This window comes from Eschrichtius robustus, chromosome 7, assembly GCF_028021215.1.
Source record: "Eschrichtius robustus isolate mEscRob2 chromosome 7, mEscRob2.pri, whole genome shotgun sequence".
In the NCBI taxonomy this organism is placed as follows: domain Eukaryota; kingdom Metazoa; phylum Chordata; class Mammalia; order Artiodactyla; family Eschrichtiidae; genus Eschrichtius; species Eschrichtius robustus.
Window position 1 is genome coordinate 139513635 of NC_090830.1, and position 67431 is coordinate 139581065.

The 67431-nt window shown below is 54.8% G+C and overlaps 4 protein-coding genes, 2 long non-coding RNA genes and 2 pseudogenes across 10 annotated transcripts; 3 read left to right on the forward strand and 5 right to left on the reverse strand.

The window, feature by feature from the left end:
- Positions 1 to 4755: 4755 nt before the first annotated feature.
- On the reverse strand, positions 4756 to 12117 carry ECHS1 (enoyl-CoA hydratase, short chain 1). 2 transcript variants are annotated; one of them, XM_068548816.1, is made up of 8 exons: positions 11978 to 12117; positions 10600 to 10797; positions 10008 to 10135; positions 9072 to 9171; positions 7685 to 7789; positions 7097 to 7216; positions 5904 to 5971; positions 4756 to 4911 (listed from the first exon to the last, which is right to left on the reverse strand). In XM_068548816.1, the coding sequence occupies exons 1-8, from the start codon at positions 12063 to 12065 to the stop codon at positions 4846 to 4848; spliced, it is 873 nt and encodes a 290-aa protein (XP_068404917.1). In that variant the 5' UTR covers positions 12066 to 12117; the 3' UTR covers positions 4756 to 4845. The 2 variants fall into 2 exon arrangements, with proteins under 2 accessions (XP_068404917.1, XP_068404916.1); XM_068548815.1 differs by lacking the exon at positions 11978 to 12117 and adding an exon at positions 11499 to 11724.
- A 66-nt stretch (positions 12118 to 12183) lies between these two features.
- Positions 12184 to 16121, forward strand: LOC137767568 (uncharacterized). The gene is made up of 2 exons (XR_011074544.1): positions 12184 to 12242; positions 14785 to 16121. It is a non-coding gene; the product is annotated as an uncharacterized lncRNA (long non-coding RNA).
- On the reverse strand, positions 13884 to 21732 carry LOC137767569 (uncharacterized). Its single transcript, XR_011074545.1, has 3 exons — positions 21393 to 21732; positions 17793 to 18476; positions 13884 to 14047 (listed from the first exon to the last, which is right to left on the reverse strand). It is a non-coding gene; the product is annotated as an uncharacterized lncRNA (long non-coding RNA).
- Positions 21733 to 21946: 214 nt separating this feature from the next.
- PAOX (polyamine oxidase) lies at positions 21947 to 33935 on the forward strand. Of its 4 annotated transcripts, none has more exons than XM_068548814.1 (7): positions 21947 to 22218; positions 22715 to 23201; positions 23920 to 24119; positions 25715 to 25967; positions 26686 to 26801; positions 27606 to 27763; positions 33869 to 33935. In XM_068548814.1, the coding sequence occupies exons 1-7, from the start codon at positions 22035 to 22037 to the stop codon at positions 33872 to 33874; spliced, it is 1404 nt and encodes a 467-aa protein (XP_068404915.1). In that variant the 5' UTR covers positions 21947 to 22034; the 3' UTR covers positions 33875 to 33935. The 4 variants fall into 4 exon arrangements, with proteins under 4 accessions (XP_068404915.1, XP_068404911.1, XP_068404912.1 ...); XM_068548810.1 differs by lacking the exon at positions 33869 to 33935 and adding an exon at positions 29794 to 30179; XM_068548811.1 differs by lacking the exon at positions 33869 to 33935 and adding an exon at positions 29794 to 30179 and having other exon boundaries at positions 26689 to 26801.
- Positions 32595 to 46228, forward strand: MTG1 (mitochondrial ribosome associated GTPase 1). The gene is made up of 11 exons (XM_068548817.1): positions 32595 to 32810; positions 33869 to 33933; positions 36415 to 36519; positions 38463 to 38543; positions 39079 to 39135; positions 39320 to 39410; positions 40662 to 40723; positions 41105 to 41201; positions 41513 to 41594; positions 45385 to 45497; positions 45743 to 46228. The coding sequence occupies exons 1-11, from the start codon at positions 32699 to 32701 to the stop codon at positions 45874 to 45876; spliced, it is 999 nt and encodes a 332-aa protein (XP_068404918.1). The 5' UTR covers positions 32595 to 32698; the 3' UTR covers positions 45877 to 46228.
- Positions 46229 to 48941: 2713 nt separating this feature from the next.
- On the reverse strand, positions 48942 to 49388 carry SPRN (shadow of prion protein). The gene has a single exon (XM_068549118.1). It carries the CDS (start codon positions 49386 to 49388, stop codon positions 48942 to 48944), a length of 447 nt encoding a protein of 148 aa, XP_068405219.1.
- Positions 49389 to 56795: 7407 nt separating this feature from the next.
- Positions 56796 to 57384, reverse strand: LOC137767843 (ganglioside GM2 activator pseudogene; annotated as a pseudogene).
- A 626-nt stretch (positions 57385 to 58010) lies between these two features.
- On the reverse strand, positions 58011 to 59324 carry LOC137767221 (olfactory receptor 6B9-like; annotated as a pseudogene).
- Positions 59325 to 67431: the final 8107 nt, after the last annotated feature.

The following is a 67431-nucleotide window of genomic DNA, read 5'->3' on the forward strand; positions in this document are numbered from 1 at the left end:
TCCTGCCAATACAGGGGACATGGGTTCGAGCCCTGGTCCAGGAAGATCCCACATGCCGTGGAGCAACTAAGCCCGCCCGCCTAGAGCCTGTGCTCCGCAACAAGAGAAGCAGCTGCAATGAGAAGCCCAGGCACCGCAATGAAGAGTAGCCCCCGCTCACCGCAACTAGAGAAAGCCCGCGCACAGCAACGAAGACCCACCACAGCCCAAAAAAAAAAAAAAAAAAAAGGCAGTATGGCTTCCTCCTGATTCTCTCTTCAGAACACGTGCCCTGGTGTTAAAATCAAATGCAACCGAGAAAAATCCCCCGAGGAGACAAAACCAGTTAGACAAGCACAATTTAATGTAGCTTATTTTGCAGGACAAGAAAGGTCAACTTGACCTGGGACAGTTCTTGCTTATGCCTCTGAAAATCATAAGCAAAACTTAAATAGTTCCCCCAATTGGCATGAGGTAACCACTAGCCAACTCTCTTTCATTTAAGAAACTTCGAATCTTGTAACCAATCGCTGTAAGAATCACTGCCCTCACGCTATACACGCCGCTTTGTAACAACATCCTCCCAGCCTCCTTCCATGTTTTGGTTTGAGCGCTCCTGGTTTGCAAACTGTCTGTCTGGTGTGTGCACAGCACACTTTTACTCATCTCTACCGAAGCACTTCGTTGGTTTTACTTCTGTTTTTTATGAACTTCTGACACTGGGAACGCAGACACAGTACTGGCAGGAGGCCGAGGGAATGAACGTGGTGAGCCCTCCAGGGGGCGTGCGGCCCACAGCTCACCCAGTGACGCTCCACCAACCACCAGGCCAGGGAGCGAGTGCTCAGGCGGGGCTCCAGCTGAGGCCCCAGGCTTTGTGCAGCGGAGACAAGCTGACCCATGGTGGCCTGTCTGGATTCCTCACCCACACAAACTGAGAAAGGAGAGCTGATGATTGCTCCTTAAAGCCACCGAGTTTAGGGATAATTTATTATGCAGCGGTAGCTGACTAATGCAGGTGGCTCCTGTGCCCTGCCGAGATGTCACCAAAAGCCCTGCTGACACTGCCCTTGGCCTTCAACCCTGTGTCTGCTCTCTCTCTTCCCCGCTCCACACATGCAGGCTTGAGTGCAGACCCCAGTGCAGATGCCCGTGCCTGCACCGGCCCGATCATACCCCCACTTAAGAACCCAAAACCTAACTTCACTGCCCAGCCTGCAAACGGGGTCTCGCTCAGGCCAGCTGGCTCTCAGCCCTCCATGCTCTGGCCCTCCTTACAGGGCTGCCCGGTTTGCCTGCCAGCCACCCGAGTACTTACTGCTGCCTGTGCCGCAGGAAACAGCCCAACCCGGAGCCGGGACAGGCCAGGCTCTCTCCCCTCGGAGCCCGCCCCCTCCCACCTCATTCCCAAATGGACCCTCAGCCCTGCGGTGACATGCCCGGAGGCCTGGCGGCTCCTGCGGAAGTTCTGTACGTGAAAGATGGCAGAGAACCTGAAGTCAACAGACAAGCCACGTCCACTGCCCGGCCCTGGGGAGCCTCGCTGGTCAAGGAAGCTGCCCAGGGAGGTGGTGAGCAGGGCGCACACTCAGGCCGCCCACAGTGGTCAATCCCACCCAGTGTGAGCCGCTTCTACTCCAAAACCTGAGTGGAGAGACTTGAAGTCAACATTCCCTGAAGCTTATCTCTTTGGTAGGAATATAAGAGGGAAAAGCCAATTTTATACAGAGAGATGAGAATGAAAGGTCTCAGCTTCAAAAACAAATCATAACCCCAAAACAATATGGGGCCGGAGGTCAATTAACTCAAGAGGGAGTGGAGGGCTCCCTGGGGCTTGCGGTCCTCAAAGTCCCGCTGGGGTTCGTCTTCAACCCCGTCACCCACAGCAAAGCACACAGTCACACCACTGCACGGTCCCCAGTCTCCCCCAAGCCCGGGGCCACCACACAGCCTGAAGACAAGATCCTGTTCCCTGGGCCCGGGGGTGGGGCCCCGTCCCTGCCACGCTCTGGAACCCAAACGACCCTGTGGGTACAGACCTTTGAGACACACACACTCTCATGTGCAGGTTCCATGTCGAGCCCTTTCTCGGCTTCCGGCTGAGCCGCTGAGACAAGGGTACCCGCGAGTCTCGGACGGGCCCCTCACAACTGGCCCCCCAGCACTCGGGGCTCCGTTGCTCGGAATCAATTATGAAGGTCACCGCCCAACGCGTGTGAAAAATTAAACTAATGCACGGACTTTCTCAACTTTAAGGTTTTCTCCTGCACATACCTCTGCTTGTTCATTCTAGATGGTATGTCACTAGTGCAAACCCCGGTTACACAGCTTTAATAAATGGGGTTCCCACCTCTCCTGCCATGAAGACCGCCCGGCTGGGCCCGGCCTTCCTGACCCCAGGGGAAAGCCTGATCTCAGGGTCCCCTTGTACCTACTCCCTTGCCCACCGTTCAAGGGCGACTCCATCAGAACTCAGTGTCTGCTGTCTGGGGAGGGTCTTGTCACATAATAGAACCACTGCGCCCTTCTCAAACTCCTGACCACGGCACACACAGCAGAATGACAGGGCCTGGGAGGAGACTGCAGAGGTAATCCCCCCGGGCAGACCATCAGCAGAGCAATTCTTTTTGGGCCCCTGCCCCCAGCTGTGCAAATATGACCAGAGCATAAGGGCGAGTCATCGAAGGTGCTGGGCGGCCAGAGCTCCACCAGCCATCTCAGCTCTTCCTCAGATGCAGGTGGGTCTCTCTTGGGTGTTCAGCATGGGTCCTGGGTAGGGGGAGGGTACACACTCTGGGCCCAGCCCTGCCCAAGGCCACGACTGCAATCCCACATGAAGAAACCTCCGCTGGGCAGGCTGGTCAACAGGCTACCTGCCCACGTCTGGCTGCAGGACAAGGTGGAGGAAACGCCTGTACCACGTGCTCAGGCCTTCGCCGGGTGGCGGCTCCCGGAGGAGGGCTCTGAGGCCCGATTCCCAGCACAGGCAGGTGCACGTCTCACCGTGGAGCCCTTGCTTAGGCAGAGCTCTGCCCTGGGTTCTGAGCGGCACCCATCATGCCCGACAGGTGAGACTCTCTCTGCACAGCAAGACTGATGGGGTGGGGGTGGGGGCACAACGAAGCCAGCAGAGCTCACCCCTCACCTGGCCGTCTGTTCACCTGCAGCTGCATTGCCGTGGGCGCCGCACCAAGAGCCAGGGGGATCCTCACGGTGCTGGCGTCCGCTCCCAGAGGTGCAGCTGTTCTGGCCTCACCTTGGAGAGTCTGAGGACATTCTGAGGCTGGGGGGCCCTGACCCAGGCCAGCGACTGCCCCCTTCACCCGTGCAGCCCTCCCAGGCAGCAGGGGGGACAAGGGCCTTCATCCCGTGCTCCACGACTCATACGACTCTCCCCCTGGACACCTGCTCGAGAAGCTGGTGTAAAATGGAGGGTTTAGAGTTCCGAGCTGGGCTGTGACCTGCGGATTAAACAGCAGACGTCTGGTCGGGGCAGAGGTGTTTCCCGATACCTCGGTCACTCATTCACCCAGGGTCCTGTGAGGTGCCTGACACTGCACGGTGACCCGGGGGACGCAGCTGGCCCTCCCGGGGATGAGGCCACCAGAGGAACCTTGGTGTGTAAACTCTACGTCCTCCCACAGCAAAGGGCACTAATCCTGCGCCAGGTCTGGGAACATGCATTTTAAACCGATGCCCCAGGTATTCCGACACAAGCAGTCCTCACACCAATCTGGGAGCCTCGGCCCCCAGTAGCCCAGCCCCTCAGTGCAGCCCTTCCCTTCCAGACGCACTCGAGCTGAAATGCAAGGATTTGTGCAGGGAACGTTCGCTGCACCGTCGCCACGACGGCTCTGAAACAAGAACCTGGACACGGTCTAAACAATCAACACCATGCGAATAAGCAGATCACAACATACACACGTCATGAAATATTTCAAGGCCACTGAAAAGAATGCTAGTAGGAATAGTATTCAGCCATGAAACGAAATGAAACTGTTAGTGCTACAACCTGATGGACCCTGGAAATATTATATTAAATCCAGCGACAGAAAGAAAGTGGAATAGAGGTCCCCAGGGCTGGGGGCTGGAGTAGGGAGTTAGTGTTGAAGGGGTAAGGTTTCTGTCTGGGGTGATGAAACAGTCTGGAGATGAAGAACACTGTGAATACACCGAATGCTGCTAAAATGTACATTTAAAAATGGGTAAAATGAAAAAAAAATGCTAGTCAAACAAAAGAATAGGGTGCACTTGTGTGACAGAAGCAGAAGGTGATCGGTGCACCCTGCAGAAACGTGTACACGCAGAACCATTTTTGTACAAAGAAAACTGAATTTCACACGGGAGCATGTGTTCACGCACGTGGGCACAGAAAGACATCTTGAAAGCCACGAACCTGTGAACAGTGGTCGCCCTCGGAGTGGGATGTGGGTGCCTTACTTTAAGAACCTTGTTCTGTTTGAATGTTGTTACTGAGAATGACAAACAAAAGTTTTTAAAAAGTGACAGAACATTCAAATCTAGCGGTAACTAAAAGAAAGGCATAATGTGACCTGAAGTTTGTCATTTAGTCAAGAGCACATCTCTTTAAAGGCCCAGCAGCAAGGCCATCCCCCTGAGCGGCCACGTCCACCGGCTGCAAACGATACCGCGACCAAGCTGGGGGTCCTCGTGAGAGCCGGGTGAAGGCCACCTGCTACTCGGTGGGGCGAGAGCCCACACAGCCCCCCAGGGCCCCTCACAGCTGGAGAGAAGCTGTGTGTCACTGACACTGCGTTTGAAAGAGAAGGATTTATTTGCTTCTGAAGCTGACAGGCCGTGTTTTTCCTCTTTAACTCGAGGGGCTGAGGCAGAGGCAGCCAGCTCTTACTGGTCTTTGAAGTTGGCCTTTCTCTTCTCCACAAACGCGGACATCCCTTCTTTCCGGTCTTCCTGGCGAGAGAAGGGGAAAGGCAGAGGTGGATGGTCACTCTGCATGGAGTCCGGGTGCGAGGCTCTGCCTGTGTCAGAGTTGCTCACTGCCTGCCGGGCTCCTCCCTGCCCTCAGCCGTCCACTCACCGGGTTCTGCGGCGGGATCACCTCGAAAACTGTGAATGATCCCAATTCCCAGGGCCAGCTTGGGAATGGGTATTTTTCCACTAAACACCCCCGCCCCGCCTTTGTGATGGTCATTCAGGAACCACTAACCTATGAGTCGAATAAACTCCCATCTACAGAGAACCTCAGAGGCATGTACTTGGGTCATTCACCAAATCACGACCTGGATTTAGTCGTGCTCTAGGTCAGCGGTGTCCTGAGGGTCAGGAAGCAGGACACGAGAATCCAAGCTCTACCTCTGCATACCTTCCGCTGTGTGCACATATGCACACATGCATGCAATCACACACATGTGCACACACGCACCCGCACTTCCTCAAGAGCTAAAGCCATTTTTAATCTTTCTTTTATAAAACACCTAGATATGACTTTCTGATAATAAAAGATCAGTTTTAATGACTACTAAGAGAATGATTTCGTTTGAGTTACTGGCAGATATCCTAGAAAATAATGCTCCAAGGCTTCAGATTTCAGTATTATAATACATTCGAGCCCCATTCCAAGTAACTGGAACAATCTAGGAAAATTATGAGTAAATGGATTGCATTTTAAATACAGGAGTTGCTGTTTAAGGGTGCAATTTGTAAGATCTTTTGCAACAGGAAATAACCCTGTGTAAGTTTCTGTACTTTTGAACTTCCACACACTGTACTTATTTGAAAAAAAATCAATGCTCAGTGATAGAACACATGTGATCCAGCTACAGGGGAAGCTAAGAGTTCTGACCAAAGAGAAATGGTATTTAGTGATAAAACCTATAAGGAAATGCCAGGAACGCGTATGGCTGGACCGTGTGTGATTCTCCACGTGCATGAGGCTTACTTACGGTAGCAAAAGTTGAATAGAAGAGTTTCTTCTCCAACTTAATGCCCTCTGTTAATGTCATTTCAAAAGCTGAAAAAGAAAACCCTGAAGTTAGGAGCTGAGATGCCAGATGTGGGAACGCAGAACTTTTTTGTGGAGACAGGAAACACCCTCGGGGACTGATGTGGACTTTGACTTCACCGACGTTTAAAGTACAGCCTCCCTGCTCAAATGCACCACCCCAGCCGAGACGCCCAGTGAATACTGCTCCCGGCCTCCCAGTGTCCTGCACGGGGACCTGGATGGAAGGTGGGACGGCAAACTCTGTCAAGTCACGAGAGGGCTGAGGAAGCCCACGACACTGAACTCAAAAAGCACGACAAATAATTAAGGACAACACCCAGAAAACAGAACTCTGTGCAGAACAGAGTGAGTCCCGGGCCATTTTTGCAGTGGAGGTGATTCAGGTGCGAGGCTCGCGGAAGCGTTTCCTTGGCGGCACCCGTAGCTGGGTCCCCGCGGCCAGCGCCCAGCCAAGGTGACAGGTGCCTTGGGCCTTGCGGCACGTCCCCTCCCCTGCTGCATGCCCCACACGCTCGTGCCTGTGTGAACGCTTTGGCCGAGGCTGGGGGCCCGGGAGGCCGGTGAGCAGAGACGGGGGGCAGAGCGGCTCGCCGCGGGCACACACGGCTGTCCCAGCTCACCGTCCTCTTGACAGGCAACATGGAGCAAAGGGACAGCCTCACTCCAACGCTGAGAACAAATCGCCATGTTAACAGTCAAGCGATTCTGAGGAGGGCCGGTCAGAGCTGCCCCGTCGGCAGAGAGAGGACGCCCAGTCCACAGTGACAGCCGGGACACGCTCTCTGCCCCCAGCTCATCCCGACAGATGGGCGGAGCTGCTGGCCGAGAGGAGCCTCTTCCTCCCAGGTTCCCCAGGCGACCCTTCCCGGGCTTCCCCTGCACGCCAGCACCAGCCCCCTGCCACCTGTTCCCCAGGCTGGCCCTGTTCTCGGGTCCTGCTTCCAAGGGGAGCTCAGGCCATTTCAACAGAATTTGCGAGCGAGCAACTAGAAACTAGAACTTTACGAAGAGCCAAAATCGAAATACCAAGAACCCTAACAATTTTGTCCAGACCGGTTAAGATGCATAACTCTGACCCCAAATTGTCAAGCCTCACAACTACTGTGCGGCCTTCTCCACTCTCCTCCCTACCTGCATTCACTGATTCTTTGGCCATCGCTGTTACAATTTTAGAGTTGCTGGCAATTTTTTCTGCACACTTTACAGCTTCTTCCACCAGTGTCTCAACAGGAAAAATTTTGCTTACAAGACCTAAAACACAAAAAGGTAAACAACACGTGGAAGCAGCTGGTTCTCGTTCTCTAAGCCACAGCACAGGCCTCTGGGTGCCGACAAGGCAGCAGGGACACAGGAAAGGTCCACGGTGCCCCCTGGTAGGGCCGCCACCCTTGGCTGCTGCGGTCACTGGGCTCTTACAGTCACAGGTCACTGCGGGTCCAGGAGAGGGCATGCCTGCGGAGGGTCTCGGAGACCCTGTTGCTCACGCTGGCTCTGGGAAGCGGGGCGGTTTCACTATTGCTCTTTAACCTGCATGCATGCCTCAGTCACTCCTTTGAGCATGTGGTATTTCAAATAAGAAAACAAAGGCAGTGAGTCTCCTGGGATCCCAGGACACGGGAAAGCTCTGTGCTGATCACCAGTGGGAGCCCCTGGACGCAGCCCTCCCCCCTCCACTCAGCTTCCTGAGGGGGCAGCTCCACGGGCGGCTGTGGCCCGTACCTGCTTGCTTGGCATCCTGGGCTGAGATCCGGTCACCAGTGAGGACCATCTCCATGGCCAGTGACTTTCCGACGGCACGGGTCAGTCTCTGGGTGCCCCCTGCACCTGCGGGGCAGAGGGCTGCTGGGCACGGCTGGCTCTGCGGCCAGGATGCACAGACGTGCTGTCCCCAAGTGCCCCAGGGCTGAAGATGGGCCCCTTGGGTGGGGTGGGTGGGCAGAACCCAGGCGTCCAGCAGGTGGGGAAGCCAGGGGAGGCCCGAGACTCCACAGGGGAGGCTCCTTTCCACACTCAGGCCCCCCCACCTGGTGCCCTGGGTCCCCTGCACCAGTACCTCTCATGCAGGAGTCAGACTACGGACAGACACACGGAGCTCGCGGCCCAGGGCCCCAGACCCTGACCCAACCCAACCCAGAGGGCAGCTGGGGGTGGCCTCCGAGCACAGCTTGCTCCGCTCCAGGTGTGGGACGACGCAAGGCCCCCCCCTCCCAGGGCTCTGAACGTTCCCCTCTCTTCCGGGCTCCCGCCTCCCTGGGCCCCGCTGCCCGCCCCCTCCTGCTCACTCCATGGCCTCCAGCTGCAGAGAGAGTGGTCTGCCTGGTCATCCGCCCATGGTGAACCCCAGGGCTGCCAGAGCGAGCCAAGGAGCCACCTGAGGGGGGCACCCACAGTCCAGCAGACTCGGACACTGCCTCAATGCAGTGGAGACCTCAGGCACTGGGATGGGAAGACCCTGGTGGTCACCCTCAGCTGACCCCAGACACCCTCTCCTGACCCCACGGCTGCTCCCTGCCCAGCCCAGCTGGCTCGGGAGAGGCCCTGGGCTCCAGGCTCTACACCCAGGGCAGAGACCCTGTGGGGACACAGCCCGGAGTCCTCGGCCGGTGGACCGAGGGGCAGAGGCGTCACTGTTGGCCCACTGTTCCTGTCGCCCTGCCCACGGGGGACCTGATTCCCTGCTCTGAACCTGGGTGAGCCCACGGGACTCGCTCTGGCCACCGATACGTGAGCTCTCAGTGTTGGCCCGTGGTCCCCGTGTTCTCTTCTCTGAGCTGCTGACCGATAAAGGTCCAGCGCAGATGTGGCTCACGAGTAAGACTCACTGCGGTTAGAACGCACCGTGCGGCCAGCCTTTCCTATTCGTGTCGGGCAAGGGACGTGGCCACTCCAGAGGAGCCGGCACAGCTCCGAGGCCCCCAGGCTGCTCTCAGCGCTGCTGTGCCCACGTGACCTTAGTGTGCAGACAGGAAGCCACCGTCCAGGCTCACACGACAGCCCCACGTGCTTTTGTCTGACACTGGAACAGCCCAAATGCCCCCAAGACTGCGTGGGCAGACTGTGGACGATGACTTGAAGAACCGATGCCAAAGCTACCATCAGTCTTTACCTGGGATGGTTCCTATGAGGATCTCTGGCTGCCCAAACTGGGCTTTCTCTCCAGCATAAATGATGTCACACATCATAGCAAGTTCACAGCCACCACCGAGCTGCAAGACAACACGAGGTACCACGGAGGAACCCAGTCAAAAATCACTCTATTTGGTTATTTGAATTTTCTATTGAAGTGAAACACAGTCTAGGGTACAGCAAAGATTAACACAGAGATGCAAAGTTAGTTAACTGTTCCCACAAATTACCTACACAGTTGATGCCAGCAAACTTTCTGTAAAGGACCAGACGGCAAATGCTTGTGGCCTTGCAGGTCCTACAGTGTCTGTCGTGGCCACTCCACTCTCTGCCGTGGGGGCTCGAAGGCAGCCAGGAGGGGGAGAACCGACAGCCATAAACTCTGCCCACTGACCCGCTCACCCCAAGGGAACTTTACTAAGGAATTGTGAGTTCAAACGCCCTCCTGGCTTCTCTACAGGCCACAACCAGTCCCAGCACCTCTGAGCTGTCCAGGCGCCTATAGGAGACCCCGATGGACCAAACAGGGGACGCAGAGCTTTCAACAGTAGTGAAAGAGGTTAGTTTACAGGGCAGTGCAGGTTGGAAAGTCATCAAAACTGCACAGAGAGCCAACACGTATGCCCTGAACGTTGCAGTGGGGGAAGAGCACTCCCGGGGAGCCTCAGGACTGGGGGGACTTTACTAACAAAGGCATCCGAAGCCCAGCAGCTGAATCCCCACTGACACAGCAGATGCTGAAACACGTCCTCCCTCTACAGTTCTTGGCTCTTCAGCATCACTGCTCAGAAAAGGCCTGCGAGCCTGGGAACGAGACTCAGGTCTCCCCCAGATAAAAATCAGTTCTGCTGCACACACACAGTACAATTCCTTCAGGTGTTCTGAGTGCAAGGAGGGGGCATGGGCGGACACTCACGGCGTAGCCGTTGACAGCAGCTATGACTGGCTTCTTGACCCAAGTGAGTCGGTCCCAGTGGCTCAAGAACTTGCTGGAGTAACAGTCCTGAAACGTTAGATTCTGCATTTCCTTGATGTCGGCTCCAGCTGGGGTGGAAATGAGGTCCCAGTTACCAGAGCAGAGACTGCACACCAACAGGTAGCTACTGAGTGTGCCCCGCCAGCAGGCATCAAGGGTTGTAGGGGACGGCCACGTGGACACACAGCTGGGCAGGGGGGACAGTGCAACACGCTGTGATACGAGGTGATGCAGAGGGATGCGGACAGGAAACAGAGCGGAGGGGGACTCAGAAGACGCGGGGCTCCTCACTAGTCACTCGCACCCGAGACGTGACTGCCCCTGAACAGACTGGTTTTGCTGTCAGAGCACACTCAACGTTAAACGTCAGAGGGGCCCCTCCAAGCAGCCTGGGGTTTGGTCTGCTTTACGTAAATAAACCCCCAAGTCGCAGAATCTTCCTGATGCATTCACGGAGGTGTAAGGCTGCCTGCCTCATGCCACAGGTGCAACCGCACACCTGGGCAGCCTGCCACCACACTGCCCACCTCACCTGCAAACGCCTTCTCCCCGCCCGTGAGGACGATGGCCCCCACAGCCGGGTCCTCCTCGAAGGCCTGCAGCGCCTGGTTGAGCTCCTCGATCAGGCCATCGCAGAGCGCGTTGAGTGCCTTGGGGCGGTTCAGCTGGACCAACCCCACGTTGCTGTTCTTCCCCTTCTTGGCTGTGATGATGTATTCAAAGGCTGCGCCTGGGGGGAGGGGGAAAAGGGGATTTCCGCTCACGGAGGCACCAAACCGGGGAGATGCACCCGTCAGTGGACAGAGTGACCCTGACAGGACCCCTGAGGGCCCCTGCTCAGTCCCTGGTGGCTGCATCATGCAGCTTGCGTGCAGCCAATTATTATTGGCTTTTACAGTGCTCTCTGCTTTTGCGGATGCTGAAACACTTCTTTAAGTTAAAAAAAACCCAGCAATGAAGAGCAGCCTTCCTTCTCCTGAATGCCTTGGTCGGCGCTTCCCAGAATGCGCACTAGAGACAGCCTGGGATCCTGTAGAAACAAGGGATGAGGAAACGCCTTCTTTAAACAAACGCCAACTAGGTGAGGGCAATTAAGCTGCAAACAGAACAGAGTTCCAGCCCTGCTGGGTGGACAGTCTGGTGGGAGGCACACAGGCAAAGGGCAACTGCCAGGGCCTGGCGGTGGGGGGGGGGGGCAGCCCGCTCAGAGCTGGGGCCAGCAATGACCTGGAGAAGAAGGTTAGCCAAGGTGGTGGCTTCCTTGAATGGGGAATCAGGGATCACGGTACCTATCCCATGCGATTGTGGGGAAGTGACTGAAATCACACGTGTAAAGGCAGCATGCCTGTCACATACAAAACCAGGAATGATGGCTGGGTACAGGCCAGGATGCAGAAGCGGGTGGTCAAAGAGAACTCAGGTAAAACCCACACGACTTGGTAGCTAGGTCAAGTGGACACACAGGTGAAGGAAGAGGCCGCAGAGATTCTTTCCCAGCGACATCGACATGGCCAAGAGTTCCTGCAAAATGCGGGGCGGTGGCGAGTGCGCTCAGGAGAGAGGAGGAGGGGCGCCCCGCTGGCTGGGGTGGGGCAGAACCTGAAGGACACAGCCGGGGAGAAGCAGTGGACATGGGGAGGCCTGGGCAGGAGGCACTGCAGGAGAGCACGTGCGACCCTTTCCAATTGCAGAGGCGCTAACCGCACGTTCTCTTAAAGTCTGAGGACTTTCACACCGAAAGCTGAAATGGCCAGAGGTCTTGGCACTCCGTCCCGAGTCCCCGGAGTTGAGACCCTAGTGACCCCAGGGCTCCGCGAGCTCAGGCAGCAGGTGCTGGGAGGGGTCCGGCCCTGGGATGAGGGCCCGGAGGACGCCCACCGCGGGCCCGCCCCCCTCGGCCCCGCACTCACTCGAGGCGAAGGAGCGCGGCGCGGGGCAGCCGGGCCAAGTGCCCAGCAGGGCGCGGACGCTGGGCTGCAGGGCGCGCAGGGCGGCCATGGCTCTTGCGTGACGACACGTCGCTCCGGCCGCCCCCCTCCCGCGGAGCCGCCCCCCGGCCGCGCCAGTCAGGGCCCGCCCCGCCTACGGGCCAGCATCGCGAGACCTCGCAGGTCTCGCGAGATCAGCCGGGCGGCGGAAGTGGCCGGGCGACGGGCCTAAAGTTCAGGAGCGAAGGTCAGGGTATGGGGACAGGGGTCAGGTTGCGGGGGGAGGGGGACCGGTGTCCAGAAGGAGGGGCCGGGGCGGGGACGAGGGGTGGAGGTTCAGGTTCAGGTCCGTCCCCTGGTCCGCGCCGCCTTTGGCGGAACCCAAGTCGTAGGAAGTAGCCCTGAAGACCTGAGAGCAAACCCTCCGGGCCGGCCGAGCCGTGGGGGTGGAAACACGCGGGGACCGCGCGCCGCAGCCCGAGCCCAGGGTGTGACCGCTCGGGGCCGGCCGGGACGCCCTCGTGGTCGGGAGGGACCGCCGGGAGGCCTCTCGAGTGCGCAGGCCCGGGGTGCTGGCCCGCCGGGCTCCTGGCGGAGCTGTCCGCCGGCCTGCGCCGCCTCTGTTCTTTAGGCCCCGGCAGTGCCCTTGGTCTTTGGCTCTTCCCGCCGTTTCCGGGAAACGGCGTGTGTCTGGGTGCGGGGCAAGCGGGTCGTCCCCGCACCCGGGTGACTGCGCCTCGAGCCACAGCTGCGTCCCGGACTCGCAGCTGGAGGCAGTGGCTGTGGGGCATGGAAAGCCAAACGTGCTGAGGACGGGTAGACTGGAGCTCGCTAGAGCTGGGCGGATACACCTGTGACCTGAAGTCAGCCCTCAGGGCAACGTGCAGTTGTAACCCGCGCGGAAAGCCAGACTCTGACAGCGGGTGTTTATAGGACACCAAGCAAAGGAGTGGGAGACAAGCCTCAGATCCACTCAGACCAGCTCAGATAAGCCTCCGACCAACTTGGTCTTTGAGTTAGGGGATTTTTTAAAATGGGGAACAAAGAAAGAGGCTGGGATTCGTCATCGTGTTGTGACATTTCTGAATCTAGTTTCAGGAGTCAGGCTGTCTCTGGTTTACATTCTCAGGCCAGGCAGTCCATGGCTGGGGGGGGAGTCTGTGAGCTCATCTTGCCCTGGAGAAACAACCTGAGTTTGTACATTAACCATGATGTCTACAAGGCAATTTTAGTACATTAGCGATGTTATCAACAGCAGCCATCTTAGTCACCTGACTCTGGTCGATTAGTGTTCAGTTAGCACAGGATTGAGGTCAGAGGGAACAAAAAAGGGAATAAAGTTTTGGGTGGAGAGATGAATCATGAACTCAGTAAGGGAACTCGGTTTTAGTGGGCCTTGGTTTCAATAGCACGGAGAAATCAGAGAGAATACTGCTAAGCAGTGTGGGAAGGAGTTGAGAGGCAGAAGTAAGTGCTTAGACAAGGAAAAGATAAGTTATTAACAAAATGCTTCCTTTTAGAGGCATCACGTAACTGATTTTTTCATTGCCAAGCACTGTGGCAAACATCTACCTTCTTATTTCTCTTCCTGTCCCATTTCGTGGTCCCGGTGCTCATGAAGTGTGTGCAGTATTATTCATAGCAGCTGCACGAGGTGGCTGAGGAACGTTTTGCAACATTAAACAATTCATATCACTCTGAAATGTATGTATTTATAGGTCTAGATATAACACGAGTGCAGCATAACACTCTTTACATTGGTAACTTGGTATCTATTGGACACTAGACTGAATAGTTTTATTTGTATAAAATAAGATGTAATTAAACTTTAACAGTGAAATCATTTATTTAAATTACTTTGATTTATAAATTTCAAATGTTTAGGCACATATTATTGGCCTCCGTTTGTATTCGTGCCCAAGTTCTGCAAATTCAAGGGTGGAGATAAAAAGATCACCTACATGGGAATTCCCTGGAGGTCCAGTGGTTAGGATGCTTTCACTGCTGGGGCCCGGGGTTCCATCCTTGATCAGGGAACTAAGATCCCACAAGCTGCGTGGGGTGGCCAAAAAAAAAAAAAAAAAGAAAGTCATCTACAAATGAAGAGCAAAACGGATATTTTCAGGTAAATAATAAAATCCAAATCAGAATTGACTACTTAGCAAAACTTTATTTCAGGGCTGAGGATAGACTAAAGACATTTTCATGCAAAGAGAAACAGATTACCAAAACTCTTTACCAAAGGAGCCTCTGTCTTAGTAATGGGCTGCAGTACTGTGACAGGTACCCAAAGGGAAATGGCTCCAACGTAAAGGAAGTTTTTTCCTAACCCCCCAGGGCTGGTGTTGAGGTCAGGTGGCTGCTATCCTTCATGAAGTAATTTAGGGACGATAGCACAAGTGACAAAAGAAAAAAATATATAAATTGGACTTCACCAAAATTAAAAACTTTTGTGTTTCAGAGGATACATTGAAGAAAGTGAAAAGCCACCCCACAGAATGAGAGAAAAAATCTTGAAAATCATAGATCTGATAAGGGTCTTGTGTCTAGAATATATAAAGAATACTTTCAACTTGCTAACCTAAAAAATAAAACAGCCAGTTATTTTACCATTTTTCTCTATAGAGAAAAGGGAGGAAGTTGGGAGGGGTTGTTTTGAAGAAAAGTCAATTGGAGGAAAATGAGAGTTCAGGGTGATGACAGGTTCTCGTTGGCCTGGCAGCTGGGGCCGTCACTTTCCTGTAAGAGATGCAGTGAATCTCTTTCCTGTTGGTGATCCTTCTCCTTAGGTCTGTAATTGACAGTCAAGAGGTACCTGCCTGGGCTTCCCTGGTGGCGCAGTGGTTAAGAATCTGCCTGCCAATGCAGGGGACACGGGTTCGAGCCCTGGTCCGGGAAGATCCCACATGCTGTGGAGCAACTATGCCAATGCGCCACAACTACTGAGCCCGTGTGCCACAACTACTGAAGCCCGTGCTCCACAACGAGAAGCCACCGCAATGAGAAGCCCGTGCACCGCAACGAAGAGTAGCCCCTGCTCGCCGCAACTAGAGAAAACCCACGCACAGCAGCGAAGACCCAACGCAGCCAAAAATAAATAAAATAAAAATAAAAATAAAAAAAGGTACCTGCCTGAGAGCTCCCTCTGCTGGCCTCCCAACTCCATTTTAAATGAGGTTTCCCTTTATTAATTTTCACAAACTCAGTAATAAAAAGACAATTAGAAAATGAGCAGAGGATGAACGGACATTTCTACAATGAAGATATACAAATGGCTGATAAGCACACAAAAAGATGCTCAACATTGTTAGTCACTAGGGAAATGCAAATCAGTTGTATCATGAGCTACCACTTCACACCTACTAGGATGGCTATAGTCAAAAAAGATAGGTAAATGTTGTGAGGACGTGGAGAAATTGGAACCCTCATACAGTGCTGGTGGGAATGTAAAATGATGCAGTCACTTTGGAAAGTCTGGCAGTTCTTCAAAAGGTTAAACAGAGAGTAACCATATGACCCAGCAATTCCACTCCTAGGTATATGCCCAAGAGAAGTGAAAACGTGTCTACACAAAAACTTGTACATGATTGTTTATAGCAGCATTATTCTTTTTTTTTTTTTTTTTTTAGCATTATTCTTAATAGCCAAGAAGTGAGAAAACACCCAAATGCCCACCAACTCATGAATGGATAAACAAAATGTGATAGCTCAATACAGTGGATACATTAGAATTTATGAGAATATACAATGGAATATTATTTGGCAATAAAAAGCAGTGAAGTGTACTGATATGTGCTACAACACGTATGAACCTTGAAAACGTGATGCTGGAAGAAGCCAGACCCAAAAGATCACACAGTGCATGATTCTATTTAAATGAAATGTCCAGAATAGGCAAATCCATAGAGGCAGAAAGTAGATTAGTGGTTGCCAGGGCCTGCAGAAGGGGGTAGTGGGTACTGCTAAAGGGTAGGGGGTTTCTTTATGGGGTGATGAAAATGTTCTAAACTTGATGTGGTGTTGGTTGCACAACTCTGAAAATATATTGTAAACCAATGAATTGTACACTTTAAATGGGTGAAGTGTATGGCATGTGAATTCTAATCAATAAAGCTGTTTATAGAAATGAACTGCCTGATTTGGTTAAACCACAGGTGATGTCACTGGGTACCACAGGTGATGTCACTGGGTAGTTGCAGCTTCTATTGCCATAGGTGGCCCTTGGGCATCAGGAGAAGCCCAAGACTTTGTAGCAGTGCGACTGAAATGAGGTGTGTGTGTGTTGGAGCTGCTGCTGGTGGCCTGAGGCCCAGCAGGAGAGTCCAGCACCTGCTCACAGCCGCATGAGCATGTGGCATGGTGATGATGGACCAGCTGCAGGTCAGAGCGCCGGCTGTCCCGGCTGTTGGATTCAAGCGGTACTACACAGAGGGGACAAAAAGCAGAATGCCTGGCCCACCCCGCGCCCCACAACTCCTGGGGTCTAAGGTGCTCCCTCCCCCAGAGTCAGAGCGCTGCCCTGTATCCCTGGCCAAAAAGTCAGTGCGTCACATTTCTGTGACTTTGCCTTTCCTCCGATCACCCAGGCCTTCCATCCAGGTGAGGTCAGGTGTGAGGGGAATCAGGGCATTTTTACACCTTGGCCTGCGATGGCCACCATGAGGGCACTCAGCCACGTGGTCCCTGCCTTCGTGGTGTAGAGTCCTGCCAATCAACAAGAGGCTCCAGGGGGCTGAGCTAGAATTAAGTTTAAGCCCCCAGACCCTGTTTTGGCCATTCCCACTGAGGGATGGTCAGAGCAGAATCTCGAACTTTCTAAACAGGCCTACGTAATCCCTTATCATCCTGACCTTTACTAGGAAAAGGTTGGCTGGCAGAGAGGAGGGAGGAGGTGAGAAGGGCGGAGTGGAAATCTTTGAGGCTGTCCCACCTCCTGGCAATACCATGGCACAGTGGGTAAGAATCCGCCTGCCAACGCAGGGGACATGGGTTCGAGCCCTGGTCCAGGAAGATCCCACATGCCGTGGAGCAACTAAGCCCGTGCACCACAACTACTGAGCCTGCATGCCACAACTACTGAAGCCCATGCTCCTAGGGCCCGTGCTCCTTAACAAGATAAGCCACCGCAATGAGAAGCCTGCACACCGCAACGAAGAGTAGCCCCTGCTCGCCTTTGACTAGGGCCTTGACTAGGGCCCTTGCTGCATGGCCAGTGGCAACTGTGAAGGGATGGGAAAGCCAAACACAGGACACAGGGTAGTTTCAAAGGTGACAGAGTCAGCTGATAGGACGAGGACAGTGGGGCTGCAACCTGAGAATGTGGCGGTAGCCATTGGGCCCCGCTGGCAGCCCAGAGAGAGGCCCCAGTGTGCCCGGAGTGGCCCAGGCGCAGCAAGGAGGCCTCCTGCACTGCAGGACGAGCACACAGATGTGTTTCTCACAGCCCCACGAGGCTGCACCAGTAGCTTGATTTCAGGGGTTACACCAGGGACCTCCCTGTGGGCGTACCTGTGAGGGACCCAGAGACCAGTGGTGTGTTTGTCTGTGGAGCTGGGACCCAAAGTCTGCAGGCTGAAGTGTCCCCAGGGTAGACCAGACCACTGGGACGTTGGCAGCAGCCCAGTGACCTTGCTGGGCTTCAGCTTAGCTGACCCTTGGGGGAACCTCTCAGGAGGGAGCTACACTGAGCTGGGGACTTTGCTTCAGGCGGCAGGATGGGGCGTAAAGTTTCCCCCTGCAAACAGGGACACCAGGGTCAGGGTGGCTGCAGGCAGATGGGCTGTTTCATTGGAATTACCAGGTCGCCTGGCGTTTCCTCATCAGTCGCGGGATGTCAGGCTGAGCGACAAGGCCAGTGTCTGGCTCAGCGTTACGGCTGGTCCCAGGCCCAGCGCTTTAGCCAGGAGTTGGCGCTGCTGACCCCGCGCCCCCTCTGGGTCCAGTGGTCACCGCCATCGCCGAAGGCGCGAGTCTCGGGCTCCCTGCCGGGCTTCGTGCCTCTCCTGCCCTGCGGGGACCGGACGAGGTGAGCCCCTGCCTGGGACGGGCACGCTGCGAGCGGGGCGCTTCATCCTGGCTCTTTCCTTGGGGGGGGTGGGGACCGCGAACAGCGTGAAGCGCGCGGGGCGGGGTGGGGGGGTGGTCACCAGCCATCTCGCGCGGGCCGCGGTGGGGGAGGGGTGCGGGGACGAGGAGGAGCTTGGGGAGGCGGGACTCAGAGACGGGGGATGGGCAGGGGGTGCTCCGCGGGTTGGGGGGTGCGGGGGTGGGGAGTGGAGAGTGAAGAGCCCAGGGCCACGGGCCCAGCAAGCAGCAAACATGCAGCAAACATGCAGCAAGCAGCACGCGAGCCACCCTCCGCCGCGGCCGTTCCCCGGGCAGCGGGCCATTACTAGCAGTCATGCCGTGGGCGCCTTGACCTGCTTGGTGGCAAGACCAGCCACCGAAACTGCTCAGGATCAGGAGCCGGTCAGCCTGCAGTCTGGGCACAATGGGAGAGTTTTCAGAGACTGCTTCAGGTCCATGGCAACACCTCTCCCCAAGCCTTTCTTTTAAAGGGCAGGCATCCCTTGCATGCACATTTCATTGGAGAAACGATCACATATTTATGCGACTATTTTCGGTCTCCACTCACTGAGCTCCATGAGGGCTGGGATTCTGTCCCTGCTACTCAGGGGTGAGTCTTCACAGCTTATTTGCATAGGTACTGCCTTATTGCTTAAGAAGCAGTTAGATTCCTAAGTCCCTTTTCACATTCCAGGAAGTGGCACTGGGTGACTGGCAGCATCCTGGGAGGCTATTCTCTGCAAACAGGGATTCCAGGAAGGGGACAGCAGGCACAGTTGGAGGTGGGTCTACTGCATCCAGTAAGCTGACCCTCCCCACTCCTGTCCATCTTTGGCTCCCAAAATATTGGCAGCCAGGTCTATATGCTCCAGGCAGGAGACTGGAAGACTCTTCCCAGGGAGCATGACCAACGCAAGAGGAAAGACCTAGGGATATGGATGGAGGTTCCCCAAATAACAGCCTCCCCAGAATCAAGCTCAAATCTGACGAGCCCCACTCACGAACAGCCATCTGGCCTACCATTCCTCGTCACCAGCAGACACACATAACCTGACCTCTCAGAGAGCTTCTTCCTGGAAGACAGAGCCAAAAGAAACAGGAAGAAGAACCCAGAGCACAGCAACTGAGCAGGAGCATAGCACTTCGCGTCTGCAGACCAGCGAGGACGATCCCCCTGGAAGATGAGGCAAAAAGAGACCCTCCCCTTTCTAAAAAGAAACATTTGTACAGAAGAAAGGGCTCCTGGAAATGAACACTATGACAGCAGAAACGAAAGCCTCAATGGAAGAAATCACACAGTGTCACCGGGTTGACATGCGTTATAACAAAATAGCTCCAACCGAGGAGGTCAACGGAAGCAATTGCTGGTCAACGGACCAGCAATCTTGGTTCCGCGATAGTAAGCAAAGACTAGCAAACTACAGCTTTAAGCTTAAGCATAAAGCAGAGTTTATTTAAGCATAGGTACACTCTCAGAGAGGGAGAGAGAGAGAGAGAAAGAGAGAGAGAGAGAAAGAGAGAGAGAGAAAGCGGGCTGTTTCGGAGAGCGGGCTGTTTCAGCGAAGTGAAGCAAGACCATAGCAAAGTTTATCAAAGCAAAGGTACACTCTCAGAGAGAGAGAGAGTGGGCTGTTTCTGTGAATTGAAAGCAGCATTCCCATACAGGCTTAAGGGTGCTTTTAAGGAGCATTTTGCAGGGAGGCGGGGGCGAGTGACAGGGGATCATTATTTGATCGACAGTCCCGAGCTATGTAACAAGTTTACTGCTGCGCAGGCTCTCATCCTTCAATCGCTAAGAAACGCCCACGGGGGCGGGGGGCAAAACCATACATAGATTTTATTATAATGATGGTATAATGAGTTTGGGTTTACTATAGGTTATACACCTGTCTGGTCTGGGCATGCACAGCCCAGGGAAGTTCCCTTGTGTTACTGTGCCCCTCTTTAACAGGATAAGCTGCCCACCATATGACCATAGTTTCCACTGTTCTGGGTGGGGTCAGGGGAGAGTCCCCAGATGGTTGGGTGTGACTTGATCGCTCCTTCTGGTCTTTCTCACCACTGTCACCTTCTTGCTGCTAATGTCAGGGAGGGTCTCCAGATGGTTGGGTGTGACTCGATTGCTTCTGCTTGTCTTTCTCGCCACTGTCACCTTCTTGCTGCTAATGTCTAACTACCTAACAGAAGGAGAGCACAAACATAAAGATGGAAAGCAGGAGAGAACACATGTGAGCATTCAAGGGCCAGGCTCAAAGTCTGACAGCCTGAATTAAGGACTTTAGGAAGAGGTAAGAGTAAACCCTCAAGAGTTTGCTTAGGGATGAGTCATCAGTAGAAACAATTGATTAGTGAAATAATCAATGACATCATTTACCAGGATTGAAGGACAGGAGTTTCTAGACTGAGGGCCCTTTGAGTGCCCAACACAGTGAGTAACAATCGAGGCACATGGAAGCACCACGTTGTGAAACTTCAGGAGAAGATCTTAAAAACTTCCAGGGAGGAAAATGTCCCCACTGCTTGTAAAGGATTAGAAATTAGAATGGCTGTGGATTTCTTCACAACACTCCTAGGAGGGCGGAGAAAGGGAGCAATGCCTTCAGAGTTTGAAGGAAGAGGATTCTGACCTAGAATTCTATGTCCAGCCAAACTACAAATCAAGTATGAGGGCAAAATGAAGACATTTTCAGCTTTGCAATATCTTTAAAAAAAATGATCTCCCAGACACCTCTTTTCAGCTTCACCAAAACAGGAAAGTGAATCCAAGAACAAGAATATATGGCTGAGGAGGGCAACACAGGGAGAGAGAAGGGCTCCTCCTGGAGAAGGAGGAACACCCCAAACCGAAAGACTACCTGCCCAGCCTGGAGCTAATTCCCCTCCCTGACTACCCTCACCCCACAGGGAACAGGTGGCCACGGAAAGTCCACGGAGGCACGGGTGCGCCGTGGTTTGGAGCAGCAGGACCCAAGTGTGGCTGAGAAGGAATGATGTGCCCTAACTGGGTTTACAGGGAAGCCTGAGGACCCTTTTAGCAGAAGGCAGGAGCTTTCTAATACCTGCCAAGGCAGTAGGGGAGACCTGCCGGAACTAGAGGAATTCTCCAGAAATGCCTGCAGGCTTGAATATGTCTTCCTCTCCTGGGGCCGGAGGGGGAGGGAGGGACGTAAGGCTTGTTTCTCCCTTTACTGTTTATCTTGAACTTTGTACTTTATGTGTGTTGCATCCTGTGTTTGTAGACTTGTGACTGTGTATACACACACACACACACACAAAAGTGTCGTCGCCTGGAGGCTTTCTCCCCGTCCCGCCCTGACATCTCAGCACTCACCGTCCACGCGCTCCACCGGGTCGGGAGGTGACGGCGCTCGCCTCCGCGTCTGAAGCTAGAAGGAGGCGCCTCCTCCGCCTTCTGGTCGCCGTCCCCACGTCTCCTTAGGAAGGGGACACAACCCGACTGACCAGCCGGCCGCCCCGATTCTCACTCGGTGGGGACGCTTGCCCACACCGGCACCGGGGGATACTCACGGACCCTTCCGCACTCGCCGTCGCCCTCCCCGGCGGCCCTCCGCCACCATCCTAGGGCGTGGGCCAGACCCATAGGGGCAGCCCCAGGCCCAACCCAGAGGCCTTGGCGCGCGGAGCCAAGGGGGGCCGACGCGGGGAACGGCCTTGCCCCACGCCCCTTGCTCCACCTCCGGTCCCGCCTTCCGCCCCGCCCCGGGCCCCCTTCCTCCTCTGGCCCCACCCCGCGGCCCCATCCACCTCCGGCCCCGCCCCGAGCCCCTGCCCCGCCCCGCGTTCCCGCCCCGCGCCCCCGTCCACCTCTGGCCCCGCCTTCTGCCCCGCCCCGCGCCCCGAGCCCCCTTCAAACTCCGGCCCCGCCCCGCGTCCCGGGCCAATTTCGTGTCTCTTCCCGGCTTTCTGAGCCTCCGAGCGGCGGGGACGCGCGGGAACTGCCCGGGACGGCGCGATGCAGTCGAGTGGCCGTCAGGCGGAGACCCCGGGCCGCGGCCCGCGGGTGCTGGTGGTGGGCGGCGGCATCGCGGGGCTGGGCGCGGCGCAGAGGCTCTGCTGCCACCCGGCCTTCCCGCACCTGCGGGTTCTGGAGGCCACGGCCCGCGCCGGTGGCCGCATCCGCTCGGAGCGCAGCTTCGGTAACAGCCCTCCCGGAACTCCTTCCCGGAACTCCTTCGCGGAACCCCTTCCCAGAGCCCAATCCGTGCCGCCAGAGCTCTGTCGTGTCCTGGCTCGGCCTGCGTACGGGGTTAAGCGACCCGGAGCCCTTATCTGGCCCCTTGAGTGAATCCTCGCACTGCTTCAGTGAATTAACCGAAGTTCACTGGTCCCCGAAACCCAGCTGCCCGCATGAGCAGGGCCGGCCCCTGCCGTGCGTGGGGAACCCGTGGCTCTGCACAGTTGCCCCCGGTTCTGGCCCCGCAGGTAGCTCCCCCTCCAGCCTCCAGGTCGCCCCTCCCGGGTGTTCCCCTTAAACTAGGTGTGATGGGCCCTGCCGGGAGAGTCTGTGGTCCTCAGGGACCGTGCGCGCCTCTGGCTGATTTTCAGAGCATACATGGGAAGGGCGGGGCTCGGTGTACAGAAGAAGGGCCCAGGGGAGGGAGCCTCAAGGTGGCCTCTCCTGCTCCCTCCCAGGTGGTGTGGTGGAGGTGGGCGCTCACTGGATCCATGGGCCCTCGCAGGGCAACCCCGTCTTCCAGCTGGCTGCCAAGTACGGGCTGCTGGGGGAGAAGGCATTGTCGGAGGAGAACCAGCTGATCGAGACCGGGGGTCACGTGGGCCTGCCCTCTGTGTCCTATGCCAGCTCCGGGGGAAGTGTGAGCCTTGAGCTGGTGGCGGAGATGGCCAGACTGTTCTACAGTCTCATAGACCAGACCAGGGAGTTCCTGCACGCGGCTGAGACCCCCGCACCCAGCGTCGGGGAGTACCTCAAGAAGGAGATCCGCCAGCACATGGCCGGCTGGACGGAGGAGGAGGAGACCAAGAGGCTCAAGCTGGCCATCCTGAACAACTTGTTCAACGTGGAGTGCTGTGTGAGTGGCACCCACAGCATGGACCTGGTGGCCCTCGCACCGTTCGGGGAGTACACTGTGCTGCCAGGGTTGGACTGCACCTTTCCTGGGTATGTGCGTGCCCCACCCACCCAGGCAGTCCTCCATGTACCCAGACCCCTCCGTGCCTCCCAGGGGTCCCCCATGCACCCCAAGTACCCTCCATGCACCCCAGGGGTCCCTACCCGTACCTCAGGCCTCTGGCAGGCAGGGGATGGGTGGGAGAGACGGGGCTGTTTGTCTTCCCTGTTTTAGGGAGATTGGTCATCTATTTCCCTAGTTTTGCTCACTTATGAAAAAGAAAAGAATTGTTCTCAAAAACAAGTGATTAAAAGAAGGAAATGCATCTTGTAATGCTTTGTTCCTCCCACGTTTAGGAGGCCTCCTGCTTGTAAGCACTGTGCGGGGGCTTCGACCTCAGAGATGGGCAGACAGGCCCTCCTCTGTGTCGGTGTGGCCGTTCCCCTATGGGGCACTCACAAGACTCTCCAGGACTGCCCTGCACAGGGAGGGCACTGTGACCAGGCAGATGCCCAGAACAAGAGCCCTGGGCTTGCTGAGGAGGGACCTGCTCTCCACGATTACCTGGGGAGCTTTGCATCCCTTTGCTCATTTAATCCTCCCATGAGACCCCCTCCCTCCCTGCTTTCCTCCCTGGCTGAGCCAGGCCCCCAGGCCAAGACCACAGCCCCTTGCAGCGCCTTGATCTGGTGTGAGCTTGGAGGGCTTGTTTCAGAGACTCACCTCCAGGGCCTGGTCCTAACCACGGGACACCTCTGTCTCTCCCAGGGGCTACCAAGGACTCACAGACCGCATCATGGCCTCCTTGCCCAAGGACGTGATGGTTTTTAACAAGCCAGTGAAGACCATTCACTGGAATGGGTCCTTCGAGGAAGCTTCTGCTCCTGGGGAGACGTTTCCGGTGCTGGTGGAATGTGAGGATGGAAGCTGCTTCCCAGCGCATCACGTGGTCATCACCGTGCCATTAGGTAAAGCCCCTCCAGTTCCCATCCCAGGGGCCCCTGGCCTCTGGCTTTCTTCAGCCTCATTGGCTCTGGGGCGTTTGTTGGCTGCTAAGCTCACGTTTTCATTCTGAGTTTGGGATAGAGTTACTCGGTTGTGCTTTGCAGCAGTCGAGTGCTTTGGAATAAAGTTTCACAGGAAGAGAAAACGCAGGGCAGCAAGTGTCTTGCTCCTTTTAGAGGTAATTTATGGAAAGGTTGGGAGGTTCACCAAACTGCTTCCGTAGCGGTGGAGAGGGCGTGAAAGCCGGGTCTCGAGTTTAGGTCCCGGTGGTAATCGAGGAAGGAGTCGTGCGTATAATCCTATTTAATTACAGATCTGATGCTTTAGACGCAAGTCTTGGAGGAGGAGCGGGCAGTTGGGTAAAAGGTGGAGATGGTTGAACGCAAGTCCATGCCTGCTCATCTCATTTACTCCTGCGGCAGCCGGGGACACATCTGCCCCATCCCCATTTGACAAATGCGAACAGAGATAAGTCACTTAATTGCCCAAGTTCACAAAGCTAGCAGGTGCCAGAGTGGATGGAAGATGAAGGGCAAGAATCTCCCCTCCGCCACCCCCACCCCCATGCCCACGCCAAGGGCGGTGGCCGCATGTCCCGCCTGTCGCCTTGCAGAGAGTTGGGTATGGATAAGCTTGTTCAGTGCCCGGTTCCTTTTTCCCGCGATGGAATCACGCCAGACATGTTAGCACAGTGTTCTGCCGCTCCTTCGTTTCCGAATCAGCACAGACAGGTCTCTCACGGTGTTTTTTCTTTTACATGGACGGCCTTGTTCATGCACAGCTGCGGCGCGTGGTCACTGAAGCTGCTGCAGTCAGGAGGTGCGTCACTACGGCTGTGCGGTCGCTGTTCACAGGGGACCAGGCACCTGTCCCGTTTGTTCTTTACAGCCACACTGTGTTTTCTCGTATGTAGGTGTCGTTACTTGATATTGATGCAAATTTAGATGGTTTTCACTTGTTCTGTTGCACACAGTGTTGTACACATGTGTGTTTAAAAACACTCGTGGGCACATATGTGTAGGATCAATTCCAGTAGCAGGAACTACTGAGTTGAAGCTCTGCACCGAGAGGGCGGCCGTGGAGGGACGGTCCCCTCTGTGGGTGCTCACGGCTGGTGCCTTGTTTCCTGTGGGGTTGTTCGTCCTTTTCTTGCAGACCTGCGAGGTTGGCTCGTGCTGCGAATGTTTCATCTCTTCACGGTTTGACTTTGGGCTGAACCTGCTTAATTTTCAGGTGGCTTCTGGGTAAAGCCGGTATGTCTTGCTGCCCCTCCAGGCTAACCCTGGGCAGACTGAGAGGCAGAAGGCTCAGGAGGGAGAACTGTCCCCACAGAGGAGTCTGGGGGCCATGCGACCCGTTCCTGCCTGGCCAGGTGTTCATGGGGCCTGTTGTGTCCCTCCACTGAGGTGCCAGCCAGGATTCCCGATGGCCAGCCTGTGTGGGTCCCAGACGCCTCTTTCTCTGACTCCTGTGACGGGGTCAGGGTGCCTTCCCGTGGCTGTCAGTTCTGGTTTAAGCGACTGACGTGGTGTAAACCGAGTCTACTTATGAATTCCAGGTTTCCTTAAAGAACATCTGGACACCTTCTTTGAGCCGCCACTGCCCACCGAGAAGGCGGAAGCGATCAGGAAAATAGGCTTTGGGACCAACAATAAAATCTTCCTGGAGTTTGAGGAGCCTTTCTGGCAGCCAGACTGCCAGCACATCCAGGTGGTGTGGAGGGACACGTCGCCCCTGGAGGACGCCGCCCCCAAGTTGCAAGATGCCTGGTTCAAGAAGCTTATCGGCTTTTGGGTCCTGCCTTCCTTCGGGTACGTGCTCTGCCCGGGTTTCTCCGGGGAAGCCTGGTGTGAGCTCTGCGTGGGGTCCAGCGCGATGTCGATTCTCTGTGCGTTGTTTCTGGAGAGTTTGAATGGGTAGGGATCCCGAGGGCATCTAAAATGGTGAGACAGACACCCTGGGCCCACCCCTTGCAGGGACAGATGGAGACCCACTGTGTGCAGCTTGTCACCATCTCCTGGGACCTGGAACGTGCCATAAATACTAGAAGTTGTTTTCCTTGTACGAGACACACTTTGCTCATTTACGAGAAAGTGTCTGCCAGATACCCAGGCCCGAATGCCCCGGCAGCCGAGCCAGGGTCCGCATGGTGTGCCCCGTCCCCTCCGGCCCGTCACACGGGGTGTTAGAAAGACACGCACCCGAGGGTCAGGACTTGATACAGTTAGTGACTCGCCGCCTCACGGGACACTGCAGTGGTGGGGCGTTTCCCAGTGCGTGTGGGCAGCAGGGAAGCCACCGGCTCTGCTCATAGGTTCTGTTGAGTCCCCGACTGTGCTGGGGGTGGCCGTCCCCACCGGCGCTCAGTGGTGGAGACAGAAGGAACCGTCTTAGTGCCCCGAGAGCTCTGACCTAGCAGACCCCGTGTCGAGGGGCCCTGGGAGTTCGCGGCCACACTGGCGGAGCCACTGGCCCTGGTGGAGGCCGTCTGGGTGTCGCGGGTCCGGTCCCAGCGCTGCTTCTCTCCAGCAGGGCCAGCCAGGTGCTCTGCGGCTTCATTGCGGGGCTCGAGTCTGAGTTCATGGAGACGCTGTCGGACGAGGACGTGCTCCTGTCTCTGACACAGGTGCTCCGCAGGGTGACAGGTACTGACTGCAGGGGCCATGCCGCCTCCTGCCCTGGTGGCTGGGCTCTGACAGGAACCAAGCCTCTCACCAGAGAGGAACTGGGTTCAGCCCTGAGTGTCTGGGGACTGTCCTTCCCGTTAGTGCGTCACTAAGAGCTCTTGTCTCTGAGGGACACTTCCCACTTCTCTTTTCTAAAATCTGCCACCAAGATGAACGCAGTTGTCCCTAATCAGAGCTTCACAGACAAGACGCTGAGGCTTGGGAAAGGTGGCGGTGCCTGTCGGGGGCTCTGCTTCCAGGGCCTCCTGAGGGCAGCCCCTTACTAACACCCTCTGGGCCTTGGTTTTCTCCCGGGCGGTGTCTCTCATTTTCAGCTGCTAAGTCCTGAAGGTGAGAGGCTCCTTGTTTTTTTTTTTTTTTTTAATTAATCAATTAATTTACTTTTGGCTGCGTTGGGTCTTCATTGCTGCAGGGCTTTCTCTAGTTGCGGTGAGCGGGGACTACTCTTCATTGCGGTGCGCGGGCTTCTCATTGCGGTGGCTTCTCTTGATGCGGAGCACGGGCTCTAGGCACGTGGGCTTCAGTAGTTGTGGTACGCGGGCTCATTAGTTGTGGCACGCGGGCTCAGTAGTTGTGGCTCGCGGGTTCTAGAGCGCGGGCTCAGTAGTTGTGGCTCACGGGCTTAGTTGCTCGCGGCATGTGGGATCTTCCCGGATCAGGGCTCGAACCCATGTCCCCTGCATTGGCAGGCGGATTCTTAACCACTGCGCCACCAGGGAAGTCCCAGAGGCTCCTTGTTAATGCGAGTGTCTCTTGGTCTAGGGAACCCCCGGCTCCCCGCGCCCAGGAGTGTGCTGAGGTCCCGCTGGCACAGTGCCCCATACACCCGGGGCTCCTACAGCTACGTGGCCGTGGGCAGCTCCGGGGACGACCTGGACCTGCTGGCCCAGCCCCTCCCTGCGGACGGCAGGGGTGCCCAGGTAGGACGCAGCTGCCTGGCGAGGGCACCGGGGTCCCGCTGAAGGCCCAGGGCCCGGGACAGGCCCCACGAAGGCCAGGGCTGCTGGGTGCGATCAAGTGGGGGGGCTGGGACCCCGAGACTCAGAGTCCATTTTCTTTTTGAAACTAACAGTAATTTTAAAATGTGTTATTTTGATCAGAATTATACATACATGTGGCTTAAAGCGTCAGAGGATTCTATGGTGCTGGCTAACAAATTAAAATAAAAACAAAATACAGCACTCTGGTTGGGGGCATGTTGTTGCCCTTTCCCAGACTGTTCTTCAGGCTGATTCTGATCTCTAAATAACGGGCTTATGCTACCACTGTTTTAAAGCCATTTTATAAAATCGAAGTATAGTTGATTTACAATGTTGTGTTAGTTTCAGGTGTACAGCAAAGTGAGTCAGATACACACACACACACACACGTATTTCTTCTCAGGTTCTTTTCCATTATAGTGCTACCACTGTTTACAAAACATCTAATTGTGTAAAACTTTAAATGTTACAAAGGTTGGCAGAACCTTTGGGTTCCTGTCTCCAGCTTCACAGCTGTCTGTTCCTGGTGTCTCACTGCCCCGGCCTCACCCATGCCTGTTACTAGGCATGTCCCACAGGTGATCTCATTTTATTTGCAGATATTTTAGTGTTGCGTCTCTAAAAGATCAAGGACACAGCACTGTTATCACACTTAAAAATTCACAATAATTGCTCCACATCATGCAACATTCTGTGTTCAGTTTTCTAAGTGCCTTTTTTTTCTTTGGCCACGCCTCGAGGCACGTGGGATCTTAGTTCCCCGACCAGGGATCGAACCTGCGCCGCCTGCACTGGAAGCGCGGAGTCTTAACCACCGGACCGCCAGGGAAGTCCCTCTAAGTGCTCTTTGATTTTTCAGTTTTAAGAATTACTGATTGAATTCTGACCATGGCACATAAAGTTTTAGCTTTCTTGCACTCATCTGCCCACCCAGCCCTCAGACCTCTCCCCACCCTCCAAGGTGTGATGCAGTAATTTTGCTAAGACTGCTACTCACTGTTCACACATCCTGTTTGCCGTGGGCACTCTCCACACCTGAGCTGGCGAGGGTGCCTTGGTTTCTTTTCCAGCGGTGGAAACAACCACTTCTCTGGGCCGATGGGTTCTGTAGGTGGGCACCGTGGGATGGTTGTTTCTGCCCCATGACATCTGGGGTCTCAGCTGGGAAAATGACGGGCTTGGGGTGACTCAGGGCTGGGGCTGGGGTCATCTGAGGCTGCTTCTCTCACGTCTGCCCTGAGCATGGCTGGGACGCTGGCTGGAGCACCCGCCCCAGGCCTCTCCATGTGGCTTGGGCTTCCTCACAGAGCGGTGGCTGTCACGCTGCCTTGTGGCCGCCTGGGGCTCCAGCGCAGGCCTTCCGGGGAGGGGCAGCTGCATTGCTCCAGTGACGGAGCTGGGAAGCCAGGAAGCACCACTCCTGCCACACCTGCTGGACAAAGTGGTCAGGAGCCCGCCCAGACTCAAGGGGCGGGGCACAGACCGCACTTCCTACGGGAGGAGTGTCCAAGGATTCACAGCCGTGTGAAAGCCTCACGTTGGGTGTAAATGCCAGTTGGAGAGCCACGTCCCTTAGGGTTTTGAAGACGTTCTCCAGTGTTGCTGCTGGAAGCCTGAGGCCGTTCTGATGCCTTTCTTCCCTGTGTCACCTGGTTTTCAAATCTCTGAGGAAGCCTGAACGAGCAAGAAGCCCCACCCTCACGGGCCCACTCCGAGCCCAGCGGCGCTGCCCTCTGGCGCATATTCACTCGTCTGGGATGCTCTTCAATTATCTCATCATGGTTTTTTTTTTCCTTTTTCTTTTTCTGGATTTCTGGTTGGATGGTGGGCTTCTGAGTTGGCCCTTGAATTTTCTTATCTTTTTCCTGCTGATTTCCGTCTTTTTGGTTTTTCGCTCTGTGTTTGGGGAGGAGCGTGTGGGGCTTGTGGCCGACCCCTGGCACCTACCCTAAGCCCAGCCTTCTTTGCAGCTCCAGGTCCTGTTTGCAGGGGAAGCCACACACCGGACGTTTTACTCCACCACGCACGGGGCTCTGCTGTCCGGCTGGAGGGAGGCTGACCGGCTCATTGCTCTGTGGGATTCGCAGGCACAGCGGCCTGAGCCCGGCTCTGAGCTCGGCTCTGCTCCCCGGGTTCCCGGGTCCCCAGGAGGCTGGCCCCACCCTTTCCTTTGATGGGCAAGGTTCAGTCGGGCTTGGGATTTGGGATGTTAATGTCACTGGGGTCAGCTCCCTCCTTTCCCAAGTCGCCGGAGTCCGGCCAGGGCTGAGCTTGAGCTGAGCGCGAAGTCTTCCTGGAGAAGGGAGATGCGGAATGCTGCGGATGCGGTTGGCAGAACATAAAGTGTGTAAAAGCGTCCTTTGTCCAGAGTCGTCCTTACGCCTCGGAGCTGCAGCGTGGGTTGCTCTGTCCTCGTCGTGCCCCGGGCTCCGGTCACTGCAGGGCCCTGTGCCCCCAGCACGTGGCCCGCCTACCCTGGCCACCCTGGACCCTGGGTGTGTTCACGGGTCCCTGAATTCTCGTTGCTGGTGGCAGCAGAGCCAGTGGACCTCCCCATTGTTCAGGCACTGGCTGCCCTACGGTCTGGGCGAGGGCCAACGAGTGTGAGAAAGGAGTGCGTGGGGGAGGGGGCGCCCTGTTCTGACCCGAGGGCCCAGGGCTTTCTGGAGGAGGTGTACAGTGAGGCCTGAAGGGTGCAGAGGAGTGGGTGCCCTGGGCGGCATTGCGGTGAGCGTGTGAGGGTGCCCTGGGCGGCGCTGGGGTGAGCGTGTCAGGGTATCCTGGGCAGTGATGGGATAAATGTGGGGAGCGTGTAGGGGGCCTGGGTGCTGTGCTCAGCTTCTCCCATCTTCCCTCGCTGCATCCTCAGAGTCCCAGGGAATGGGCTGCACGGCCCCCATCTCACAGCTGAGGAAAGGACAGAAGCCTCAGGTGAGGGTGGCAATGGCCAGTCTCACGGCTGCCACGGCAGAGCTTGGGCATCTTTCCAGGACCGTCCCGGGGAGGCGGTGCAGCTGGAGGCTAGCCTGTGGAGGGAGGTGCAGGAGCTGCAGAGGCCGGGACTCCATGTGGCAGGCATGGGGCCCACTGGCCTGGCACCCACCGGCCTGGCGCCCACCTCGAGGTCAGTGGCTGCTGACCCTCCTCAGACCTTGGGCTGCAGGGTGTGTCCTGCTTCGGATTGGGGCCCTGGCTCCCTGGAGAAGCATATGCATGCCTGGAGAACTGCCTCTGGGCTTCTCTTCAGCCCCAAGTGGCCAGGCTCTGCGCCGTGGTGCCAGACACGCCCTCCGCCCTCCAGCCTGGCACCTTCTCATCGACTTCTCATCTTGGGTCAAATCGCCCTCCCAGGGACCTTCCCTCTGCCCCCAGAGGTCTGTCTGTGTGTCCACTGCTTTGTGTCCCTGGAGTTGTCTCACTTGGGGCACCTGCCTGTCAGACAGCTGTGAGAGAAATCTGGACTTCAGGAAGGTTTTTATTTTCGTTCTTTGGTCCTAGGGCCATGGAAGAACACAGCGTGCATCAGGCACAGAGTTCTGTGTTGTTGACGTCTCAGGTTTCATGAGTCTGGGTGCAGGACTCAGGCTGTCTGGGCTGGCTCAGGAGGGGTGCTGGGAGGCCTGTCAGGAGGCCCAGGTGGTCTCAGTCAGCCACCTGGAGGGCTTGTCTCAGCCCCAGGAACCATTAGCCCTGAGTATTAGGAGGTTTAAGGCCATCAAGATGACAGTAATGATATCTTTGTGCTGAGAATCTGAGCATCTTTGGAGTTTTAGGAGCTTGTTTAAAAAATTCCATTAGGGCTTCCCTGGTGGTGCAGTGGTTAAGAATCCGCCTGCCAATGCTGGGGACGCGGGTTTGAGCCCTGGTCCGGGAAGATCCCACATGCCACAGAGCAGCTGAGCCTGTGTGCCACAACTATTGAGCCTGCGCTCTAGAGCCCGCGAGCCACAACTACTGAGCCCATGTGCCACAACTACTGAAGCCCACACGCCTAGAGCCCGTGCTCCACAACAAGAGAAGCCACCGCAATGAGAGGCCCGTGCACCACAATGAAGAGTAGCCCCCACTCGCCGCAACTAGAGAAAGCCCACGTGCAGCAACGAAGACCCAACGCAGACAAAAAAAAAAAAAAAAATTCCATTAGCGTCATACTCTTGTAACTCGAAGTGCAGTGAGTAGTTGCTCAGACTTGCGATATAAAGTTAAAATCTGGTGGCCTAGTGGTTAGGACTCTGGGCTTCCACTGCCAAGACCCAGGTTCAACCCCTGGTTGCACAACTCAGATCCTGCAAGCCATGCGGCGCGGCCAAAAAAAAAAAAAAAGTTAAAATCTGACTACATTTATACAGAGTATTGGAACAGTGAAGGGAATTTTGAGGCTCTTTGTACTAATAGGTTTAATTTAGCAGAACTGCAGTCAGTTTTTGCAAAGGGTTGGTTTGTTACGTTAAAATGCAGAGTACTTAGAAAAGGATGTTACACTTGTAAGTTAAATTTTAAATATCTGAAAAATTTTGACCAAGTTTGTAAAAAGGGACCAAACTGAAAGCGAACTGCTAGATTTTGTTACTTATGCTCAGGATACGCTTAGGAAGAACCAGGATTTTTTAATTTAATGAATTACTAAACTCTGGATCGCGATAACTCCCGGGACTGCGTGGGTCCGCCCCTGGCTCGGAGCCCCGCCCACAGCCCCGCCCTCGAGCCCCCCGCCCCCTCTCGGGGTCCACCGCTAGAGGCAGAGTCGTGCGCGCACGCGCGGGCCGCGCTGCGGAAGCTTGGAGCGTCGGAACCCTTGTGCGGGTCGCGGGCCCGGCGGAGAAGTCCGTTGATGGAGCGGTCCGCGGCGCTGCGCGGCGCTCGGGGCGCGGCGCCATGAGGCTCACCGCGCGCGCGCTGTGCGCCGCCGCCCGGGCCGCCTGGCGGGAGAGCTTCCCCCTAGACGGTCGCGACGTGGCGCGCTGGTTCCCGGGCCACATGGCCAAGGGTGAGGTCCGGCGGGACGCGACGGGGCCGCGCTGTTTACCCGGCTCTTCGCGGGTCCCCCGCGAGCGGGGAGGGCGGGGGTCGCAAGGCCCTTCTGCCACTCGGCTCCCGAAGCCTCAGTTTATGCATCTGCTTTGGAAAAGATAAATTCCTGACGTTACTTTGGAGACTAGATGAAGTAGGGGTAGGAAAGCACTTTCCAAGTTGTATTCAGCTATTCAGTCACCTCAAAACCTTTGAGACGTAGATCGAGTTTGCTGTCTTCTGCCTAAACCTCTCTGGGAGTTTCTTACTGTTTATTTGTCAACGTTTGGCCCCAAGAAGACATGTAGGACGGGTCCAGCCCTTCCCCGTGTGACGGATTGCCACGCTCCCCCTGCTCCCGCCCCCTTGGGCGCCTGCTCTGCCGGGCTCGGTGACGGGTGCTCCGCGCGTCGGTGCTCAGGAGGGACGGGGCGCCCGCGGGGGGCGGCATGTGGGGTGAGGTGAGATGTCTGAGGATGTGCGTAAATGACAGGGCTTGGCTGTGGGAGGGGAGGCTGAGGGGCGGTGTCACTGCTGAGCTGCAGGAAGAGGAGCATTGTTGCTTTTGTTGTGTGTGGTGTTCCTAGTTCGGGGTGAGTTCAGTGCCTTGTGCGTGCGTCGTCCAGGGTGAGTGGCTGAGGTTGGTACCTACACCATCGTCATCACACAGTACTGAGGGCCCCATGAGTCAGTTAGTCAGTGTTTCTCTGCTTTATAGATCAAGACCCATAGAGGTTAAATATTCCACCTAGAGTCGCCCACTTGTGGAAGTGGTGTAGACGGATGGGCTCTGACCTCACCCTATGATGTGCAGGTGTCCCTCAGGCAGGGACCTGAGCTTTTCTCTCCTTAGCCACCAGGGTTGAATTTGAAGGAGACACAGCTATTGTTTAATAGAGGACTGCACTCAGATGTATTCATTTTAGGTTGTTTATGATGGTGTGTCATTCTTGACAGTTCAACTTAAATCTTCTACCTCTCTTAAAAGGCCATGGACCCCTTTCTTCCCTTAAGTGTCCTTCTTCTGTTTTCCAGGGCTGAAGAAGATGCAGAGCAGCCTAAAGCTGGTGGACTGTATCATCGAGGTCCATGATGCCCGGATATCCTTTGGTGGTTGTGACATTGTGACTTACAATAAGCAATACATATTTGGTCTTTGTCCTGGTTCTGGCACAGAGCTCCTGAAAGTTTTGGAATTTCCTAAGTGAGGTGCTTGTTAAGGTGTCTTTTGTTATGTTAATGAGGTGATTTTGGAAAAGACCCTAAGTCACCTAAGGTGGGGAGCGGGTTGCTGGGGGAACCAACCTTGACATGGGAGCCTTAGAACTTTCAGTCCTACCTCTGACCTTACGGAAAGGAGAGGGGCTGGAGATTGAGTTCAGTCACCCAAGGCCAGTGGTTCATTCTGTCCTGCCTGTGTAATGAAGCCGCTGTAAAAACCCAAAAGGTTGAGGGGTGGGCTGGGGACAGCTTCTGGGTTGGTGAGTGTGTGGAGATGCAGGCATAGTGGCATATAGAGGGAATGGAAGCTCTGGGTCCCTTCCCCATCCCTCGCCCTATACATGTCTTCCATCTGGCTATTCCAGAGTTATGTCTTCTTATAATAAGTCTGACCTAGTAAGTAAAATGTTTCTCTTAATTCCTTGAGCCAGTCTAGCAGACTAATATTGCTAGAACCCAAGGAGGGGGTCGTGGGAACCCTCCTTCCATAGCCCGTTGGTCAGACAGCCTGTTGGTTGTCACCAGGTGACAACCTCGACTTGCAATTGGTGTCTGAAGTGGGGGGTGGTAGCAGTCCTGAGCCCTTAACCTGTGGGGTCTGATGTCATCTCCAGGTAGGTAGTGGCAGAATTGAGATGAATAGTAGGACACCCAGCTGGTGGTGGTGGAGAATTGCTTGGTGGTGAGGGACGCCCCCCAACCCCACTGGCATTGGGTGCAGAACTGTAGTGCAGGGGAGACCCTCCTGAGTCAGGCAGTGCTCACGACAGCAGGAAGCACTCCTGGCTTGTTACCTTGTTTCCGTCTACCTCCTCTGGCCCCTGCTCTGGTCCAGTCAGCACCACAGTGGTCAGCAGCGTCACCTGTCATAATTATTGGCATTTGAAGCAGTGGTTCTCAGTCCTCGTTACGCACGAGAATTCCCCCAGGAGGCTTTTGAAAATACCGATATCTGGGCCCCTTTCCAGGCCAGTGAATCAGAATCTCTAGTGTGGGGCCCGGAAAGCTCCCCTTTGATATGCAGGTGGCATCGTTTCTCTCAGACCTCTGCCTGGCACGCCCAGGCCCTCCAACCCAGTCCAGGTGGGATATGAAACCTCCATTAAAACGTTCCTGCCAACCAGACTTTTCTTGCTATACTTGAGACGTGGATTGGCAAGATGTAACTATCTCGCTCAGTGATGAGTATACTTTTCAGAGCCTGCTTTCGTTGTACTTATTTGAGCTGTGTTTAGATTCTTCTTGTACAGCGAAGGTGTTGGCTTGAGAGTCATTCCATCTCTAGGGTGGAGGGCGAGGGACTGTTTTCTCTGTTGCAAAGGCCTGTGGGAATTTCTCTACTGTAGGCTAAATGTACCAGTTCGTACAATACCTCATGCCAGTCAGAAGGGCTTATGCCAGTCAAAAGGGCTTACTGGCAATTATATGTCTGATTATTGAAAAACAACGAAACCTGCCCTTACTGCTTCGCGTGCTGTGATGAGCGGCCACCTCTGCTCCTTTCAGTCTCTAGACGTTCTGATTTCTCCTCCGGGTCGGCACCGTGAGGGAGTCTGGAGGCTCTCAGCGTTGTGAATTAGCCCAGGCTTGGTTAACCTCTGAGGGAAGAGGGCTGTTTACGGAAAGTCCCTTTGTTGTGTGGGTGAGGACACAGCACTGGACTGGGTGCCTAGACCCAGGGCACGTTGAGGCCTTGGCCTCGTAGTAGACAAGCACCAGGTAGGGGCCGAGTGCTCACGAGATGAAGACACAGACAGACCTCCCTCCTGCTGGGTCCGTGTCACAGGAGGTGGCACTTGACAGTGAGCACCAAGGGCCCCTGGCTGAGGGCAGAAGGGCCTGCCCCTGGCAGTAAGGAGGCAGGTTCACTGGAGGTCTCTGTGGGAACTCCAGAGGGTGGCAGCGGTGGGTGGCGGCGGTGGTCTGACATATACTAGTTAGGACTCTGTGGGAGGTACTTTTTTTGAGCCACCAGATCATTTTGGCAACTGAACAATGGTCTAGTCGTAAAACCTTCCAGCGAGCTTTGGTTTTTGTTTTTGCCACCGTTGTTCCTGTTTGAGAAGTCACGTGAGAGCCACCGCCCTGTCTGTGCTCCGGCTCTTGTCCACAGGGAGTGGCGAGGGGCCTGCAGTGGCTCCGTGGCACTGGCGGGGCAGGCAAGACTGGGGGTTGGTCTCGGCGGGAGGCTGGGAGGCTGGGCTGGCCCGAGCTCGCTTGCTCCCAGACCGGGCTTCCTCCGCTCTGTGCCTTCTGAAGGTTTACCTTTCGAAGGTGGGTCCAGTCTGCGTAACAAGACAAGGCAAAGTACATTAATTGGCTGGTAAAGCTTTGAAGGAATTTTCCCTTAATTTTGCCACATCCCACTTTCAGGCCGAAACCCTCTGTTTCAGGAGACCCTTGGGCTTAAGCCTCACTTGCTCGTCCTCAACAAGATGGACCTGGCGGATCTGAAGGAGCAGCAGGTAATGCCCTGCAGGGCCTTCGGCGTGAGGGCCCCTGAGTCGGACCGGATCACTGGCGGACACGGTGTCGGTCCGCCCGGGCCCGCCGGCTTTAGCAAACTACCCTTTGTCTAATTCATGACCCAAGTGATCGAAGCGTGCGCCTCCTATGGCAGGTGGCCGGGAGGAGCGGCCAGAGCCGAGCGCCCCACGTGGTGGCCGCTGGCCCCGCGAGGCTGGGAGCACGTGGGTCGTGGTTGCCGCTGTGAGGCCGACGTCCACGTTTTATTTCACTTTCATTCGCTAACGTTTCTGTTGCCTCATGAGGTGAGTGGCCGTCCGTCCCCTGGACAGCGCTGGCCTGGAGGCCTCCTGGTGGCTGCGTTTGCCCCTGGTGTCCTCGCTGGCCAGCCCCACGGCCCCCCAGACCCCTGGCTGACCTGTGGGCTGCCCGCTGCCCACCGAGTGATCTGGAAGCTGGAAGGCGGGAGGCCCAAAGCAGCTAGGGGGTTTCCCTGAGCCCTGCCAGACGGGGATACGGTGACCGGGCGGGGGGATGTTTCCCCTTGTCCCTGAGTGAGAGAAACGTGAAGATTCAGGAAATGTTACTTGTGAAGTGTTCTTCTCTGCTTTTCTCGCTGTTATCAAATCGTTTGTGAAGAGTAGGTGTCAGAATCTTGAAATCAAGCCAGTTTTTTTCTTTTGTGGAGCTTTTCCTTTCGCAGCAGCAAGAACATGTTCCCGGTTTCTTAGTTGGCTGTGGTACCTTGAGTTATTTAAACCCCTGCCACGGGCCTGTAGCACCCGGTTTCCAGGGAAATGCAAGTGCTGAAGCCACAGGGTTCTTCGTCCATTGAGAACCCGAGTGGGAGACATTGCGCATCAGGACCCTGCCCCTGCCGTGCGGGCTGCGCATCTGCTCGCTGAAGTCCCTCCCGCCGACCGCACTCCACTCTGACAACAGAACCCCACGGGTTTCACTGCACGGGCAGTTGTAGTTACTTGTGATCACAAGGTTTCAGTTGCTTTTCTGAGTTGAGACTTGGGTCTTATCATCCATCAATTGCTCCTGCTCCAAAATGCTAATTTTTGTGGCGTGATGGGCACGTTAGGTGGCCTGACAAGGGGACACGGGGGTGCGGGGTCTCACCTGCAGGAGGCGGCTGGAGTGTTTGCCCCTCCTCTCAGGTGCTGCGGCCAAGGGCTTGGGGAGGAGAGGAGAGGAGACGCCCCCAGGGTGGCCCCTCCGTGTCTGCCTCTGTGGAGTGGGTGGCAGCGTCCCGTGCAAATTTGGACACTTGAAGCGCAGCTTCACATGTGTCTTTGTGATGGCCTGACCTTAATCTGCGTCCTCATAACAAATAAAATAAATGAGTAAAACTAACTGAATTACTGAATGATTTTTTTGTTCCTTTAAGTAAATCAGTAGCTGATCAAACAGTGCAATACTGGTTTTAAAAATATGAGTCATACGCTGATTTTGCTTCATGTTACGGCCAGTAAGTTCATATTAACCTTAGTTTACTTTGGGGCTTTTAAAGTATTCCTTGTACTTTGTAATCGGATTGGGTTCAAACCTTAGTTTAAGTGGAGCTCGTAGTGCGGAAGCTCGTTAGGAGGAGCGGGAGTGGAGGCGTGACTAAACCAGCAATTCCAGTGTGACAATTCCGGTGCTGGGAGCGACTTGGAATAACCTGGTTTGGCCTCCTCTCCCTGTGTCCTCACATGGAGCCAGCTGCCCAGGGCCACCCCGGGGCCAGGCTGCCCTCCTTGGACGTCTCGTCAGGCAGCCTGTCCCTGGTGCTGCGTTGCCCCGCGTGCTGTGCTGCCCGGTGGGCCCAGCCTCCTCCCTGAGTCCCCGGCCGCCATGGCTCTGGGCTGGCGAGCAGATCTTGGACTTTAGCGTATGACACCGCCCATGTCTTCATTTAATGTTTAAAATGGAAACGTCTTGTCTCTTTCAGAAAATTATACAACACTTAGAAGGAGAAGGCCTAAAAAATGTCATTTTTACCAACTGTGTGAAGGATGAAAATATCAAGCAGGTGGGTTTTTTTTCTGTTTTGTGCTCTAATGCTTCTGCTTAAATACGTTAAAGAAACGCGACGAATTAATTTGTGCTTCCGTAAGAAGCAGAGTGTTGGAGATGACTCGTAATTGCTCGGGTTCTAGGCCCGCTCGTCTCCCGCTGCCGAGGGCAGCGTGGGCCTGGACGGGCTGACGGTGGGAAGGAGCAGAGTCAGGCTGCGAGACACGTTCCGGGGTCATAAGGTGGAAGAGCCCGTGGAGGGTCTAGTGCCTGTTTTCCCAGTTGTATTTGAGAATTTCACCGGCTGACGTGCATCTTGTTAGCAGGTGCTGGCAGTCACAGCCCGTCACCCCACGGGGTCTGTCCTGCTGGTTCCTGGTGGAGGAACGAGGTGGGGCACAGGCGACCCCCACCCCCGCCCGCCGTAGCGCAGCCTGAATCTTGACGTGTTCGGACCCGAGCTGTCCGGTGCTGGACGCTGGAGTGTCCACCTCCAGAAGCTAAGGGTGGCCAGTTCCCCCAGGAAAGTGCCTGTGGTCTGTTCCTTGCAGATAGTCCCGATGGTCACGGAGTTGGTTGGGAGCAGCTACCGCTATCACCGAGGAGAGGTTGGTGGTGGGCCAATGCCAGCTGTGGGGTGTCCCTCCTGCTGGGGAGCCCCCTGTCCTCCGGGTCTCAGCAGCTGGGTGGGCAGGGCCGGTGCAGCGACTGTCCTTCCTGTTAAGCTGGCCTGGGCGTGTGTGGGTCTGGGGGGTCTGGGTGGGCCCCTGATGCCTGCTCTTGCGCCTGCAGAACCTGGAGTACTGCATCATGGTGATTGGGGTCCCCAACGTGGGCAAGTCGTCGCTCATCAACTCCCTGCGGAGGCAGCACCTCAGGAAAGGTAGTTCCCCGGGGCAGGCGCTGGTTCTCGTGCTGGGACGACACTTCAGAGCCTGAGACCCCAGCTCGTCAGGGGGTCTTTTTCCACCGGGAGGACCCAGCTGACAGCCTGGCATGCAGTCAGCTGGTGAGACACAGTCATTCCCTTATACATTTTATACTTCATTTGCTTTCTCTCTTCAAAATTAAATGCTTGATTATAGTGTTTAATATATGCGATGACTTCTAAACGTTGGTGATCTTGTCCTTTTATGTATCTGTCTCTGACCCACTGTGCTCAAGGTGGGTAGGATACGTGGGGTGAGACGTCAGGCCGGGACCTGGGGAGGAGGAGCCCCAGGCCTGTGTCCTTGTCCCATGCCTCTTAACTTTTGAGACCAAGTCTGCACGAGCGTGTCCTTCGGGAACCACCCCAAAGACCGAACAGTGCTAGACCGTCATCTCAGGCTGTTTTGCTGCCAACTGGAGAGCTGTTATAGTCAGCTGTTGTTTTGTTTATTTTTCTTTAGTTGTGGCTTTAAAAAACATCATTGGCATTAAGTACATTAAGTGCTGTGCAACCATCACACCATCTATTTCCAGATTTTTCCATCATCTCAAGCGGAAACTCTAGACATTAATGGTAACCGCCCTCCTGAGCTCCTGGGAACCTCTGGTCTACTTTCTGTCGTGTGGATTTGACGGCTCCGGTGCCACATAACTGGAATCACAGGATTTGACCTGTGTCAGGCTTATTTCACGGAGCCTAACTCTACAGGGTCCATCCATGTTGTAGCGTGATTCATAATTTCCTTCCTTTTTCGGGCCGAATAATACTCTGTGGTGTGGACGGACTACATTTCGTTTATCCATCCGTGTGCCGACGGATGCATGTGTCCCTTTGCTCTTGTGTTGATTCAGCAGAGGGCGCAGAGTCTGCTTGGGACACACTCTGAGCTGCGCCCCAGGGCAGCCAGTGTTCAGAGCACAGGCGGCCTCTTGGTCAGGAGTGGCCCCACCGACAGGCTGTGCTGGGCGGTGCGGGGGCAGATGCTTGGGACCCGGTCTTGCAGGGGGGAAGGTGATGGCGGCGGGCAGCTCCGGTCCAGATGTCACGGCCGTCGCTCAGCAGGTGCTGGGCCACTCCCAGGGCCGGGAGGCAGTTCTCTCCTGGTGTTAGGGGCCCTCCAGGTCTCCACGTGTGTCGTTGCTCATTCTGTAGCTTACCTGCCTGTGTGTTTAACAGACACTGACACCCTCTTTTATCCTGCAGGAAAAGCCACCAGGGTGGGCGGCGAGCCTGGGATCACCAGAGCTGTGATGTCCAGGATTCAGGTGGGGGCCCTCGGCCGCCGGGCCTCCACCGCCCCTTCCCTCTGCTCTGTCCGCCAAGCGCTGCCTGGGTCCTCACACCAAGCCTGGGGGAGGGCACAGGTGCCACCGCATCTCACAGATGAGGAAACCTGCTCGAGGGCACACAGGGTCAGGGCGGAGCCTGTCCTCCTGGGAGGAAGGCAGCTGCTGGGCTCCTCTTACTCGTTCTCCACATCACGCGGGAGTGGCATCCTGTGGGGTAGCTGAGAGCTGGTGGCAGTGACGACACTGGCGGGCAGGTTCTGGGGCCTCCTCAAGCCTCTGGGACCCAGCAGAGGGCCTGGCGGGAGGGGCTGTTTGAGGCTTCTCGAGCGGCGGGCCGACCACCCTCTGTGCCCACAGGTGTGTGAGCGGCCGCTGATGTTCCTGCTGGACACCCCCGGGGTGCTGGCTCCTCGGATCCAGAGCGTGGAGACGGGCCTGAAGCTGGCCTTGTGTGGTGAGCCAGCCCCCCGCAACTGGCCCCCAGACCCCCAGGCCCCCAGGCTGGGCGCCTTGTGCCAGCCTTGGCCTGGCTGCCGCAGAGATGTCCAGAGCTGTGGTGAAGGACATCTCGGGCAGCGTGTGTGGTCCTGGCTCACAGGTGACACACTCCGCACCCTCTGACCCCACCAGCCCTCCTGGCCTGCCCTGGAGGGGGCGCCCTCCTCCTGTTTGACAGGCGGGGCGGGGCTGGTGAGGGCAGGTCAGGCCACGGCTTGGCCTCCTCAGCGGCACGTGTGTGCGCTCACCCTTGCTGCCTGTTCCCAGGCACCGTGCTGGACCACCTGGTGGGCGAGGAGACCCTGGCTGACTACCTTCTCTACACCCTCAACAGGCGCCAGCTCTTGGGGTGAGTGTGGGAAGGCAGCCCTTCCTCTCCCATCCCAGCCAAACGTGACTGAAAAAACAGCACCGTTAAAGTACTGTAGACAGACAGTCTGCAGTCATTTAAAGTGTACAGTTTGATAGACGTGTGAAACCGTTCCACAGTCCAGAAAACCCCCCCAATTCTTATGCTGCTTTGTAGCCCCTCCTCCCCGCCCCTTCCTGCCCCATCTGCTTCCCATCACCTTCTAGAATCTCACGAGTGGAGCCACATGGTGCGGACTCCCCGCTCAGCCCCGTTGTCTCGGGATTCATCCGTGTTCTAACCCTGGTCACCACCAGGAGGTTTCATTGTGCAGACATCTGGTCGGTTTGTTCTCACCGCTGAGGACGGTGTGAGTGCCGGTGTCCCGTGGGGCCCCAGAGCTGTCCTTTATCACAGCGGTCCCCAGCCCCCAGGGGACCCGGTACCGGTCTGTGGCCTGTTAGGAACCGGGCCACACAGCGGGAGGGGGCGGCACGTGAGTGAGTGAAGCTTCATCTGCCGCTCCCCACCGCTCTCCACCGCTCGCGTTACCGCCTGAGCCATCCCATCTCCCCCCCTCCCCGTCCGTGGAAAAACTGTCGTCCACGAAACCGGTCCCTGGTGCCAGAAAGGTTGGGGACTGCTGCTTTATCACCTTGAGGACATCAGTCACAGGTTATTGACTTCCCCAAAGAACCAGCTTTTGGTTTCGTGACTTTCTCTGTTCTCTTTCTGTCTTGATTGCTGTTGGTTGATTGCTGTTCGGTCCCTGTTCCTTCCTTGTTTCCATGTTCCTGACTCTTTTCCTGTTTGTGCTGCCCGTGGGGAGACGGGCCCTCCCACCACCGCCTGGGCTGCTCTCTTCCCCGCTGTCCTGGCAGCAGCTGCTTCATGAGTTTCCAGGCTCCGTTGTCGGGGGCGGAAACCTTCAGGAGGTCATTGGGTTCTCCTGGTGATTTGAGGACGTGACCCCCTTTATCCTTCAAGAGAGTCTCTGTGTGCTCATCTTTCCTGTCGCTTTACTTTGAGCTTGTGTGTCTTTACTTGTAAAATGTGTTTATCGGCTGCTTATAGTTGGGCCTTGCTTTTTACCCAGTCTGACCGTTTCTGCTTTTATTTTAGGCATTTAGACCATTTACATCTGATGTGATCACTGGTGTTAGGTTTACATCTGTCATCTTGCCGTTTGTCCCAACTATTCTTTGTTCTTTTTTTCCTCTCTCTCTCTGGCCTGTTTTATGATTCCCCTTTGTCAGCTTGTTACCTGTAACTTTGGCGGAGGCCACTTTAGGGTTTGCAGGGCACTTTTCGGTGGTGTTAATGCCGAGTGTGGTGTGAGGGCCTTTCCACTCTCCTCATCCTCACCTCTGGGCCGGTCTTGTCACACGTTTTGCTTTTATGTAGCAGACATGCTGCCGAGCTTTGTCTATACACAGATGTAAAGTGAAGACTCGATCTTGGCAGTTTACTCTGAGCCTCGCCAGTCACGGCTCCGTGTCTGTGCATGGACCTGCCCTCCCTCTGGGGCCATCTTCCTGTCTGAGGATTTCCTGTGACGCTGATGGTGATGCAGGTTGCTGTTTGTCCGAAGATGTGTTCATTTCACCTTAGTTTTTGAAGGGCGTTTGCCCTGCGTGTAGAATTCTAGATGGACGGATTTCCTCAGTCCCGCAGAGCGGCTGTTGTTTCTGATGAGAAATCTGCTGTCTGTCTGTCTTTGTTCTCTGTATACATGACCCTCTGGCTGCTGTTAAGATTTCTCTTTATCAAGTTTTTGAGCAATTTATGATGCTGGGCCCTGGTGTAGTTTTCTTCATGTTTCTTGTGCTTTTAGTTCCTTGAGTTCTTGCATCTGTGGTTGTGTAGTTTGTATCACATTCGGATGATTTCTGGCCATTCTTCTCTCCCAGGGCTCCACTACCCAGGCACTGGCCGCAGGTGCCGCCGGCTCAGCAGTGCTGGGTCTCCAGTTCCCTCACCCTCTCTTCTGCAGAATCTGATCTGCTTTATAATCCCCTGAGTGTGTGTTTCATAGTGCTTTCCTCGAGATACTCGATTTGGATCATTTTTTTTTACTGTCTTCTGTGTGTTTTCTTAACTTTGTAACCACAGGGAACACAGTTCTAATAACCGATTCAATGTCTTTGTGAATTCTAACATCTGGGGCAGTTTCAGGTGATTGGTCTTCTCCTTGTAATGGCTCTGATTTCCTGCTATGTGTGCCTGACAGCTTTTGATGGGGGGCAGGCCCGTGAATCTGACCTTTTTGGTGACAGGTATCTTATATTCCTGTTCTGGGACCGTTATTTGGAAACAGTTTGGTCCTTTCGGGTCTTCCTTTTATGGTTTATCAGGTGGGCCTGGAACAGTTCCCAGGGTGCTCCGCCCCCTCCCCAGGCCCTGTGGATCTTGGGGTTTACGTCTGTTCCTGGCTCTGAGGAGGCTGGCTGCTCCCCTCCTGCCCTCCTGGGTGGTTCTTCCTGGCCTCTGGCCTTGGGAAACTTTCTCTGCTGACCATCTGAGGGTGGCTCTCTGCCAGTTTCCCAAGTCCTCTCCCTGGGCAGCTCTGCCCTGTCTGACTCACCTGCAGCCGGCAGCTGCCCTGGTCCCCAGCGCCGTCTCTCCACTCCGGGATCTCCGGGGCCCCTCCCTGCGCTCCTCCTTCCCATAGCTACACTCTTCGTGGCCTGATGTCTGGTGCCTTGAAAACCATTGTTTTGTGAATTTTTGGTTGTTTCTTCCTTTTTTGTTATTTCAGATGGCGAGGAGACCCAGTCCCTGTTACCCCATTTGCATGGAAGTGGAATTTGACATATGTGTTTTTTTTTGTTGTTTGGTTTTTGGGTTTTTTTGGCTGCACGTGACTAAGCATGTGGGATCTTGGTTCCCCAGTCAGGGATTGAACCCGTGCCCCCTGCACTGGAAGCACGGAGTCTTAACCCCTGGACCGCCAGGGAAGTCCTGGAAGTAGAATTTGAAATGTCATGTTTTGCTTGATGTTCGAGGCATTCAGTTTGGACCTCCGCTGTTCTCGGTGTTTCTGGGAAGTGTGACAGCTGACTTCCTGCGGGTGGCAGGTCTTGGGCGTGTGTGGGTGGGAGTCTTCCTTGCCTTCGGTCTCTTGGGGACAGAGGGGCCCATGCAGCTGCTGCTCCGGAAGGTTTGATTTTGGACGCGCATTCCTCAGGATTGTCATCCCCGGGACCGGCTCCGATGCTCACGTGGGGTCCCGGCGCGAGGCCTGAGGCCCGTCCGGCCTCCCCAACTCTGCAGCTGCAGTTCACATCCCAGCCCTGCCTGCCCGGCGGGCGGTGAGGGGGAGGGGCCGGCGCAGGTGCTGGTCCAGGGGTCCTGGCCCCGGGGCTCAGGGAGGCACGTGTCCGTGGAAGACACTGGTCTCCTTTGGCCGCTCAGCCTCTGATGTGCCGCGCCCGTCCCGTGCTGGCTCTTCCCCCCAGGCCCAGAGCACGCGTCAGTGGGGAAAACCGCCGTCCGTCTCCGGCCAGCTGCCTGGAGGCACCAGTGCAGCCTCGGCAGCAAACTGAGTGTGTGCCGGTGGCCGGGCTGCCATCGTGGGACCCGGGCCAGCTCAGGGCCAGGGGATGACACCGCTGGGAGCTGCAGCCATTCTGGCCGCCGCGCCGAGGGCCCCAGTGGGGGAGCAGGTCTCGGGCAGCTGGTCGTGGCCACGCGGAAGGCAGGTGTCGGTGAGGCCCCCAGGTCCGCATGGCGGTCACCCGCACCCACGAGGGGTCATTGGTGGAGCTGCTGACTGTCGCCCTATGTGCAGGTACGTGCAGCACTACGGCCTGGGTGAGGCCTGCGACGACATCGCCAGCGTGCTAAAGCGTGTGGCCGTGAAGCTGAGGAAGACCCAGAAGGTGAAGGTGCTGACGGGCACTGGTGAGACCTGGTGGCCCCAGGCCGGGCTCGGGGGGCGGGGCCCGGGGCGGAGCTTCTGGGGGGAGGGGCTCTCGGTCCGGGCTCAGGGCAGGGTGTGCGGGGCGGCCCACCCCTCTTCCCGTGGCTTCTGGAGGCTCCAGCTTCCCGAATGTGCAGCGCAGGCGCCCACCTGAACGGGCTTGAGGCGGGTGGGCTAGAGCTCCCGAGTGGGGCTCCATCCTTACTGGGCCCTCCTGCTTCCCCAGGTGACGTCAACGTTGTCCAGCCCAACTACCCTGCGGCCGCCCGAGACTTCCTGCGGGCCTTCCGCAGCGGGGTGCTGGGCCCCGTGATGCTGGACCAGGACCTCCTGCAGGGCCCCCCTGCAGTGGAGCCCTGAGCTAGTCCAGCGGGAGGGTCTCGCGCCCCTGCCCTTGGCTCCACGGCCAGGGGGTGGACGCCCAGGAGTCCCCTGGCCACAGGCTCCTTGCTGGTCGCTGTATACTCCCCGGTCTCCGCTCTAGGGAGGAGGCCGTGCCCTCCTGCCGCTCCACAGCCCAGCCCCTGGTTACAGGGGACTGAGCCTGGGTGTGGACATCAGGGCAGTGGACGTCCCTGGGTGCCTGGCCTGGGGAGGAAACTCACTCATGTTCAGTATCTCTTAAATATTCTCTTGAGGAGAAGCTGGTGTTTTCTCAGAAGGAGTTGAAAGTGTAAACTGTAATCTTAAAATTAAAAGGCCTATTTCTGTGGTTGGCCCTTTCGTTGTGCACCTGTGCAGCCCCTTGGGCCCCTCACCAAGGAAAAACGGAACGTGAACCACTTAGTACCCAAGGCTCTTGTGTAAGATTCCCGACACGGAGTCCTGGGTCCTGCAATAAGAAACAGTCTCATTGGCAGCAGAGTGTTTATTTCACTACTAAAACGTGCACACACGCGGACAAGAGGTCCCAAGTAGCCGTGGCAGAACCCAAGGACCACCTGTCCCCTCGGTGGCCGGGGCCGCTCTGCTCACAGCCCAGCCGCACACAGGCCGGTGTGGTCAGCGGAGACCCCGGGCCTCCCCACCGCCTCCGAGCACCTTCCAGCTAATGAGACAGCAGGACTTTTTCCCAGAGGCGGTGCCCAGCATTGTTGTGATCGCACCGGAAGGGGTGCAGGAACATGACCACCAGCTTGCGCTCTGGAGAGGCCGGGGGGGGGGGGTGGGTGGGTGGGTGGGGCAGGGCAGTGGGGGTGGGGCAGGCTGCACCTGGTCAGCAGCCGTGGCCCTTCTGTGGCCGGTGGTGGCGAGGCCGCCTTCCCATAGGCGCCCCTCTAGGGCCTGCTGCCCCGTGTGGCTGCCCCACACCCAGCACACCTGCCAAGTCTCCGGAGACACCCACCGGCCTCCTGCCGGAACCCTGACCCGTAGGGGTGGGAAGCATTCAGAGACTCGCGGCTGTGCCAGATGCCAGATGCCCCTGGGGTCGGGCTGGTGTGTGGAACAGCTTGACGAGAGTGGCGTTTCCATCACGTCCCGAGTGCGCTGGCGGCTCATGCTGCAGAGGCACGTGAAGGTCCGGGCCTGCCACGGTCCAGGTCCGGGTGGGTCTCTGAGGCTGAGCACAGCCTGGCCGGGCCCATCAGGGAGAACTGAGTCAACCAAGGGGCCGCCCTGATGGGTCCCCCTGTTCAAGATTTTCAAACGGTCACGCTGCCTCTGAGGCCCCGGCCAGGGCTTGGCCACGACCTGTTGGTCTTTGGGAGCATCGAGCTTCGTTTGGGAGGACGGAGGGCATCTGGGCGCCGCACCCAAGAATGCTGGCAGTGTGGACACAGGAGGCTGCAGGGAGCTGCGTCCTGCAGCAGAGCGCCTGGGTCTTTGGAGGAAAGTGCTTGGTCCAGGTCCCGCGGATAATCTGGAGACCTTCACTGTAACCAGAGCCGAGTGCCAGCTGTGGGAGAGCAGAGGTGGCACGGCTCCTGGGAGATGCTGGTCTTGGCACTGGTGTCCATCAGCTGAGCCCAAAGGCCCTGCAGCCCAGGGGCGGGCGAGGGCAGATTGTGGAGGCAGCCCTGCCGGGTAGGCTCCTGCTGAGCGCAGGAGAGCCTGAGCCGGAAGCCAGGCCCCGGAGCCGTCCTTCTGAGGGACAAGAGGCCATCCAAGCCAGAGGACATGTGAAAGAGCTGGGGCCCCAGGCTGAGCTCATGGCCAGCGGACCAGGCTGGCGGCTTGAGGGAAAGGCACCTGAGAGATGAAAGGCTGGCCTTCCGCGCGGGTGTTGGGTGCCAGCGGCAAACCCTTGTCAGGACGCGCCCTGTGGTTTCTTCAGAGGCCGCTCTGGCCTCGTTGTGACAGCCCTCGGGGTGTGGCGGAAGCTCAGCTTCTCCTGGGCTTTCTTCTGCTGGACAGGTGCCCTCACATCTGGTGGTACTTGCTGGGTGCTGGGCCCTGCCTTGTGGCCATGCCTGCCGTGGGTCTGACTGGAGCCCTGGCTCCTCTGGTCCACCTCGCCCTCAGCTTCCGAGGGGCTGCCTGCCACAGCTGCCGTCCCCGAGTGCAGGCGGGGCTCTTATCCCAGAACGTGGACCTGGAGCTCAGAGCGAATGGAACGCTCTTGAAGTTTAAACAGATTTTTTTTTTCTTCCAAAATAGGTCCAAGAAGAGTTATGTGACTTGTTTCAAGTCAGAGCAAAGTGGCTTTAAGGGAGCCCCTGGCGGCGGGTCTCGCAAAGCGTCTGCCCAGAGGGGGACACGGGCCCTGGTCCCGAGGGCAGGGGCAACGCGTGGGCAGTTCCTGTGGGCGAGGGTATCCTGGGAGCCATCTGGAGAACCACGGGGCCACGTCTGGGCTCACTAATCCACAGATGTGGCCCCCTTCCTTTCTGGACAGGCAGGCAGCACACTGCAGCCTACGAGGGAAACCTATCCTCTCCCCCGAATCCTCAAGGCCTTTGGTCCACTGGGGCTGTTTCTGGGGGCGAGGCCACCACGTCCTCAGGGCTGTGGGAGAGCCAGCCCAGCCTGAGGGCCCACCTCTCTGCCTGGTGGTCGGCACTGTCCACACCGCTCAAGTGTCCAGGTGCGGTCAGGGGAGCTCGAGTGGCCTGAACAGCTTGTAGAGTGGGGGTCAGCTGGCCAGGACGGTGCAGGAGACTCAGGACACCTGCCTTTCTGGCTGGGGAGGACCCTCACCTCCAAGTGGCAGGCAGGGCATCCTGGAGCTGGTGGGCCACTGGGCCCCTGGTAGGGTGGGAGGTGCGGAGGCTGGGGAGGGGATCAGGCAGGAGGGGGAACAGGAGGTGCCTCTGGGTCACAGGAGGAGAGGCTGCTGGACTGTCGGGAGTTGGCCACGCAGCTCCTCTGGGCTCAGAGGCCTTGGGCAGTGGAGGCAAGGGGCGCTCAGTGCTGGGCAGCCTCTGCCGTGGCCCGCGGGGCGGGTGCGGGCTGGGGGCAGATCTGGCCCCCGAGCCCAGCCCGGCCTAGGGCCGCAGCAGCCCCAGGGCGCCCAGGGCGCCGCCCAGCAGCAGGCAGAGGTGAGGGTCGCCCGTGGGCCCCGCACCCGAAGTCCACACCCGGTAGCTGTAGACGCTTCGGTTCGTTCCGTTGCCGCCGGGTGCGCCGTCCTCGTCGTCCTCCGGGCCATGCTCCCAGGGCCCCGCGGCCCTCCTCCAGCTCGAGCCCGCCGCCAGGCCCGCGGCTGCCCCCGCCGCTGCCCCTGCCGCCGCTCCTGCGGCCACGCGCAGCGAGGAGCCGGCGTAGCGGGGCGCAGGCCTCACGCGCACCCTCGAGGCCCCGCGCGCGCCCCCGCGCAGCCCGCCCCGGGCGCTGCCGCGAGCCCCGCCACGGCCGCCCTTGGCCGCGCCGCTGTCGCAGAGGAAGGTGGCCGCTAGCAGCAGAGCCCAGCACGCGGCGGCAGTCCAGTTCATCTTCGTGGAGCGAAACCTGCGGGAGGACGGAGGAAGGGACCTCAGCTTCCGCGAGGCCCAGGGCGCCCGGGGCCTGGGGACAAGGGCTCAGCATTTGGTGGTACATGGGGCCCCAGCACCTTGGAGCACTACCCGCCCAGGCTGGCGTGGGCTGAGAGACAGGGGTTTTAATGCCGGAGGATTAGGGACTCAGGCCTGGGGAGGGCGTGGGCTCTGGCGCAGTAACTGGGAAGGGGCGGGAGGGGGTGAGAGGGTTCTGCACCTGCGGGTTATTCTGCGCTTGGGGGGGGGGTGGAGTGGGGGCAAAGAATGGGCGGTGCTGAGCATCCTCCGGTGGGCGGGGGGCGCTCAGGCCTGGGGAGGGGGCTCCGTATTCTGGGCTGCTCTGGAAGGGCCGACTCAGGCCTCCAGGGCTCGGCAGGACCGGAGGCCACCCTGGGGTCTCAGGGACCGAGGGCCCCCAAGGAAGCAGATCGGGGTCTGGAGAAGGGACCAACGGTGAGACTCGGCCCGGCCCTCCCAGCCCCTTCCGGGGCTGCGCGGGGCCAGAGCCGGTTCGGGCCTCACGGGCTGGTCACACTGTGCGGACCCCGCCCCACCGCCGCAGGCCCGGACCCAGCTTAGGGTCGCCTGCCGCCCGCTTCTGCCTCGCGCTCCACCCCTCACCCACCGCCTGGCTCAGCTGCTGGGCCGGGGCACCGGGACGCGACCACCTGCCGGCGGCTCCACCCTCCGCCCGGGCCCTGTCGGTCCCTCGCTGCGTCTTCATTTCTAGCCCGGCGGGCGCCAGCCCCAGCCTCCCGGTGCGCGCCCACATTCCGCCGCCCGGCCTTACCAGCCACGGGCCTCGCTCGGAACCGCGGCGGCCGCTCCAGGGACCGCTGCCGAGCGGGAAGGAAGGAGCTGCGGCGGAGACTGCACGGGGCGCCGAGCGCCAAGCGCCGACCGCGGAGCCTGGCTTTTGCGTGAGGCCTCCGCCCTAGGCTTGGGGGTGGGCAGACGCGGGGGCGCATCCCCCGGGAGACGGAAGGGAGGAGATAAAGGCCGGCCCTCGGAGGCGCAGCCCCTCTCGCTGCCCAGCACCCCGTCCTAGCGGCCCCCGTCCCCCCTCCCTGCCACCCCCCCACCCCCCCAACCCCGTCCTGTCTGTCGACAGGACCGTCTGCCCCGCTGTCTTCAGCACCCGGTGCGCACACCGCCACCTTCCCACACTCCATCCCACCCCACCCGCCCCAAACCCTAACCTCTCCCACCCCACCCTCTCCCGTTCCTCATTTCCATCCTTCCCGGGGTGGGTGTGTCCCAGACACAGGGACCACAGAACGCGACGTCGGACCCTGAGCTCCTGACCGCGGTGCACAGAGAGGGGAGGACGGCTCTCCAGGGCCCCACGGTGTCCGAGTCCCAGAGGAGCACCCCCTCGTGGGCCCCCCTCCTCCCGCCCTTCAGTGCCCACTGTCCGGGGTCCTCAGGTAGCCCCGCCACCGGTAACCCGACTGCTCGAGCCAGCGGGCCTCCCCAGTCCCGGCCGGATTGGACTCTGGGACCACGTCTGAAATGGTGCTGTCTTGCTTTCCAAGGTTGGTTTGTCCTCTGGAATCTCTTCCCCTCCACCCACTGACTCTAGGCCTTCACCCCAGCCACTCCACCTGGGGACACCAGGCCCTCTTGATGGTGTCGGGGGTGGGCACAGGGACCTCCTGAACTTCAGAGGGTTGTTATGTGATTCGATCTCTCAGCTTCCATCAGACCCTCGTGGTCCCTGGAGTCTCAGCACCGCCGCTCCACACGTTCTCCTGAGCAATCTCAGGGCCTGTGGGTTTCAAATGCCACCTGGGCCAGAGGGGCAGCGGCCGAGGAGAGAGCCTCCTGCCCAGCCTCAGGGATTGGGCTGCTGTGGTGACGGATGGCGGGAGGGGTGGGGACGGCAATGGGGGTTCGTCCAAGGTTTGCATTCTCTGGTCGAGCCCCCCCCCACCCCGGTCCTACGCACAGAACGGCCCCCAGCGTGTTGCTCACCCCAAGGAAACAAGGGCGTTTCTCTAACGGGGTCAGGAAGCGCCTGGAAACCCCGGCGCGGTGTGGGGCCTGCTGGGGACAGCTGCCGCTTTGGCCTCTCAGCGTCCTTTCCCTGTTCCGGTCAAAGCATCCATGTGTGTGCCCTGGGGAGCCAGCCCTCTCTTATGCTCGGCCCATGGGGGTCTGACTGTGACTGCCCCCTCCCCTGGTCTGGTGAGGGGATGTGGCATGCCCTGTGGCTCTTCCTGGCCACGTGGACCTGCTTCCCAGCGTAGGGCTCCTGGCCGTGCTCTGAGCTGCTGAGAGAGGCCGCTCTCCTTCCGCGGGAGGCTGAGACTGGAGCCGTTGCACGCGAGGACCCGTCACCCGCGTGGAGCCTTCGCATGGAGCCCGAGGGCAGGTGAGGCGGGCCCTGTGCCCCCTCGACCTCCCGGGTCAGGCAGTGCCACAGCTGACGCCGTGGACCTTCTCTGGATGAGTGCTTTCCGTCACCTGCACTTAGAGGGTCCCCAGCCCGATGGCCTGTCCCTGCTGCCTCATTCTCAAGGGTCCGCCGAACACAGGGAACTTCCAGGCAGCCTTCCCACCGCTTCGTTTTAAAGTATGAACAGCAAACAGCGTTTATCAGGCATTCGAAGACAGAAAGTCTGCAACGCAACAGAGAAAGACCAAGGTAAAGAAATGGGGGAAAAAAAGAAGGCTCAAGAAGTTTGAGGAATTAGAAGAAAACCTAAGAAACAAACAAAAAATACTCCAATTCATAGGCTCAGAAAAGCTGGGGGGGATACTTTTTATATAAGAACAGGATGCTGTGACAGAGGTCGAGGCTAAGAAAGAACCTCTGAAAAGCAACCAGGAGAATTGAATTATAAAGTTAAGGAAATTTCTCTGGATGAACAGCAAACAGATGGCAAATATGAGAGAAAGGGCACAGTTTTGGGCTCTGAGTCTGACAGATAGTTGTTCGGAGGAGAGGGAAGGAGAACCAAGGGCGCCACGTAGGAAGAGCCACGGGTTGAGGCTTAATTAACCCTTTTATGAGACCCTAAACCTTTTCTCTTAAAATATATAAGGGAAGCACAGAAAAATATTTAGACTATTTTATGTTTAAATATCAACATGAAAAATCTAAATAAAATATTGGCCACTGAGCCCAGCAGTACATCAAAAGCAGGTCAGCACCACTCGGGTCCAGGCGGTTTCAACATTGTCGAGTACGCGGACGTACTTTACTCAGTGCTGCACCAAGGGAGAAGAACGCTCACGATTTTCTCAGAAGGAGAAGACAAAGCATTTCATTCCTTAATTTTTTTTCTTGTTTTTTGGGGTGTTTTTTGCATGTGAAAAAGTATTACTATCGTGCCGTCACCATCAAAACTTACGATCTTGGTCCTCTCTTCTAACCTTTGCGTTAAGGCCAAAAGAGAGACATTGGCTACTTTGACGACCTACAAGACGACTCCAGGAATGTCGCCAACAGCATGACCTTTGCGACCAAATCCAGCGACCAGAACATCATCATTTTCCTCAATAAAGTCCAAACAACCATCACTGGGCACAAAGGCTGTGATTTTTTGGCCATTCTTCATTAACTTAACCCTGACACACTTCCCTATGGCAGAATTTGGCTGTTTGGCTTCAACCCCTACGTTTTCGAGCACAGTTCCCTTTGCATGAGAAGCGCGTCCATAAGGGCTGGCCCTCTGGGCTGTGCTTTCTTGTACTGTTTATCAGGCCACTTCTGGTCTTGTCAGTGGCTACGGAGCTTCCTGGCAGGATGAAGACATGCCACGGGCCTGAGCAAAAAAGAGCCATTTCTTATTTTTAAATGTTATTTTTTTTAGTTGTTTTAATTGAAATATATATGACATGTAACATGTTGTAAATTTAAGGTGTCCAGCGTGTTGATTTGGTACATTTACATACTGTAATATGATCGCCATTGTCAAGTGTTTGATTTCCATCAACACTCATTGGTGGGGAAAAATGCCAAGAAAACTAGTCGTTGAAATGAATTTTTTAACTCGATTAAGGCTGTATTTCAAAAAAACCCTCAGCAGACATCATACTTAATGGAGAACCTTTAAATGTGTTCCCTTAAAAAATATGAACAAGAAAAGCTTCCTACTCTCACCACTTCTGTTGATCAGAGTGAAGTCCGGCCTGCGACCAGGAGACAGCCATGCACTGGAGAAGCCACAGGCTCTGCAATTCAACTGCTTACCACCCCCTGCAGCTGGGGAGCCAACGACTAGGCAGAGCCGATGAAGCCTGCAACAGGGTGTGCTCTGAGGGTGCCCGGGGGGTTTTGCTCCCCCAAAAGAGGGCATGCTCTCCCCCTCCCCTTCCTCCAGCCTGGACTGTGGACTTGGTGCTGGGAGTTGCTGCTGCCATCTGAAGACTGCAGGCTGGACACCAAGGCTAGTGGGTGGGTGGAAGGTGGGGAGGAGCGTCCTGGGTCCTGGACACTCAGCGGTGCTGCTCTGCTGGCCCTGCACTGCCCATGGCCTGACCGCTTGTCCCTGTTGGTTCAAGCGATTGCTATCTGGATATTCTGTGACTGCAGCCATGTGTGTGTCTTAGGGTTGATAAAATAGAATTTCTCTACCAGAACAAGAAATAGCTAGAAAATATAAAATAGGGAATTCCCTGGTGGTCCAATGGTTAGGACTGCGTGCTTTCACTGCCGAAGGAGGGACTGGGTCCCGTCGTCCCTGGTCGGGGAACTAAGATCCCACAAGCCACACGGCGCAGCCAAAAAAAAAAAAATGAAGAAAAAATTAACAGTGGTTCTCTAAAAAAAGAAAGAAAGAAAGAAAAAAACCCTGAAAATATAAAATAAAATGCCATGCACAGTAACAACCAACTCCATAAATAACCTCCCACAATGCAAAGAATCTCTGTGGCAAAAAAAAGAGAAAAGTCATTAAGGAACATAAAAGAAGACCTGCATAAACGGGGGAGAAACAAGGACAGCACAGGTCGATACCTTGAGTGACCCTTCTCCACAGTTAACCCATAAACTTGGTGAAATTCCAATAAGAATCTCCACAGAGTTTTTGAAGGAACCTGTTATTGACTGAATTGTGTCCCCACCATTCATTCCTGTCCCCAGCACCTGAGAATGTGACTGTATTTGGAGATGGGTCTTTACAGAGGTGATTAAGGTAAAATGAGGTCATCAGGGTGGTCCTGACCCAATATGACTGGTGTCCTTATAAGAAGAGATCAGGTCACAGACGTGCACCCAGGGATGACCACGTGAGGGTGCAGGGGGCAGATGGCTGATTACAAGCCAAGGACAGTGGCCCCCGTGAAACCAACCCTGGTGACACTTTATCTCAGACTTCCAGCCTCCAGAATTGTGAGAAAATGAATTTCTGGCATATCAGCCGTCCAGCCTGTGGTACTTGGTTACGGCAGCCCAAGCAAACTAATACAGAACCCAAGGGTTTCTAAAGTCCATACAGAAAAATAAAGGTCAAATATAACTAATTTTGAAAAAGCAGCTCAAAGAAGAGGGATTCACTGTGCCAGATATTAAGATGTTGCAGAAGCCATGGTGATAAAACAATCCAGTCTTGGCAGAACAGAGAGAGAGATCAATACGAGAGAAGAAGGGCATCACTGACAGACCAGGTAGGAGCTTGTACATGTGCATAGGAATCAAACAAACTTGAGAATTTGATAGAGAATGGGAAAACTGTGAGAGGAGCCAGATGGAAATTCTAGAACTAAAAAAACACATTAGAAAACAGATTAGATAGACAGAAAGCATTAGTAACCTGGAAGGTCTTCTTCTGAAGACCAGAGGGAAAAAAGACAGAGCGTGCAGAACAGGCTGCAGGGGGTCATGGGGGACCCTATGAAAGGTCGAACATACACGCAATTTTTTTTCTTTTTTTCAGGTTAAAAAGATTTATTACCATTCCAGCCTTCATGTGAGCCCAGAACATGGGGCTGGTCACGGGTGATTAAGTTGTCATGAGAGGACAGGATAGTGAACAAACCCAGGCACCTGACATGAGTCTACCTCTCTTCGCTGGACCCCTGCTCCACAGAGTGGCTGCTGGCGGGCCCACCCCTTCAGCCTCTGCCCCACTCACCCTGACAGAGCTCCAGGGCCAGGGCAGGCAGCCTCGTGATCCCCAAGTTCACAGCTCTGAGGCCGCCTCTACTCCCCAAGCACCGGAGGAGCCTTCTAGGGTCAGGCACTATGGATTTTGCCCAATGGAGGGAGAAACAGTGCTGGAGGAGTTGTCTCAAGGTTAAAAGGACAAGGCATGCATGTTCTTACATCCCAGGCCACCAACTGGCCACCCATGAGCCAGCCAGATTTCCCCAGTGACAAGTCTGTTTGGCCCCTTCTGCCTGCTCAGTATTTAAAAAAATAATTGGTTCCCGATATTTAAAAATTGATTTCATATAAAAGTCTGGATTTCTGGCTTCTCAAGGGAAAAAAAAATTGAGAGTATTTTGTAATGCTGGGCCCACATTCTCCTGTGGTACTTACTGGCTATAGCTAGATAGCAGCTGTCCCTATGGACCAGATGTGCCCTTTCCAACTCACCCCAGTCCCCTCATCCCTGATTATACCCCCAGCTCGAGACTGGGCAGCAGCTGCCCCGGATCGGTTATGTTATACGAAGGAAAAAATGGAAGATGTGCCAGGAAACAGCATGTTCCTCGTGGCCCTCATCATTTACTGATGTCTTGTGCTTTGCCCTGCAGGCACCTGAGTTCGCAGACTATCTTAAACACATAGAGCATTCTCACATATCTCCCATCACATGCCCTGCCTCTCCAGGATACACTGTGCCCCACTGTTAACTGGGCAAGTCTAGAAAATAACACTAAATCATAGAAGTTAATGGAGGAACAGACTGAGATCGACTCCTTCAGACCCTTCATTGTAAGAGGGGGGGGGAGTAAAATGAAAACTGTTAGTACTATCACTCTGCTTTTAGGTCAGTGACACACACACAAAATCAATGAGAAAAATCATAAAGGTACTTCAGGAGACCAAGACTGGGTCAGTCTGAATGGGGGGTCATAAAACGTGTTAGCCCCCTTCCTTGACTGTTTAGAAAATGAGTTGAGTTCTTAGGGAGAAAGCCATGGGGGTGAGGAGGAAAATGCCATGGCCGGCCCAGTAGATGTCCTGGGCTGTCAAAAACCACCAGGCTCATCCGCCCTTAGGTTAGGGCTGCTGGCCCACGCCTAAAAATTTTGTAGGTGGCATAAAATGACTTTCAGCGGGGTACTGTCATCATTGTAGAAAGGGGCTCGAGAAAGGACAGAGAGTAGAATCTGGCCTTGGCCAACGTAAGACAGAGGAAGAGGATGCCTTCCTCACACCCCCTTCATTCTGCTGTGGCAAGTGCCAGCTTATTTGCCCTTTAGGGAGGCAGAGATTTCAACACAGCCCAGACGCTTCCCCTTGCTGCTTAGGATGATCTCCGGCCGGTAGTTCCCACTGCTGAGCCAGCTGGGCAACTCCAGGTCAGGCAGGAAGAAGTCAGACTTGGGCAGTGAGTAGGTGCCTTCTTTGAAGGGACAGTTTCAGGGAAGCCCATAGGTGTGCAGGGGTTCTGGTCAGGGATTCTCAAGGGGAGTTAGCACTTCAAGCACATTACAGAAGTTCTTGTAGGTGCAGCTACCGCGTTGCTCCACACGTGGGACTTTGACCCAAAAGCCAGCCACTTCCTTCTCCAGAGTTAATACCACCTTCAGAGGATCTTTGAGGTCCACAGTGGTCCTGACCTCAGCACTGATGGTCATGTTCCCGGGAATGACAATGGGGTCAGTTTCCACAGTCAGGCTGTTGATTACCGCAGGGTCCTTCCCCTCATCGCAGTTATCCCAGGAAATGCTACCGAGCCGGGAGAGCCTTCGAGAGGATGCGTGCAGGAGCTGCTGGGCCGGCGAGAAGCAGGCCCAGGGAGATGAGGAATGGAGCCTGCAGCAGGGGGTTCATCACAAAGGGTGGGTCCTCACCGGGTTAACTACAAGTTTTGTGGAGGTGACAAAGCCTTTAAATGCCTGCCCGTATTGGTTATGCAAAGCTGTGCATTCCAACATACATGCACTTTTGAAACCAAAAGGAGAGGAAGGAAGAATGAGGCAGATGCAGTGTTTAAGGAGATAATGGCTGATAACTTTCCAAAACTGATGAGAGAAAGCAAGTCTCGAATTCTAGAAGCACGACAAACTCCAAGCATAACTACAAAAAAAAAAAAAAAAAAAGCATACCCTGGACACCAAACACAGCAACAAGATCTTGAAAGCTTCCGGGAGTGGAGGAAAGCCAGACACTGACCAGGCTACAGGTGACGGTGGAGGGGGGCCTTCCTGGGAGCTCAGTGAGCCCGTCCTGGGCTGAGGACCTGTCCCCTGATCGGGCGCTGAAGCTCCCTGTGAGAGGCAGCTGGAGCCTTTGGAGTTTTGGCGGCTCCCACTGTGCTCCCGTCTCAGGGTGAGGGGGGAAGAGAGGAGCTTGCTGGCTGCGCTAGTGGGAGAGAGCCATGGCCTCCCTGCTGTGGGCTGGTGGCTGTGAGCAGATGACGGGGGACGGATTTGAAGTTCCTCCCCCTGCAGCTGGCGCTAGGAGGGGCCAGGGGCCTGGTGGAGTTGGGCCAGGGCCTCCCTGATGTCGTGGTTCTGCAGGCAGTAGATGACGGGGCTGAGCCGTGGGGTCACAACCAAGTAGACAATGGACACCAGCTTGTTGAAGTCGAAGGAGCTGACGGCGTGCGGCCAGGCGTACATGAAGATGGTGGTGGTGTAGAAGATGGCCACCAGCGCCAGGTGGGAAGCACAGGTGGAGAAGGCCTTCTGGCGGCCGGCCCCTCCTGGGGTGCTCAGCACCATGGCCACGATGTGGGCATAGGAGACCACGGTCATGGGCAGGAAGGCCGCGAGCACAGCCAGGGCTGCCACGAAGTCCAGCACTTCGATGGTGACGGTGCCGGAGCAGCAGAGCTGCAGCAGGGGTGAGATGTCACAGAAGAAGTTGTTGAGGACGTTGGGGCCTCAGAGCCTGAGGCAGGAGGTGAGAGCCGTGGACACAAAGGAGACCAGGAAGCCACCCAGCCAGGCGCTGAGGGCCAGACTCAGCAGAGCCTCGAGTCCATGATGGCCGGCTAGTGCAGCGGGTGACAGATGGCCAGGTACCGGTCACAGGCCATGGTGGCCAGGAGCAAGCACTCAGAGGAGCCAAGGGAGAGGAAGAGGAACAGCTGGGTGAGGCAGCCTGAGAAGGAGATGGTCCTCGCTGAGACCAGGAGGCCAGCCAGCAGCTTGGGGATGGTGACCGAGGTGTAGAGGGTCTCCAGCACCGACAGGTTGGCCAGGAAGTAGTACATGGGTGTGTGCAGTGGACGGCTGGCTCTGATGGTCACCACGATGACCAGGTTCTCCAGGACAGTCACCATGTAGACCGTGAAGAATGACCCGAGCAGCAGTTCCCGAAGGTGGCACAGCTCAGGGAAGCCCAGCAGGATGACATCTGTCACCAAAGTCTCAGTGGAGTTGGTGGAGTCTCTCATAGCCCTCCCTGGCAGGGGCGTCACTTCTGAGTACCCTGAACAGCGGAGAGATGCAGGTGTGATGTGTGCTGGGCAGGGGGCCGGGTCGTGAGAGCTGCCTGGGGGCACTGTAACCCTTCTCAAAGCTGCTGCAGCGCTGACCCCCTCTCAGCCCAGCACGCACCTCGCCCCGAGCTAACACCTGGCAAGGGGGCCTCGGCGCCTGCACACCAGTGCGCGCAGATACACCTCTTACCTCCACACTCATGTGGATGCTCTCAGGTGCGTACTGTTCCCTGTGCGAGCACCAGGTACACGGACAGGCGTGGGAGTGCGTGTGCCCGTGCACACACACACACAGGTGCACTCCTGCACACACCCCCAGGTACATGCACACACACTCACATGCAGGTGTATGTGTGTACATAGCAGGAGAGAAGACCCGTTCTGCCTGCCTGGTGTGCCATCTTAGGCTGTGCGTCTGGGCACTTCCCTGGCCTCCTCCACGTGGGCCCCCAGGGACGGCTGCTCCATGCTGCTCTCTGGCCAGGGCCCCTCATGCCTCAGGAAGGACACCACTTCCATCAGATGGCCAGCCGGCTCCCCAGGGGTGAGCAAAACCTGGGCCAGGGGTTTGCAGGGCTGGGGGTGGGGCGGGAGGGTTCACCCCCACTTTTGGTGTCCCCACGTGACTCTCCCTGAAGCGGCCTGAGGTCTTTATCCTGTGTTTTCTGAACATCAAAGTGGCCTTTGGGGGATGGTGGACTCGGTCCACTCAGAGCCTTTCAAGGGCCGCGCAGTTGGGGACTTTTGTGCCGGGACGCCCAGGAGTCGGGTGTCTGATGGATGGGCGAGCGGCAGGGAGGTGTGGCGGGCTGGGGCAGAGCTGGCGAGTGCTCCCCACTGGTGGGCGAGGGGCTCCTGGGGCCTCAGCTCCTCTCCAGCCCCTCCCCCACTCTGCGAGGTCGGGGTCTGTCCAGCAGGACCAGGGGCCGCGCTGGAGGTGGAGGGCGATTCCTGCCGGCAGGTGTACTTCTTGGGCGACCCTCAGCCGGTTCCTCCTACGTTTACCTTCCCTGCGCCGGGGCTGAGCTGGCGGCTGCTCCTGGCTCACCGCGAAGGGGCTCGGAGACCCCCACTGATAGCGCCCGGTGCCCAGCCCCGTGGGGAGGGGCTGCAGGAGGGCTCAGAGCTGGTGGGGGGTGCAGAGGGCACTGAGGACTGTGCCCCAATCCCTGGTGATGTGAGACCCGTCAGCGATGCGGCAGAAGAGGCTGGGCCTGAGAAGGGGCTGCAGAACCGGGGTTGGTGGGCCAGCTTGGACACAGGGCATCAGGGCTGGGGGCTCCAGGAGCCCATGCCCTGCTGTCTATGCCGTGCAACTTGGTGGCAGGTGTTGGGGGCACCCAGAAGGTGCTGCCCTCGTAACAGCCCCAGGCCCTTTGCCTCAAGACCAAGGTCACTGCCAACCCACCCGACCCCTCCCCTCGCAGGAGGTCTCCAGGGAGGGTCTAGGGGAAGTGCCGCATCTCACTGGGTCCTGCTGCCTCAGGGCGGAGGTGGCTTTTACGGGGCTCATTAGAGGCCTTGCCCCCCAGCCCTGTCTTCCGGAGGGCGCTAACTGCAAATTCTCACCGCAGCGGGACTCTCAGGGTCCGTGGCGGGACTGTGAGGAGGGATATGATGTAAGGCGGGGGGGGGGCGTCCCGCCTTCCCCACGGGACGCATAGAGCCTGGCCTGTTACCTGCCCTCCAGGTGCCCTGGCCCTGGTGACGCCTGAGACCAGCTCCCAGTCCCAAGGCCCTTCCCTGAGGTCCAAAGGGGAGGGGCTGCTGCCCGAGAGCATTCGTTTTATTTCTTCTCCATGCAGAGCATTTATTTATTCGTTTGTATAAAATAAGGTAAGGGGCTCTTGTAAACCTGCTCTCCACTCAAGACCTACACAGTGGCTAATAAGTGACCTTAGTTCCTGCCCTCTGCCACCCCTCCTTCCCTCTCAGAGCGGTCACTCGCAGGGGTTCCCCTGCTGCCTAAAGCATTTTAATTATAGATAACACACTGCTTAGTTTTGCTCGTATTCAAACGTCATAACAAAGGGTGTCATGCTACATGCTGTCTTCTGGGTCTTGCTTTTTTTGTTGCTAAGATTCTTACTCTTTTTGGTAGCTGTGCTGCATTCATTCTGACACCTGTGCAGTAACATTCTATCATGTCTGCCTCATGATTCGTGAATTTGTTCTTTGTGCACAGCTCCTGAGCGCTGGGTGCCAGTGTTTCTCTTGCAGCTACCCCTACGAATGCGAGTGCTGGGGCTGAACTTCACATGCAACTGCAAGAAAATGCCAAGTTCTTTCCTCAAAGTGGCTGTAGTGATTACACTCCTACCACTGAACTACATCCTCTCCAACAGATGGTGTGGTGGATTTCCTAATATTTGCCAATTTAGAGGGTAAAAATAGCATCTCACTGTGAATTGTCTTTCCCTGCTTCTCTTGATATGGTTGGTGTCAGTGTTTCTGCTTCTGTGAGATGCCTCTGTGTGTGTGTGTGTGTGTGTGTGTGTGTGTGTGTGTGTCTTTTGCCCGTTTCTCTCCATGGTGCCACCTTTTACTTATTGATTTGCAGGAGTTCTCTTCATATCCTTTTCTAAATTTCTTTATTGAGGTGTAATTTACACAGAGAAGTGCACAGACCTTAAGTGTTAAGTTTGATGAGTTTTGATGAATGCACACATGCATGGAACCTGCACCTCATCAAGATACAAACTTCCTTCATGCCAGAAGCATGCCCCTTCCCAGTTAACCCTCAATCCCCCACTTCGAGGCAACCACTGTTCTGATTCTTTTCTTCATAGATTAATTCTGTTTTTTTCTAGAATGTAAGAGAAACGGAACCACCCAATATCCCCTCTTTTGTCTCTGGCTTCTGTCAGCATGTTTTTGAGGTATGTCCAGGGTGTCTGTGCCCGTTCCATTATATAGATAGACCATGGTTGTCTGGAAGAGTGTTATTTAATTTCCAAATATTTGGAGATTTTCTGGAGATATTTCTCCAGATATTTTAATTTCATTGTAATCAGAGAGCATACTTTGCATAATTTTGAATCTTTTAGAGTTTGAGATTTATTTTATGCTCTAGAATATGGGCCTGTATTGGTAAGTGATCTGTGTTCATGGGTCTATTTCTGGATTCTGTTCTGTTCCATATTTCTCTAAGTTTGTCCTCTCTCTGATACCGCACTGCCTTGATTACGACAGCTTTATGGGCTTGAAACCAGCTGGTGTGAGTGCTCTGACTGTTCTTGTTCTTCAAAGTAGCTTTGACTCTTTTAGTTCCTTAGCTTTTCCATAAATTTTAGATTCAGCTACTTGATTTCTATGAAAAAAATTCTGTTGTAATTTTTACTGGAATTGCATTGAATCTAGATCAGTTTGGGGAGAATGAACATCTTTACAATATTGAATCTTCCAATCCATGAACATGGTCTATCTCTTCATTTTTTGGTTCATCTTTGATTCACTTCATTAGTGTTTTTAAATTTTTACCATGTTTTGCAAATATCTTTCCCCAGTTTATAGCTTTTCTCAGTTCCTTTAAGATGTCTTTTGATGAACAAAAGTTCTTAATTTTTCAGTTATTTTAGAACAGTTTTAGATTTACAGAAAAGTTGCAAATTTAGTACAGACAGTTCCCATACACCCCATACCCAATTTCCCCTAAATCTAATATCTTACATTAGTGTGGGGTACGTTTGTTACAATTCATGAACCAATATTGATACATTATTATCAACTAAAGTCCATACTTTAGTTGGATTTCCTTAGTTTTTTTTTTTAACACCTTTATTGGAGTATAATTGCTTTACAATGGTGTGTTAGTTTCTGCTTCATAACAAAGTGAATCAGCTATACATATACATATATCCCCATATCTCCTCCCTCTTGCGTCTCCCTCCCACCCTCCCTATCCCACCCCTCTAGGTGGTCACAAAGGACCGAGCTGATCTCCCTGTGCTATGTGGCTGCTTCCCACTAGCTATTTATTTTACACTTGGTAGTATTTATAAGTCCATGCCACTCTCTCACTTCGTCCCAGTTTACCCTTCCCCCTCCCCATGTCCTCAAGTCTATTCTCTACATCTGCGTCTTTATTCCTGTCCTGCCCCTAGGTTCTTCAGAACCATTTTTTTTTTTTTTTAGATTCCATATATATGTGTTAGCATATGGTATTTGTTTTTCTCTTTCTGACTTACTTCACTCTGTATGACAGGCTCTAAGTCCATCCACCTCACTACAAATAACTCAGTTTCGTTTCTTTTTATGGTTGAGTAATATTCCACTGTATATATGTGCCACATCTTGTTTATCCAATCATCTGTTGATGGACATTTAGGTTGCTTCCATGACCTGGCTATTGTAAACCATGCTGCAATGAACATTGGGGCACATGTGTCTTTTTGAATTATGGTTTTCTCTGGGTATATGCCCAGTAGTGGGATTGCTGGCTCGTATGGTAATTCTTTTTTTTTTTTTTTTTAACATCTTTATTGGAGTATAATTGCTTTACAATGGTGTGTTAGTTTCTGCTTTATAACAAAGTGAATCAGTTATACATATACATATGTTCCCATATCTCTTCCCTCTTGCGTCTCCCTCCCTTCCACCCTCCCCATCCCACCCCTCTAGGTGGTCACAAAGCACCGAGCTGATCTCCCTGTGCTATGCGGCTGCTTCCCACTAGCTATCTATTTTACGTTTGGTGGTGTATATATGTCCATGCCACTCTCTCACTTTGTCCCAGCTTACCCTTCCCCCCCCCCCATATCCTCAAGTCTATTCTCTAGTAGGTCTGTGTCTTTATTCCCGTCTTGCCCCTAGGTTCTTCATGACCTTTTTTTTTTCTTTCTTAGATTCCATATATATGTGTTAGCATACAGTATTTGTTTTTCTCTTTCTGACTTACTTCACTCTGTATGACAGACTCTAGGTCCATCCACCTCACTACAAATAAGTCAATTTCGTTTCTTTTTATGGCTGAGTAATATTCCACTGTATATATGTGCCACATCTTCTTTATCCATTCATCTGTTGATGGACACTTAGGTTGCTTCCATGTCCTGGTTATTGTAAATAGAGCTGCAATGAACATTTTGGTACATGACTCTTTTTGAATTATGGTTTTCTCAGGGTATATGCCCAGTAGTGGGATTGCTGGGTTGTTTGGTAGTTCTATTTTTAGTTTTTTAAGGAAACTCCATACTGTTCTCCATAGTGGCTGTATCAATTTACATTCCCACCAACACTGCAAGAATGTTCCCTTTTCTCCACACCCTCTCCAGCATTTATTGTTTCTAGATTTTTTGATGATGGCCATTCTGACCGGTGTGAGGTGATATCTCATTGTAGTTTTGATTTGCATTTCTCTAATGATTAAAGATGTTGAGCATTCTTTCATCTGTTTGTTGGCAATCTGTATATCTTCTTTGGAGAAATGTCTATTTAGGTCTTCTGCCCATTTTTGGATTGGGTTGTTTGTTTTTTTGATGTTGAGCTGCATGAGCTGCTTGTAAATTTTGGAGATTAATCCTTTGTCAGTTGCTTCATTTGCAAATATTTTCTCCCATTCTGAGGGTTGTCTTTTGGTCTTGTTTATGGTTTCCTTTGCTGTGCAAAAGCTTTTAAGCTTTTGTTTATTTTTGTTTTTATTTCCATTTCTCTAGGAGGTGGGTCAAAAAGGATCTTGCTGTGATTTATGTCGTAGAGTGTTCTGCCTATGTTTTCCTCTAAGAGTTTGATAGTGTCTGGCCTTACATTTAGGTCTTTAATCCATTTTGAGTTTATTTTTGTGTATGGTGTTAGGGAGTGTTCTAATTTCATTCTTTTACATGTAGCTGTCCAGTTTTCCCAGCACTGCTTATTGAAGAGACTGTCTTTTCTCCATTGTATATCCTTGTCTCCTTTGTCATAGATTAGTTGACCATAGGTGCATGGGTTTATCTCTGGGCTTTCTATCCTGTTCCATTGATCTATATTTCTGTTTTTGTGCCAGTACCATATTGCCTTGATTACTATAGTTTGGTAGTATAGTCTGAAGTCAGGGAGTCTGATTCCTCCAGCTCCATTTTTTTCCCTCAAAATTGCTTTGGCTATTCAGGGTCTTTTTTGTCTCCATACAAATTTTAAGATTTTTTGTTCCAGTTCTGTAAAAAATGCCATTGGTGATTTGATAGGGATTGCATTGAATCTGTAGATTGCTTTGGGTAGTATAGTCATTTTCACAATATTGATTCTTCCAATCCAAGAACATGGTATATCTCTCCATCTGTTTCTGTCATCTTTGATTTCTTTCATCAGTGTCTTATAGTTTTCTGAGTACAGGTCTTTGTCTCCTTAGGTAGGTTTATTCCTAGGTATTTTATCCTTTTTTTTTTTTTTTAAACATCTTTATTGGAGTATAATTGCTTTACAATGGTGTGTTAGTTAGTGCTATATAACAAAGTGAATCAGCTATACATATACATATATCCCCATATCTCCTCCCTCTTGTGTCTCCCTCCCACCCTCCCTATCCCACCCCTCTAGGTGGTCACAAAGGACCGAGCTGATCTCCCTGTGCTATGTGGCTGCTTTTGGGTTTGTTTTTGTAGGTCCTTTCCTTCTCTTGTGTTTCCCACTTAGAGAAGTTCTTTTTAGCATTCATTGTAGAGCTGGTTTGGTGGTGCTGAATTCTCTTAGCTTTTGCTTGTCTATGAAGCTTTTGGTTTCTCTGTCGAATCTGAATGAGATCCTTGCCGGGTAGAGTAATCTTGGTTGTAGATTCTTCCCTTTCATCACTTTAAATATATCATGCCACTCCCTTCTGGCTTGTAGAGTGTCTGCTGAGAAATCAGCTGTTAACCTTATGGGAGTTCCCTTGTATGTTATTTGTTGTTTTTCCCTTGTTGCTTTTAATAATTTTTCTTTGTCTTTAATTTTTATCAATTTGATTACTATGTGTCCCAGTGTGTTTCTCTTTGGGTTTATCCTGCCTGGGACTCTCTGTGCTTCCTGGACTTGGGTGGCTGTTTCCTTTCCCATGTTAGGGAATTTTTTGACTATAATCTCTCCCAATATTTTCTTGGGTCCTTTCTCTCTCTTTTCTCCTTCTTGGACCCCTGTAATGCAAATGTTGGTGCGTTTAATGTTGTCCCAGAGGTCTCTTAGGCTGTCTTCATTTCTTTTCATTCTTTTTTCTTTATTCTATTCTGCGGCAGTGAATTCCACCAAGTCACTTATCGTTCTTCTGCCTCAGTTATTCTGCTATTGATTCCTTCTAGTGTATTTTTCATTTCAATTATTGTATTGTTCATCTCTGTTTGTTCTTTAATTCTTCTAGGTCTTTGTTAAACATTTCTTGCATCTTCTCGGTCTTTGCCTCCATTCTTTTTCTGAGGTCCTGGATCATCTTCACTGTCATTATTCTGAATTCTTTTTCTGGAAGGTTGCCTATCTCCACTTCATTTAGTTATTTTTCTGGGGTTTTATCTTTTTCCTTCATCTGGTACATAGTCCTCTGCCTTTTCATTTTGTCTATCTTTCTGTGAATGTGGTTTTCATTCCACAGGCTGCAGGATTGTAGTTCTTGTTGTTTCTGCTGTCTGCCCTCTGGTAGATGAGGCTATCTAAGAGGCTTGTGCAAGCTTCCTGATGGGAGGGACTGTTTTCACTTTCTTGATAGTGTTCTTTGATGCACAAAAGTTTTTGATTTTTATGAATTCCAATTCATCTATTTTTTTTTTCTTTTGTTGCTCTTACTTTTGGTGTTTTATCTAAGAATCCTTTGCCAAATCCAAGGTCATAAAGATTTACTCACATGTTTTCTTTTAAGAGTTTTATGGTTTTAACACATATTTTCATTGTTGATCCATTTTGAGTTAATTTTTATATCTTGTGAGAGGTGGGGGTCCGACTCCATTCTTCTGAAGATGGAGATCCCATTTGTTGAAGAGACTATTCTTTTCCCATTGAATGGTCTTGGTACCCTTGTCAAAAATCGACTGACCATAGATGTATGGGTTTACTTCTTGACTATCAAGTCTATTCTGTTGGTCTATACATCTGTCCTTATGTGAGCCCACACTGTTTTGGCTACTATAGCTTTGTAAGGTTTGAAATCAGGAAGTGTGAGTCATAAGACTTTGTTCTTTTTCAAGACTGTTTTGGCTATTCGGGGCTATTCCGTATTAGTTTGAGAACCAGCTTTTCCGGTTTTGCAAAAAAGGCCATTAGAATTTTGATAGGGATTGCATTGAGTCAGTAGATCATTTGGAGTAGTATTGCCATGTTAACAATATTAAGTCATCTAATCCATGAGCATGGGATGTCTTTCCTTTTATTTATGCTTTCATTAATTTTTTTCCACACTGTTTTGTAGTCTTCAGTGTACAGTCTTCTTTCGCCTCCTTGGTTAAATTTATTTCTAGATATTTTATTCTTTTGGATACTATCATAAATGCAAT

What these genes read in the sequence shown, in the direction of transcription:
- MTG1 (XM_068548817.1), top strand. Translation starts at nt 32,699, where the DNA reads ATGAGGCTCACCGCGCGCGCGCTGTGCGCCGCCGCCCGGGCCGCCTGG. An exon ending in CTGTGATGTCCAGGATTCAG is followed by an intron (nt 40,724 to 41,104) that starts GTGGGGGCCCTC and finishes CTGTGCCCACAG; the next exon opens with GTGTGTGAGCGGCCGCTGAT. An exon ending in AACAGGCGCCAGCTCTTGGG is followed by an intron (nt 41,595 to 45,384) that starts GTGAGTGTGGGA and finishes CCCTATGTGCAG; the next exon opens with GTACGTGCAGCACTACGGCC.
- ECHS1 (XM_068548815.1), bottom strand. Translation starts at nt 11,700, where the DNA reads ATGTCCACTGCTTCTCCCCGGCTGTGTCCTTCAGGTTCTGCCCCACCC. An exon ending in CCTCATAGGAACCATCCCAG is followed by an intron (nt 7,790 to 9,071) that starts GTAAAGACTGAT and finishes TCTGCCCCGCAG; the next exon opens with GTGCAGGGGGCACCCAGAGA. An exon ending in TCTATTCAACTTTTGCTACC is followed by an intron (nt 4,912 to 5,903) that starts GTAAGTAAGCCT and finishes TTCTCTCGCCAG; the next exon opens with GAAGACCGGAAAGAAGGGAT.
- SPRN (XM_068549118.1), bottom strand. Translation starts at nt 49,388, where the DNA reads ATGAACTGGACTGCCGCCGCGTGCTGGGCTCTGCTGCTAGCGGCCACC.
- PAOX (XM_068548810.1), top strand. Translation starts at nt 22,035, where the DNA reads ATGCAGTCGAGTGGCCGTCAGGCGGAGACCCCGGGCCGCGGCCCGCGG. An exon ending in CCGCTCGGAGCGCAGCTTCG is followed by an intron (nt 22,219 to 22,714) that starts GTAACAGCCCTC and finishes GCTCCCTCCCAG; the next exon opens with GTGGTGTGGTGGAGGTGGGC. An exon ending in TGGGTCCTGCCTTCCTTCGG is followed by an intron (nt 25,968 to 26,685) that starts GTACGTGCTCTG and finishes GCTTCTCTCCAG; the next exon opens with CAGGGCCAGCCAGGTGCTCT.